General features: G+C 34.7%; 3 protein-coding genes and 3 long non-coding RNA genes across 13 annotated transcripts; 3 read left to right on the forward strand and 3 right to left on the reverse strand.

Moving 5' to 3' along the window:
- Positions 1 to 1847: 1847 nt before the first annotated feature.
- On the reverse strand, positions 1848 to 9175 carry LOC121266413. The gene is made up of 2 exons (XR_005940800.1): positions 9137 to 9175; positions 1848 to 2158 (listed from the first exon to the last, which is right to left on the reverse strand). It is a non-coding gene; the product is annotated as an uncharacterized LOC121266413 (long non-coding RNA).
- On the forward strand, positions 3764 to 5700 carry LOC121266410. The gene is made up of 3 exons (XM_041170226.1): positions 3764 to 3967; positions 4993 to 5231; positions 5350 to 5700. Exons 1-3 carry the CDS (start codon positions 3772 to 3774, stop codon positions 5575 to 5577), a joined length of 663 nt encoding a protein of 220 aa, XP_041026160.1. The 5' UTR covers positions 3764 to 3771; the 3' UTR covers positions 5578 to 5700.
- LOC121266412 lies at positions 3856 to 5060 on the reverse strand. Its single transcript, XR_005940799.1, has 3 exons — positions 4931 to 5060; positions 4260 to 4263; positions 3856 to 3925 (listed from the first exon to the last, which is right to left on the reverse strand). It is a non-coding gene; the product is annotated as an uncharacterized LOC121266412 (long non-coding RNA).
- LOC121266411 lies at positions 5912 to 8294 on the forward strand. The gene is made up of 2 exons (XR_005940798.1): positions 5912 to 6631; positions 7996 to 8294. It is a non-coding gene; the product is annotated as an uncharacterized LOC121266411 (long non-coding RNA).
- A 6990-nt stretch (positions 9176 to 16165) lies between the features above and the next one.
- Positions 16166 to 22385, forward strand: LOC121266514 (haloacid dehalogenase-like hydrolase domain-containing protein 3). 4 transcript variants are annotated; one of them, XM_041170362.1, is made up of 4 exons: positions 16166 to 16417; positions 20447 to 20730; positions 21009 to 21215; positions 22000 to 22385. In XM_041170362.1, exons 2-4 carry the CDS (start codon positions 20473 to 20475, stop codon positions 22294 to 22296), a joined length of 762 nt encoding a protein of 253 aa, XP_041026296.1. In that variant the 5' UTR covers positions 16166 to 16417; positions 20447 to 20472; the 3' UTR covers positions 22297 to 22385. The 4 variants fall into 4 exon arrangements, with proteins under 4 accessions (XP_041026296.1, XP_041026293.1, XP_041026297.1 ...); XM_041170359.1 differs by having other exon boundaries at positions 16167 to 16417; positions 20391 to 20730; XM_041170363.1 differs by having other exon boundaries at positions 16167 to 16417; positions 20531 to 20730.
- Positions 22386 to 23337: 952 nt separating this feature from the next.
- Positions 23338 to 26195, reverse strand: LOC121266071 (pentatricopeptide repeat-containing protein At1g09220, mitochondrial). 5 transcript variants are annotated; one of them, XM_041169789.1, is made up of 3 exons: positions 24477 to 26195; positions 24345 to 24393; positions 23338 to 24260 (listed from the first exon to the last, which is right to left on the reverse strand). In XM_041169789.1, the coding sequence occupies exon 1, from the start codon at positions 26078 to 26080 to the stop codon at positions 24584 to 24586; it is 1497 nt and encodes a 498-aa protein (XP_041025723.1). In that variant the 5' UTR covers positions 26081 to 26195; the 3' UTR covers positions 23338 to 24260; positions 24345 to 24393; positions 24477 to 24583. The 5 variants fall into 5 exon arrangements, with proteins under 5 accessions (XP_041025723.1, XP_041025721.1, XP_041025724.1 ...); XM_041169787.1 differs by having other exon boundaries at positions 23338 to 23447; positions 23528 to 24260; positions 24345 to 26195; XM_041169790.1 differs by lacking the exon at positions 24345 to 24393.
- Positions 26196 to 72089: the final 45894 nt, after the last annotated feature.

Genomic DNA, 72089 nt, shown 5'->3' on the forward strand with positions numbered 1-72089 from the left:
CAATTGGTTCCTTTTTATTGAGTTATTTCGCACAGAAAGTTGGATTTTCGTTCGTGAAATTCCATATATCTCTCTTCACCAACAATATTATATATCATGCCTAGCTATTTGAGTTGTCTTTAGCTTTTGTAAGTTGTTGTATTTGTTGCCTTGAGGCTGTCGAGAAGAAATTAAAAGTATACTTACTCCCATGTCAATGGCTGCTAGTCATGTTGTTAAGTAATTTGTTGTACATACTTGATTATCTATTCTAGCTTGCGTGAATTGGAAGCCCGCATTTTCTTTGTATTTATATGTGAGTCAGAAACTTAATACCAGATTGCTTAGAACTCAAAAAACAATGATAGATAGATATTATCCTATTATGGGTTTAAGTAATTTGCAACGCCAAGTGGATTTTATAAAAAAAAAAAAAAAAATTGATAGCTAGCTTAGCCCTTTTGGAAATGAACACTGCAACCTTAATGACAATTCTATTGCTTGCATATGTATTCGTATTATGAAGTGCAAGGGATGCCTTTTCCATTTGCCTCATTATTTAGTGGAAAAAGTATTTACAATGCTTTTTTCACTTGCATTGCGTTGTAATATATTAGTATCTAAATCAGAAAGTATTTTTGTTTTTTAGTTTTCAAATAGGTCTGTTGGTGGAGATTGTATGTGCATAGCTAAGGTTTGTGATAAAGAAATGAGCTGTTTATGTCAAAACATATATGATTTCTACTCCATTTATTATATTTAGTCGATTATTTATTTCTACTCCATTTATTATATTTAGCTGATTATTTATTTCTACTCCATATTATTTATTTGCTCACACATTGCATCTTTCTTCTTCCACAGTGCTACCGAGTTCATGGCTTAGTCTAAGCTTAAACTGAGCGACCAGATAATTGAATAAGACATTTCAATTGTAAATTTGTAATGGAAGAGTTTGAATATCTGGATGTTGATCAGTCTGGAACTTTTTCTATGTCTGATATAACACATGCTCAATCATCTACTTTGTTCAGGTGACCATACCGTGGAAACAAATGTTGTTGTTTTGTATACGTGTATGAAGTACTTCTTGTAAAATCAACTTTTCTGCATAGATATGTACTTGATCTTGGGATTCTTGGAAATTAAATATCAGTCCTAATACTAATAGATGGTGATATTACGAATCTTAGTGTAAAATATATCATCATGCAAAAATTGGGAAGGTATGGAAATTGTATGCATATGGACCACTATCCTCTATATTGCCCACTTCAACTTGCTATGTTTTTTGGGAAATAATAATTAGTAAAAGTTGAGGCTGGCAACCTCCATATTACTTCCAACATATTGAGATTTCTTGATGAACATTACCATTTGTGATGTGGTGATACCCACTTTCATTCATCTATATATGCTAATTTAACATTTATCATCACCATTCTACACTATCAACTTTTAAGTCTTTTATGTACATTTATAGGACCTATTTATTACGTGAAGAATTGCCTTTTGGAAACTCCTCTTCTCAATTCGATTTGATTTGATTTTATAAAATCATTCTAATGCTACATCAATATTATATAAACACTGTTATATGTGCTTTTCATATAAACAATGGGTAATATTATTTTATAAACAATATAAAAAATCTTATTTTATAAAATTAAATAAATAGAGTTTGAGTGCTACTTTACAAAAATAAAATCCATAACATATAGGTTTACAAAAAAAATATCGGGTTCAACCCGTAACCAATGGGTATGTATGTTTTTTTATTAGTTTCTATACAAAGGTGGCATGCAGGGGTCAGATAGAATAGCAATTATTCTAGCCATTATAACTGTAAATCGATAAGAGATAAAACATTATCCAAAAGTAGCAAATTTTAATAATCATGCCAAAATTAAATAGTAAGGAAAGAAGTAATCAACGCAAAAATCTAGCCCAAATCAGGTTCAAAATCATTATCCAGAATTACCATAAAAGGAAAAAAAAAAAAAAAAGAACTAAAAATGGCAATCCGTAAGGGAAAACAACATTTCTTTGTCTCGGGAAAACGTGTGCGCCGAGTCAGATCACAGTTTCCTGCCATCTTTGCACTGAATTGCCAACTCAAGGTATCCCAACGCCCTCAATGTGCCACAGGAAAGTTTAGTATCATCTGACTCGGATCCTCCTACATCATATACATAGACGTTAAATATTCCATTTTATTATGAATAGGTATGAGAATCTATGAAAAGGTATGGAAAAAATAGCATTCGAAATTGGCTTGGGAGCTTCAGCCATTGAATAACATATATAGTGAAATATAAAAATTATCTTGATATTTGTCTAAATGTAAATTTATATTTTATATTTTTAAATTATAGGAATTAAACACTGGAGAATCTAACGTCCATACATGTATTTATATATATATATATATATATCTAATTTAATGATCAACTTTGTATCCAAATGGTATATGATTGAAGGGCCTGATTTCAATATAATCTAGTTTTTTACATTAATGTAAATAACGGGTTGTTAATTATTTTTTATTTTCATTTTTTTGAGGCAAGGGTTGTTAATTGTTAGAGAAGGAAAAATGGTTGATGTACCATGTGTACATGGGTCCCACCGTCAGACCGAAATAGTGAAATATCTTTTTGTGATGCGAAGTTGGTAATACGCGGGATCATCAAATATCTAGAAGCCAAAATTGGAGGGAAATTAGCCTAACTTTTAAAAGTCTATACCAGATGCAAGTCACTTCATGACTTTCAACCCACTACACGAAAGCAGCGCAGTACACAGAAAGTTGAGAGTTGTTTACTTTAAGGGAAATCTGGTTAGACATGGGTGGCAAAGACAGAGATGAATGTGGAGGCCATTGGAGACGTTGATGATATTCAGATTGACCTTTAAGCACTAAGAGAGCCCTGTATGTATTTTCCTACCATCTTTTATTCATCCATCTCCACTACTTATTATAATAAGTAGCTTCTTGTGTATGCCACTACTTATTAGTTTCATAAAAATGGGTTTCCTGAGTTTATTTCCCCACATTATTGGAGTGAAGTTAAACTAAATTGAGCTTATGGATTTTCTCAGTTGAGGTGAAATCAGATTTTCGTTAACAAATTGGGGATTAATAATTTGCAAACTAAACTTATAATCTGGTGAAGAGGCCAGTTTAGAGATTTTTGCAAATCATGAACTTATTTCACCTCAGTAATAGAGTTAAACTGGGGTTTAATAAACTAAGCTTATGTCATTTTGTTGAAGGTAAGGAAAATGTAAGGAGATAGACGTGGAATTGTAAGGAAAATCCATAAACCCATGCAGCTTAGTCAACTGCATGAAATGATACTGAGTACATTTGTCAACTTGTCTACAACCATAAACCAAACATGAATGGATTTGCAGAAGCTTTTTTCGTTGCCTTTCAGATTTCATGAAAAAGTTTTCTTTATGGGTCTACCAGCATGCCTTAATCTTATTATTCCTAAAATTGTTTTATTTATGCATCATCCAGCTTTATCACAGAGAAAGAAAGAAAGAAGACTTTTTGGATGGCCTTGCTTGTGTGGATAATGTAGTTAGTAAAATAGTTATAGTTTAATGTGCTAATGAAGTAAGGGCCTGTAGAAATGTTGCATTTTCACGATGATCACCCTATTCTTTATTGGGTTTCACATGACCGAAGCTTTTACAATACAATTGCATATAGAATCGATTTCCAATCAATTGTAACTTCAATTTACCATGAGAGGAACAAAAAGAGGACTTGGTGGACATGCCCGAATGACAGAAACTCGCATACGTGCAAGTGAATGGAGCAGATGGAGTAGTCCAACACCTCAGTCGCAACCTGGTAGGTGGACACGAATGGTTGAACAAAACTCATCATCGGACGACTCAACACAGCCCCCAGAGATGGTTTTGGGTATTGAGTTTCCTGAAATTAGCAATGGTTCAAATACAAGGCCTGAGAACAATGGTAATAAGTATTGTTTTGGTGAAAATTGCCAAGAATTTATTATTCATTGCTCTTAGATTTTTCTACAATATTTATTATTTTATGAGGTGGTTGGACAATGTACAATGTTGGTATGCATGCTGCAAGAATTATTGTTAATTTTATTCAACATACAATGTTCCCTACAAGTTTCTCTTTAGGTTGAGTCTTAAATTGGTTTGAATTTCGAAATTCATTCCCCACTCATTGAATGAGGTGAAATTGCTTCTAGTATTATGAAATAGAATTCTTGCATCTGTTATGTTCACACAACCTTGCTATTTTTTCTTTCTTTCAGATGCTTGCCAATTTTGTGGTTTAGTTTGTCGTAAAATCCTATATGATTTTTTTGCTATTGACTTGTGTAGGTAGTGATTTAGTTAGGAGGGGGTAGAGTGGTTCTACTCTTCAGTTCCGGAGATTTCTCTCTTAGCTATATCTCTAATATGCTTACTGTTTTTTAGCCATATCTAGCCACGTATGCAAGGTTTTGGAGAACAATTAGAAATGCTGGAAACTTAGTATGTGGGTTTTCTTTAAAAGAACTAGTAAAATTGGAAGTGTACATGGCATGAAAGAAAAAGTGAAGCAACTCTGATGGGGCTAGTAATTTGGTGGTAGTGCCTACAAAGCACAAAGAGATGACAAAAATATCTTTACTTATTTTTTTTCCCTGTAAGAGGTTTTTTTTCCTAGTTTAATCATTCATGTAGTGTCTTATAAATCATAATGGGAAGATTTAAATATCTTTACACTCTTTAGTTGTATGTTTGTGCAAATCCATACTTAATTTGGAAAAACAATTACCATCATGTAAATTTAAGCATTTTATCAATAAAGGTTAAATGAGTTTGCAAACAATAGACTAAAGCCAGTGATAATTATGTGATTAGACATTTGAGTAACATGGTATTAGTGAAGATGGTCATGTACATTTTTTTGGACCCAGTAATTGGTTTTCTGATTATTTTTGTTCTTAGTCATTGAAATTAACATGTCAATGGCAGGGAAACTACCAATGCGGAGGTGTCGTGGACCAGCTGGGTGCATTGAGTTTATGAAGCTTCGTAAGCATGGTCTCATTCCTTTGAAGAGTAATGATGATGAGAGGGCACCATCATGTGAGAATGTCGTGTTCTATACAACAAGGGTGACATGGATTATCAAGCATCATGCAACCATGACTCAAAATACTTGGGATGCTGTAGATACACAAGAAAAAGAGGAGTTGATCAATCGTGTCCAGGTATTGTGTTGCTTGCATTAAACTAGAAAAATAGATTAAATTCCAGTTATATTTTAAAAGATGTTATGTCTATGGTATTTATGTCTACGGACTGATGTCTTTTGATTTGATGTTGCAGGCTGATTTCATTCTAGATTGGAGCAAAAGGAATCATCGCGAGATGGTCAAGAAGAACCTCAGGAAGAAGTTCAATGACTTTCACTACCAGCTTCATAAAATATACTTGGGTTGTGCAACACACGATGAGGCATTAGTAAAATCAACCTCGTTGGTGGAACTAGACGTATGGAAAAAGTTATGTGGGAGATGGGGTAACGACAAATTCAAGGTAACAAGTGACGTATAAACAGTTTGAAAATATAAGATAGTTTTACATTTGATGCAATTTATTGGAAAGAGATATGTGTTGAGTATTGTTAACATTGCCATTATAAATATTGCAGAAAATATCCAATTAAAATAAGGCCAATGGGAAAAGGCAACGTGTGAACCACACAGCAGACAGAAAGTCATTTGTGAGGTTAATACAATATATGGTAAGATTGTTGTGATTTTCAATATTTAAGCTCATTGGTTGGTGCTAGTGTGTAAACAAAAGAATGTCCTTATTATTCATGTATGTAATTGAAGGGTCTAAGCTCATCAAACTTGGTAAACTTCTATAAAAAAAAACTAGATGGTCAAAGAAGAAAGGGGCATTTGTCACTCCCATGACAGAAACACTCTATGTGCGTGCTCTCTAACTTACCAACTTTGCACTATGTTGTTCCATTCATAGATAACTAAATAAAGAGTTTAGTTATTTCCCCAAATAGTATAAATGATATAAAATATATTTTGGCATCAAAATACAATGATTGAGAAGTTAGATGAGATGGAGCTTGAGGAGCGCACAGATGAGGCTGCAATAATTATATTCAGAGATGTGCTAGGACGCAAATCTGGTTATGCAAGAGGACTTGGTGGTTTAGTTATACCCGAGCCTAGACCGTCATCTATGTCGGCACAAGTTGAGCACCTAACCCAAGAAAATGAGAAACATAAAAATGAGGCAATGATGTACAAGACCGAATTGGATGACCTGAAAAGGGAAGTACGACAATTATTGGTTTGGCAACAATTGTATAACCAGAGGATGAACCTACCTGACAGTGATTTTGAAAGAGTGTCTAATAGACACTCTAGAAAATATTTAGTTGGATGGGCTTTTAAACTGGGATTTTTTGATATTTTTCTAACTTTTGCTGGCAAGCACATATTTTATTTATTAGTTGTCTAGAAAATGGTGCAGGATTTTGACGTTAGTTGTACTTGCTGTATGTTGCTTGGTGGAATTATAAAAAGTCCTGGGCTACAATATTTTGGTGGGATTACTTTGTTAAAGGTTATGAGAAAACTTTGTAAGTATGCTTTAAAACCCCTTCCAACTGCATGTATTGTCTTTAATGGCTAAGAGAGTTGCTCATGCATATTCTATAAGATCAGTTATGATGTTAGTGATATTAAAACCTTGCAACTTGAGAGATGTATACTAGGTACAAAGAAATGTTTGGTAATTTTTTCTGTAATAGACTATAGGTAGAGATTTATGTTGAATATACATGTAAAGTTTAAGATATTTAATCATCTGTTGTCATTTGAATAACTCGGCTATTATTGGAATTCAACAAGTTTTGCATTATATTGGGAGATTTGTATAATCAGGTCTAACAATGTTTCTTCACAAGAACAGGTCATTGGGTCACTCTTTGAGAATATTTAGGTAAACTTAAAAAATAAAACTGTCTATTAAATGGGATTTATGGTTGGGTCAACAAGAATTTGTTTTAATTGAAGTGAGGTTTGGCTTGTCGTTATTGGGATCTTTTAAACAATGTTGCATATAGTTTTTTAACCAATTGATGTTTTTTTTTTTGTATATCATATGGAAATTAGTCCTTGCGTGCATACATAATTAATTATCTGGCTTCAAGAAACTAATTGGGTAGCACTAGTTTCAGTATTTGGTGGTGTGGAAGAAACAAAAATGGCATGAAGATATTGTTTGCTGGAATTTTGGGCTTAGGTGGTAATTTCCACCATTCATTCCCCTGTTTTTGGAAAGGCTATATACTTGCATATCATATAGCCTCAAATGTAGTGCTTGAAAATGTAGTGCATATCATTTACTTGGATATCATATCATAGGAAAGATACTTGGACAGGTCATCCATTTTGTGCTTAGGTGTGTGCTATATGATATGTAGTTTTAATATCATATATATATATATATATATATATATATATATAGGGCTGAAAATTTTATCCACCCCACATATGGTTGAGTTGTAACCATTGTTAAACCTAATACATGTGAGTTTGGTTTAGGGTTGATATGTTCTCCTCCTGGAGCTCATGCCTCAAAACTGTTATGTTTATACATTGATAAACACTGAAGGGTCTTTATTCTTGAGCCTAGAGCACTGAACTAGAAAAATTCATGCCACTGCCTGATGCATCTTCTATTTTCCTATGAAATATGGATGATATAACAGATTTTAATGAATTATTGGAGGCTTTTGCTTAGTTAAGTTTGTATATACAATGAGTGGCATAAGTTTAGTTTGTACATGCAATGACTGACATGAATTATTGTCTACTTTAGTTTGTACATGTAATGACTAGCATAAGTTTAGTCTTTGGTTGATTCTTTGTAATTTGCATGTAGACATCAATAATTACTTCAAACACATCAATAATTGTTTGAAGCATGTGTATTTTTCAGGTAGACATAAGCTCTCATATGTTGATATCAGCCAAGTGGAATTTTTTGATACACCAATGAGCCTGTTGGATGCTAAATATATGGATTCACTCCCAGGTTTAAATTAATCTATAGGGTTTAAATTAATGTATAGCCATGTTGACAACAATTCCAATGAGACGCACATATTCTTCATGTGTTTAGTGGCAGTAGATGTTTTCAGGAATTTAAGCAATTGCATGACAATTAGAAGAAACCTGCTATAATGTATGATGTGAAAGTAAATGAAATGTTCACATTCAAGGTTATTTATATGAAAATTGGATGGCAATGTACATGTAAATTATTGGTAAAATATATGATGTTTGAATTATATTAAATCTAAAACAAAAGTCCTCAAATACAAGTTTGGCAGAGTACATAAATGAGAGGAATCTCAAATATAATTTGCTATTGGTAAAGCTTAAATTATTCCTTGGTTATGTACGTTACTACTCTTTAGAGTTCTTTCTTCTTGATCTTCTTTATTTTTTCTGAGTTAGTGTGGTGTAATTCAACTTAATCTAATTAGATCCTGTTACCACCAAGATGTTAAGAAATTAATAAACACTACAAAGTATTGCAAAATTAATATTGTAATGGTCCTTTCTGTATCTATGTTTCTTTAATTCCATTATTTATATAAAAAATCATCGATATGCATGGAATGATCAAAACCTCATCTTAAATTTCTAAATAGACTTGAAGTACTGCTATATGCTAACAATAAGCTATTTCCTAGCTCTTATTATATATAATATTGCTCCAAGCTTGTAATTTATTTTTGGCAAATTCATGAGTCACATAGAGTACGTACTGAGCTATTGGATTAAATTAAATTAGATGCATCTACATCTATCTAATTTCTTGATCATGAGCATATTAATATTTTTGAAATGATCATCTGCTTGTCAGCATGATCATGATCTTTAAATTAAAGAAGAAGAATTTTTTATGATTGGTCATTAATTCATGAAACATATACTGGGGCAAAGAATCAATATTTTAAACATTTAGTTTATGATTGGAGGAGAATCAATATGCATGCCAAGATGATATATAGGGGAATTGAGATAAAGGATGTTTTTCTTCAGAGTACATATTGAATGATTTGCAAATGTACCTGGGTTCAAAACATGAGCTTTAAATAGCGTTGCTACATCAGTGAATCCAAAAACCTATAAATTTGCTCTCAACTATTGTTTGAAGCCAGCGTTTAGAAAATCCATAGATTTAATTTTGCGAGTGGGTTCTTATAATTTATTCACCGCATATCCTAACCATGCAGCTGTAAATTTTAGCAAGCGGTGATATTTGGCATTTCCTACACCATACATGCTCACCGCATGTAAAACCCATCTGAGATTGCGGCGTGGTAATCAAATTCATTGCATATAGAATCAAAACAATTTTTCGGGGATTTAGCTCTTTTACTGTATGTAAAACCCATCTGAGATTGCGACGTGGTAATCGAATTCACTGCATGTAAAATCAAAACAAATTGCGGGGATTTCGCTCTTTCACCGTATGTAAAATCTCAGAAATTGCGGCATCTACAAATTCATCGCAAATGGGAACAAAGCTTCTCACTGCCAGCCCCAAAATCGTCGAATTTTAGATTTTACAGCCTCGCAAAATCGACGTAAATGACCCCAAATTTGTGACGCCTCCTCACCGTAATTGCCCTTCTCCCAAATTGGCAAGGCGATTTTGCTGCGAGTTAGGTGCAGCAATTGCGGCCACCCATGATTTATCACCGAAACTCCACTGAACAGACGTTTTACTTTCGACAGATTAGCGAATAGTGATTCTCGCAGTTTCTAGAAATTTGTTGCGAGAAAATAGGGGAAATGTGGAGATCTCGCTCCACGCGAGAAGGAAAAATTCCTGTAGTGTATAATAAAACAAAAAATAATTTAGAAAATAAGGACAACATGAATAGACATGCATTGGCATCTTAAAGCTAAGAGTTTATTCACCATGTAAAAAAGGATTGAGCACCAAGCCATCTCAAAATGGCATGCATAAATTTTTCAAGATTATAGTCTTTAAGACTAACAATTTACTTACACTTCAAAAGAGTGATTAAACAAAAAGATGATTAATGCAGAAACTATATGACTATAACCATCACCCGACTACTCCCATCTTATTGCTGTGAACCACAGTTTCATATTTCATAAAGCAAAGAATTAAGTGGATTTATTATGGCATAAGACGCACAACAATACTAGGAAAACTTGAAATAGGAAAGACTTCATCCAGAATCCAAAAACGAGGGAAAAACAAATGCAATTGAGAGGTAGGCAAACAAATTGATCAATTCCATTCTTTGCTACTTCCTTTCTCAGAGTTTCAGTCTCCTTTTATTACCGAATATACTTCCTTATAGCATACGCACTTTCCTTATTTAGATTAATTTGCAGTACATAATTTTTTTCCTTGATTCCCTCCTCTATAATTTCCTTAGTCAACTGATTAATTTGCTCCCTCTTGTACTATATACTGTACACCTTTTTGTGAATATGAATATGAGGAATTTTTCCAACTATCTCCATGTTTACTCTTTTCATGGCATCAGAGCCCTAATCGATACTTCTTTACATTTAATCCTTTTCTCTAAGGAAAATCATACCAGCTCTGCGTCTTCTCATGCAGAAGGTCTAGATCCTTCATCCCCTTATTTTCTCCATTCCTCTTATCACCTAGGTGCAATTCTTGTTTCCACTCCACTCACAAAAGACAATTCTCCTACTTGGCAAAGAGCCATGAAAATGGCCCTCAACTCCAAAATCAAATTTGGCTTCATTGATGGAACCCTCGACACACCCACTGATCCAAAAGAATTTTCATCATGGCCACATTGCAGTGATATGGTCCTTTCCTGGATCCTCAACTCCATTGAAAAATCATTGGCTTCTAGCGTGATTTACTGCAATAGCCCCGAGAAGTCTGGGTTGATCTTGAAAATCGTTTTGCACAGAGCCACAACCCATGATTATTCAAGTTGAAACATGATATTAGTACTTTACATCAAGGTACCATGTCCATTGTTGCATATTACAACACCATCAAACGTTATTGGGATGAATTGAGCACCTTGACAAACCATTCTGATTGCTCTTGCAGTGACCTCAAAACATTACGACACTTCAACAAACAGAGCAAGTCTTTCAATTTTTAATGGGACTCAACGACTCTTATTCATCAATCTGGAGTCAAATTCTTGCCGCGGACCCCTTCCAAACGTCAACAAGGTCTATTCTATTCTTAGTCAAGAAGAGCGAGAACGTCTTTTACATCTTCCATGTCAACCAGCTGAATCTGTTGTCATGGCAGCCAATCGGTCTAATCTTTTTCATTCCTCTACTAGTGGTTCTAATTCAAAAGGGGCATGGTCGTGGTCGACCAAAGTGTGAGCATTGTGGTAATTTTGGGCATTGGAAAGATTCTTATTATAAGCTCATTGGCTATCCTCCAAACTAGGATCACTCTCGTGGGAACCAACGGTCTGGGAATAATAAATCTGTCGCTCCTCCTCTTGCAAATATTGTTGCCACCAGCCCTAATCCCTCCACACCTATAGAAAGTTCTATTCCAAGTTTGAATGCTATCCAATACCGCCAATTGATGGATCTCTTATCTTCCCCTCCTCCACTTCAGCCAACTTTGCTAGTAATTTTTCTTCTTCCTCTTGCAAATCTATTTCCTTTTCACATAGCCAAGGCTGGGTTACTGATAGTGGGGCCAATGAACATATGGTGTTGGATTCCTCTTTGTTTCACACTACTCACCTTGTTGATCATGCTAACCCTATCCAATTACCCACAGGTGAGGTCGCTCCCATTATGCACTTAGGTCACATTCAGCTCTCTGACACGTTATCTTTAGATAATGTCCATTATGTTCATGCATTTAAATTTAATCTTATTTCCATCAATAAACTCACCACCTCCTTAAATTGTGTTGCTATCTATTTTTCAACATTTTGTGTTTTTCAGGACCTACACACAGGAAGTTGATTGGAATGGGTAAGAATGACCGAATGTATATATATATATATATATTTAAGAGAAATTCTACTCTAAGGCCGGTCTACTCTCCAACATCACACACTAATGATGTGTCAAATTGGGTTTATTTTGAAAATGGTCTAGAGCTCTAATTTTGCCTTTCGGTTTCGAGAATTGTATTCCTTCCTTTTTTTCTCTCCCCCTCCCTCCTTCTTTGCTCTTCCCATTCCCTTTCATAACCTTCTTCTCCCCCTCTCTCTGTGAATCTCTCTCCCCCTGCCTGGATAATACAACCAACATCCAGTTCAGATGCAAGAAATCACACACACAAACTTGAGTTGGTTTAGAAAACGGGAATATAATTACCAAAGCTCAATAAAGTCCTCCAAATTTGAGGTTTCTCATTTTAATTTTGAGGTTTTGCATTTTTCTATTTTGATTTTGTTTGTTTAGAGGCAAAGTTTTCTATTTTTGTTACTCTTAACGTTTAGGTTTCTCATCTTTTTATTTCTCCCTTAATAATTTTTACAGACAAATAAACAATTGTTGACTTTTTTTTTCCCTATAAGACAAAACTACTTTCTAAAGCCCACTGCAGGTTTCCATGAAGGGTGTTTCAATAAACGAGCAAAGAATATTATATAGCTTTCCACCCATAAATCAGGTTTATGCCGAAAGTTCTAATTTTTTGATATGCTGAAAGCTCCCCAAGGCCGACTTTCATCCCTTCCCAGGTATGTCGAAATGCCGAAAGTTCTAACCCAGCAATGTCGAAATGCTGAAATGCTGAAAGGTAAGCTGTCGCAATAACCCAGATATTCTCTGTTATTCCTACCTAAATTTATTCTCTATTATTCGTCCTCTCCCAGATTTCTAACCCGAAAGTTCTGTGTTTTACTACACTTTTTTAGAGAGAGAGATTGGCATAGAGAGATAGGACTGAAAAGAGAGGACCTTTAGAGAAGAGTTTCACAATAACCTGCCAAATCCGCTGTTCTTTGGTCAATCAAAGGCGGACGTACTGCAACACGGCTGAGGGAGAACGTGGAAGGAGAAGGAAAAATTCAAATGGAACTGACAGCGAGAAAGTGGAAAATGTGGGGAGTCTAATGAGTTGTTTTGAAAAAAATAAAATATAAGAAAACCATGTTAGCAGGTGTGTGGTGTTGGAAAACTTTAGTGGCCTTAGAGTAGAATTTCTCTATTTTTAAATATTTTTTTTATATATAATATGTATTTTATATAGCAGTTGTATAAGTTAATTATGTAATTTTTATCTAAGGGATCACCATTGAGCATATATAATGAAAATATTTAATACTTATTAACAATATATAAAATTTTTAAAAGATCATTTAATTTTAATTTTACTAATTTAATTAAACTTTTGTTTTAAATTTTCTGTCAAAAAAAGAAAAAAAGAGGAAAAAATGTTCATGGATCGAATCAGACCAAACAGACCGACTAAGCCGATAGCTAACAGTTTGATCCGACAAAAATGATGGACCAAAATTTTCGATCCATGACCCCCCGAACTGGACCAATTACACCCCTAGGTTGAAGACCTTGATTATCATGACACTTTTGCTCCAGTAGCAAAACTAGTCACTGGCCATTGTGTTTTTGCCATTGCTGAATTTGCTAGCTCGTCATTGGCCATTACATCACCGGGATATCCCAAGAAGGGGAAGACACGAGTTTGTCGTTTGAACAAGTCCCTTTACGGCCTTAAGCTAGCCTATCAGAGTTGTTTCTCCAAATTTCATTCATTGTTGTTTTGGTTGGTTTTACTCAATCTCATGATGACCACTCCTTACTCACATGCTCTCAGGGTACATCTTTTACTATCACCCTTGTATATGTAGATGACATTCTTCTTACAAGGGATGACCCTCTAGCCATCACCAAATTCAAAAGCTTCTTATCTTAAAAATTTCGTGTTAGAAATCTTGGGACCTTAAAGTATTTTTTGGGCTGATAAGTTGCTTGTTCTCCAAAAGGCATCTTTCTTAATCAACGAAGATATACTCTTGACATTTTGAATGACAATGGTCATCTTGGCTCCTGTCCTGCTGCCTTTCCTATGGAGTAACATCTCAAACTCACTGATCAAGATGGGGACCTACTCTCCGATCCTAGCTCCTATCGTCACCTAGTCGGTCATTTGATCTACCACACCATCACCAGGCCAGATATTGTTTATGTTGTCAACACTCTTAGCAAGTTCATGAACCAACTGCTCAAGCCACACTATGATGCTGCAATTCATGTCCTCTGCTATCTCAAATCATCCCTTGGCACTGGCATTTTTGTTTCATCCACATGTGATTTTCATATTTATGCTTACACTGATTTCGACTAGGCTAGCTATCCCACGACTCGCCGATCTACCATAGGCTATTTCATTCAACTTGGTACCAGTCCCATCTCTTGGAAGACGAATGAACAAGTTATTGTTTCTCGCTCATCTGTTGAAACTAAATATAGAGCCATGGTTGCTACAACTTGTGAACTTGTTTGGTTGAAAACTCTCCTTACTAATCTTCAAGTCACTCGTCCTCAACCAATGCACCTCTACTGTGACAATTAAGTTGCCCTTCACATTGTCGAAAATCTCGTATTTCATGAACGCACTAAGGATATTGATATTGATTACCACATTGTTAGAGAAAAATTGTGTGCTAAGCTCATCTCCACAACTCATGATATTTCCATTACTTCTCAACTCGTTGATACCTTCACCAAGGCCCTGAGTCGTGAGCAATTCTTACATCTGATTAACAAGTTGGGCATTTGGAACCTTCATGCTCCAACTTGAGGGAGAGTATTACCGAATATATTTCCTTGTAGCAGACACACTTTCCTTATCTAGATTAATTTACAGTACATAATTATTTTCCTTGATTCCCTCCTCTATAATTTCCTTAGTTAGCTGCTTAATTTGCTCCGTCTTGTGCTATATACTGTGAACATTTATGTGAATACGAATATGAGGAATTTTTCAAGCAATCTCCATATTTACTTGTAACAACTCTTGAGGAATATTTGGGACCACAAGCCCTGGAAACAAATACAAAAATGAATTTAATAAAATTAGAAAACAATCAAGAATTCACAAAGGAAACAAGAGAAGGGCGAGAGGTAAATAAGCCTATGCTTTTTACAAGAAATGAATATCAACATGCACAAGAATTGTTTAACAAAAGTGATGCAACCTCTTTTGCAAATATTTGAGGATACTTTAAATTGCAAATTAGAATGCTTTCAGAAAGAATTTCATACGGATTTCACCCATGAATTTCATCCGAGAACACGAAACCGAAGAGAAAGAGAGGGAGAGAGAATGAAACCTATGAGTAGTGCCAAGAAAAAGGAGCTGGTGACAGAGAAGATGGTGATGGGGCTTCGGTTTGAGAAGGGGCTTTTTTCGGAGCTTGAAATTGCAAACAACAAAGGAGGAGCGAGCGACAGGGAGGAGTCTGCAACGGAAGAGGCGTTGGAGAGAAAAAATGAGAAGAAGGTTGCCGTGTGGGAAAGAAGAAGAAGAAGGTGCATGAAAGAAATTGGCTAAACGAAGCAAGGTTGAGCAAATGATATAAAATTTTATAACTTGGGCCTCATTTTTTTTTCAGAACTCTTCTTAACTCATCTCATCTCATCATTACAACTTTTTTAAATTTTCACACAAAATAAAATAAACAATTCAACTTTTTTAAATTTTAAAACAAAAATAATATTAAAATAATATTTTATTTAATTTTTAACTTTAATCTTAACTCATCTTATCTCATCTGTAAAAATAAACGAGACTTTACTACAATAGCAAGTCATATTTGTAAATTGAGATATCTTTACTGGAGCTCATGGACTGGATGGCCTTAAGTTGACTAATCTAATGCAGTCTAATTTACATGCGCATTAACTAAATAAAGAGTTCAACTTGCATTTGGTCAAGCCAAGAGGCAAGTGCTCTAACAACTGTTGATTATAGTAAGAGTCGTATTGTTAAGAAGTTTCATATTCTGCATACTATTTGAAAATATATAATTTTATTTTTTTATCTTTTTATTTATATTCACGTATTTTTAAATGGTATACCTTATATTTAGAATTTTTTTCTTATAGTAAAGCCAGAAAAGAGGACAACACATCAGTTTAAGCCCCCAACAACTGCCGTTTCCATACGTGGCAATCAAGGAAATCAATTTTATGCTTCGTCTCGATGCAGAGACGTTTTTGGTCCCTCTCCTCCCTCTGAAACTCTCTCTCTCTCTCTCATTTAAAAATAAACCTTTAACTTTCGGGTCTGAGCGTGCGGGCAGCTGAAGCTAACCTCCAAGACGTGCCATTTCTCTGAAGTAACTCAACTTCTCGTACATCGCAGCTTCTGGGTATGTTTTAAAAATCTTAATGAATATGATTTTTTGTTTGGCTTCTGAAAGTTGTATTTGTATATGTCGATTAGTTTAAGTCAGCACAACTACCATCCGATCTTACAGCCCCGTTTCTCTATCTCTCTCTCTCTCTCTGCTCGTATCTGTTGATGATGTTTTGTTCGTTTTTGTGGTCTGTTATGCCGTAAAGTTACATTTTTTTCAGTTGTACTGTTGATGATAAGCATGGCTAGAAATGAACTGTGGTCTGTACATTGTTTACCGAGTTCTGACTTTTCTTTCTTCATTTTTTTTTTAGTTCGATTGAACTCTTGATGTGTTTGCTGATTTGGGTTTTCATGAACGTTGGAAATGATGGCCCTGTTTAGATTATGTGAGATTTGATTTTCTCTTAGCGATTTCAATGTTGGATGTGTGTTATTTGGTGCTCAGCAGATTTGGGTAATGACCACTTGGGTGAAAAAAATTTGCTAGGTCTTGGTACTGATGCGAGTGAAACTGATCCTAAAATATCATTTACAATTGCTTAGTATTATCCTAAAATATCCTATAAACTTGTGACAGGTTGGTATTCAAAAGTTTAGTTGAAGATTTGTAGTTTCTTCGTGGTATATTATTTTGTACATAAGTTCGTGTGTTTCTCTTTGTGTATATTGATATTGTCACGGACTTTTGATTAGCTAAAATATTGAAAACTTCTGAGCATTTTCGAGTTGGAAGCTCCCTACTCCTTTACTGAAACACTTAAAAAAACTTGAGCAAAAACAGAAAATAATTTTGGTGAAAGCCTAGAGTGACTCAGTTTGGATTGAGAAACACTCTCAACCCGTCTCATCTTATCTCATCTCATCGTTATAACTTTCACGAATTTCCACATAAAATACAATAAACAATTCAACTTTTTCAAATCCCAAAACAATAATAATATTAAAAAATAATATTCTAACAATATTTTATTCAACTTTCATCTCAACTCACTGTTTGGTAATTAAAAGAAGAAATCAGTATGTTTTTTTTCCTAAATGAGAATTCATACAAGTTCTGGCTCTTTTTCTGCTCTATGCACATATATGTGATGTAATGTAAGCCTGAAGATGGTGGGTGATTTTTGTTTGTTATTAAAGCTGCTTTGTTGGATTTGAAAATTAAGGCCAATAATATATTCACTTAAAACCAAGTCCACCCTGAAAATCTATGGTAGCGGATAATGGTCTTTCAATATTAAAACAACACATGACAACTAATAAGAGTTTTGGTTTAAAAAAGTGACATAGTGAGAAACTCATATAATCTGTGATTTGGGATAAGAGGATTGACATCCCTATGCTCAATTCTAAACTTTCTAGTAGACAGATAGTAACTTTATTTTGCCTTAAAACCCATTGAAAGCTGAGTTCACCAACAGTCTTTGCCAATTTTCCTAGATGGGATATCTGTTTGTTAAGCCATAAAAAATATGCTATAGCTTTGTAGAGCTTGTATGACACGTGCTAGAAAATTTTGAAGCCCAATGTATTTCACTTTTGAGTTTATCTCATTTTATTGGTGTTTTACACTTGCAATGAGAATGGCATTAGTTATGGCATAATTGAGGGGGAAATTATGGTATGACTTAGTTTCTTACTTGGTATTCTATAAAAGGATTGGCAAGGCATGAAGTTTCAGGAGGTAGATGAGAGTTTGATATATTATTGCTGAATTTCTCTCTGTTTCTTATGGTATTTATGTGCCCAAACAATGCTCATTATATTGTCATTTTAGAGGCTTCCCTTCAGAGTTGGTGATTGTAGATCTATGCATCTGCGAACTTGTTTACAAGATTTCTGTTTTGAATGGGACGTGGCAACTCTCCAAAGTAAAGATTGGGGGAACGGTTTTGTGAACATATCTAAATCTGTTGTTGATAGTCTTTCTATCTTCCCTGGTCGGGTCCTAGTAATACAGATTACATAGTCTTTGTAGATTATAGAACCCCTTAGTTTTTAACATTTCTGATTCCATTTGCCTTTCGATTTCACCATTTGGTTAGCTTAGAAATTAAAGATTCATCAATAATTAGGACAAGGAGACAAATGTTGAAATGCATATGCATCTCATTCTTAGTTGGAATGGACTGATGTTATATTCTTATTAAATGGTGCATGGAGACAAACGAGAACAGCTTGTGTGGAGTTGTATTCCTGTTGGATTCTGGTACTAGGACTGCTTTATATGACCAGGTCTTTAGTCTAAAGAGATTTGGACATGATGTTAAATAATTTCATCTATCATGACCCACAATATAACTTTATTATTTTTCCTTCATAAGAGGAAAAACGAATAAGAAGAAAGAAAAGGAAACCCATTATGCTTTAAATTGATGGATTGTAAGAAATCAGAGGGCCATGATTGATAAATGTGCAGACTCAATTCATCTTTTGAAACCTAGGCGGTGAAGAAACTAACAATTGAAGCTTAGTTACATAGTGCTGATACCTAAAGCAGTGAACCAGAGAATAAACAAACAGGAATCGTACCAATCCGACTGATCATACAATGCAGAAATTAGCCCTGAGTTAAAGATTGGGAACTGAATTGGCAGGTTCGTGAACTGATTGAGGAAAAGAAAGAGATTGACCACCTCATTGATATACATCCTGTTAGGACTAATGTTGAGGAACTGAAAATCTGTTTCCAACCCTTGAGGCCAATGATTTTAGAGAAATGATTTTAAGTAAAAGATTAGACTATATATCTGACAATAAGTGTGATACCTGGGATTGAGTATGGAAGTTGGTGAATAGAATCCCACAGTGCTTCTAGCTAGTTGGAGAGGTTTCCTAGGGAATTCACAAGTCACAACAATCTGAAAAATGGTCCCTATATGCATGTGTTGGTGTACATGGCGGGAATGAAATGATAGAAGCTTTGAAAACAGCGAGAAGACAATGGAGGAGCTGAAAGTCTTTTTCTTTGAAACATTGTTTTCATGGGTGGGGCCATTGTTTGTAATGGACTAAAGTGTCCATGATTTTTTACTATCGTTTGTAAACTCTAGTTAGGTATTTCTCATGTATACTCCCTGTATATTTGGGTTTTACCTACTTTTATGAATAAAATACTTTGATTACCAATAAAAAAAAAAAAAAAAAAAAAAAAAAAAAAAACCAAATCCCACAGTGCCTGCAAGGGAGAAGTTCTTGCACTTTATAATGATTCTAAGGGGCTCCAATTATAACCTTGTCTAGTTTTTTCAAGTGTAGGCCCAAATGTGGTTCAGACTGTCCTTGGATCATTAAAAATGTATCAAACACAATCCCAACCAGAAGTGTGGAATTTTAGTTATGCAACCTACAACGGAATGGCCTAAGGAGGAGATAAGATAAAAAGGGGGAGTTATATCTCGAAGTGAATATAAGCTGGTGGTTTAGGATCCAACATTGCCTGTGAGGGAGAAGTTCTTATGGTATATAATGTTTCCAAGGGGCTCCAATTGTAATCTTAACTGGTCCATAGAGTATAAGCCTATATGTGGCTTGAGCATATCTTGAGCCGTTATAGTAAGTTAATTTGGAGAAGGTTAGAACTGAAAAATCTAAAGAAACCATCTTAGTGCCGATATTTAGCACATAAGTAGTAGGAAATTAGTCCAGACTATCTTTTACTCCATTTATATGTTTTCATTTCGAGTCATTGAGCTACTTAGTCAGAAGAACTTTCATTGTACTTTGATCATTACTAAATGAACTAAGTAACAAAAGTTAAAATTTGGAAAAGAAAATGCATGCTTACCCAGATCCTATGTTTTCTTGGAGAGGCCTTGGTCTCAAACTCGGTCACTGATACAGAACAATTTTAATCAAGTAAAGAAAAAAAATGTTTAGTATTTACACTGAGTTGGATTTCTTTTCCAATGCTACTACCTAAAAAAAAAAAAGAACTGATTAAATTCTGTGCATGCTGGATTGTGGAAATGGCTGGAGTTGCTCAGCCTTTGAACTGTTTGCAACAAGTGCTACTCTGAAAACCCATTAAACGTCAATCCAGGAATCTGCTTTGTGGCTGCTGCTATAATGTCAATATTGCCAAAATTACGGTGTATCACCGTGGATGTTACTGGTACTTTGATAGCTTACAAAGGGGAACTTGGTGACTACTATTGCATGGCAGCCAAATCTGTTGGGCTGCCATGCCCTGACTACAAACGTGTGCATGAGGGCTTCAAACTTGCCTATAAAGACATGGCCAAAAAGCATCCTTGTTTTGGGTATGCCACGAAAATGCCCAACATAGTGTGGTGGAGGACGTGTGTGAGAGACTCCTTTGTCAGGGTAAGGAAATCTGATGAGGCAGTGCCTTATCATGCATTGCTTATATTGCTGACTATCTTTTTGCTAATCATTTCATATTACATCATGGTATGGTGGTATATGCATTATGCTCCAAAAAAGTAAGTGTACAAAATGAATCCTTCTTAACCTGATGTAGGGGGAGGGAAGATGATGAGACTGAGTAAAACTGTGCTTTTTGGCTCACAATTTTACATAAATATGCAATTCTATAATTTTCTCGTTAGGAAGTTATAATGGAAGTTTTGTTTTTCCTACAGGCTGGATATGACTATGACGAGGATACATTTGAGAAGGTGTTCAGACGCATATATGCATCTTTTGGTTCATCTGCTCCTTATACTCTCTTTCCAGACTCCCAACCATTTCTAAGATGGGTGCGTGAGCAGGGGATTAAAGTTGGGATTGTTAGTAATTCAGATTATCGGTATCGAGATGTGATTCTTCCAGCCATGAATATCAACCAGGTAAAGAAATCATTCTGTTTTGGATTCTGGTTCCAAAATTCTTATTTAGTATATCTTAAAATTGAAGTGTCAGAGACATTGGATGTAGCATCGGTATGCAAATCTACCAACTGGTAATATTTCAAACTGTCACTGATACCGACACAGCTGATCATTATCAAACCACAATTGTGGACACTTTCATTTATTATGGTGGAATTGCTGGCTTGTTGTAGTTTTAATACACTAATTTTGTCCCGTATCAACGATGTTGCACCGTTTATCTTTGTTCACATGATCAACATAAGATTATTTGGGGTGGGAGTCGAAATGTTCTGAATGTTTTTACAAATTTTAAACCAAAAGCTTCCTTTTCCAAAAGCCTCAGATTTCTTCTCTACTCTCTACTCGAAATGCCAGACAGTTCTCTAAATTTGAACTTCTAAAACTTGTGAGTTGGGAGATAGTGCAGACCATTAAGCTTCCATAGTCAATAAATTGGGTGACGATGACGTGGCTTTATAGGAGCACGTTTTGATACTTAAAAAATTATATATTACAGTCGATATCAATGCACATCACTTCAAGCTTTCTTAGAAATTTTAGTGAAGAGTGGTAATTTTTTGGCTGTTGCTTCATTGTTATCTTCCGTACATGCATCTATATGCAGACAAGTGTAACATCACTATATATCTCTGTTCTTTCATATATTGACCAAGTTATTTGATGTTGAATTCATGTCTGCATGGGACTTTGGATGTTAGACTAGAAATGCTGATCTTGTCAAGTCTAATGTGTTATTCAGGGATCTGAATGGGACTTTGGAGTGTTTTCTGGTCTCGAAGGTGTAGAGAAACCTGACCCAAGGATTTACGAAATTGTGCTGAAGAGAGCTGGAAATATTGCACCGGAAGAAGTTCTGCATATTGGGGACAGCATGCGCAAAGACTATGTGCCAGCAAAGACTCTGGGGATGCATGCATTACTATTGGATAGATTCAAGACGCCTGATGCTGAGGATTGGAGAAAATCTGGTGCCATTGTGCTTCCTGAATTAATGGCAACAAAAGATTGGCTTACTTCAGGAAAGTCAACCTGCTGAGTGGCTTTCTTCTTTCTCCTTCATGAGTTACGTGGATGATTCTTCCCCATTCATGTCGTTAAGACTCCAATGACTTATATTAACCAGCTCGTTTGGGAGAAATTACCACTAGCTGCGATTTTAATGAGCTTTAAAAATAAAAATAGAAACCCAGCACTTACTACATTTTTCTTGATTTTTAACTGGATTTAAAGCACCATCATCAAGAATAAGCCGATGCCAATATTTGAAAAAGAAAAACCTCGAGGCAATATCTCCTAATATGACTAAATTTTGTCAGAGAAAATATATGCATCAAGGAAAAAATTAAAGATAAACTTATACAAACCCATGCAGAAAATATTACAAGATATGTTTACTTTGTAATTTCAAATCTGTTTTTGCTAGTAACAACCAACTTTAGTCAAGGAAATTCTCAGTCTAGATCATATTTATCTATTTTACCATGTTTCCATTTATCTATAAGCAAAAAAGACTCTTGGAAATACACACAGATCAAACAACCTATATTATACATGCCATATCGCAAAATTGAACTATAACAAGTAAATATTAAAAGGATTAACCTTATTTTGAAAGTAATTTCATTACCGTTGAATATGAAATGAACTAAGATCCAACCCATTATTAGGAATAAAATGAAGAGACAAAGTCAAGAGGTTGGCTGACATGCAAAAAAGTGAAAATGACTAAGTAGGGCTCGCCTATTTTAAACAAGGAATAAAACCACTACAAACATAAAGGGAAAATACTATGCCCACAGAACATGCCTACCGAAATTCTTTACCAATTTTTTTTTAATTTTTTCTTTTTACTTAATGATTAAGCAAGTATTTTTAAATGAATATTTTATTTTTTTTAAATATTTAAATAGTTTAAAAAAATATTGAAAGAAAAGATATAAAAAAAAAATTAAAAAAAAATTTGTAGTGTTCGGTAAGGGATTTTTGTAAAAATCTTATGTGGACGTAACATCGTTCTAAAATGAAAGGCACTTCTATACTCTCTCTCTCTCTCTCTCTCTCTCTAGATACCTGAGCACCATATCAACGTCCAAGTACTATTATGGGCCATTCGACTATGTTGTCCATCGGAATATTGCATCAACAGTTGAAATCGAGTTACTGCTCTCCAAAAAACGATTGCATGACCTAACAAAGGCTAGTTCCACACAAAGGAGGCACTACACTCAACAAAGGATTACTGCTGAAAAGAAGGGATAGTAGAGTACTAGATCAAAAGGAAGCCCACTAAATTGAGCCACTGAATTATTCAGCTAACTCCAGTCACAGAATAATCTTGCAGCCTGTCCATATTCCAACCAAAGATGTCATATCAGCAACTTTAAGATCCCTCTGCTGGATTAACTCTGCCTTTTCCTTTTCAGCTAAAATTCTCTTTTCTAAACCAAACCTCAAACCTGAAAAGGTCTTGCCCATCTTTTATGAGTAAGTTTCTTATTATCTAATATCACATCATGAGATGATAAAAGAATGATAAGAATTAAGATGATGAATATATTTTTTCATCTTTTATAACCCACGTACAGCGTTGAATAACTTCCTGGATCAAAGGCAAGATTGATTTTCCAAAATACTGGAATCCCACCATGATGGCAAGAGTAAAAAAGGATGGGGCACTGTCAAGTTCCTTCCTGACAGCAGAAAGTGGGATTTTTAGGTTGTGATTTGAAGATATAAAATGGGAATTGGTATTGGTTACTAGGACTAGATTGCTAGTGTTGTAGCACATGTAATCATTTTGGACAAAGTTCTTCTGGTCTTGCTGCTTTAGCTATGGATCATCCTTGAACTTGTTCTCACCATAGCCAGACAAAATAAAAGCGATCCATGAAAGTAGAAGTGAAGAAAAATCAAATAGATTCCCTCTGAAAGAGTTCATCCTCAGCAAGTCCAGGAGTGAGGCCCTTTTGGTTCCTGTTTCTTGCAGAAATCCAATTCATCCTGCAAATAAAATCATAACAACACTCTTTTTATGCAGATTCCCAAAATTAACCCAATCAAAAAGAGAAGGTTAAGAGAAGAGACCCCATGAGAGGCAGTCTACAACGACACAAAAGCACTCTGGATGAGATATCTGTCATGGCATCAAGCAATTTCCTTATCACCCCAGCATTTGGATATAGGAGAATCTGTCTAGACGTGATCATCCATCTTTACCTTCAGTTAGACCAAATAGTGGCTGGGAATATTGAAGAAATTCCTCTTATCCATCAATTTTCTCAGCTTCTCAGCATCTCCAAACATCCCCACATCTTCACCTTCAGTCAGACCAAACTGTGGCCTGGAACTTTGAAGATATTTCTCTTATCCATCAATTTTCTCAGCCTCTCAGCATCTCCAAACATCCCCACACCTGCAAAGATGTTGGACATGAGCACATAATCCCCTCCATATTCTCTTTCCATCTCCAATATCTTGCTGGTGACTCTCTCACCCATCTCAACGTTATTGTGAAAGCTACAAGCACCCAATAGTGTCCTCCAAATCACCACATTAAGAATCTCGACAGGTATCCCCAATGCCATCTTCTCCGCTTCTTCTAACCTCCCTGCTCTCCCCAACATATCTATTAAACACCCATAGTGCTTGATATCTGGCACAATTTGATAACTATTTAGCATTTTGTTCAGAAATTTTAGCCCCTCCTCGACCAGTCCGCCATGACTACAGGCATTTAAAAGACTCAAGAAAGTTACCCGATTCGGCTTCATTCCAACTTCCTCCATCTTTTCGAAACGCTCCATAGCTTCTTTTCCCATGCCGTGCATTGCAAAACTAGATATTATGGATGTCCAAGACACCAGATTTTTTCTCTGGGCAGACGTATCCTCGAACAATCTTGATGCACTCTTTATGCATCCACATTTTGCATATGAGTCTATGAGAGAATTTGTAATGCGTATGTTAGATATATTAAATCCTCTTTTCTCCCCATAAGTGTGAACCGATTGGCAGATTTTAAGGGCCCCCACAATTGATATAGCCGGAAAAATGGCAAGGAGAGAGATTTCACTGGGTTTTATACCTTCATAAATAGCCATTCTTCGAAATAAAGACAAAGCTTCATCGGGCCGATTCATGCGTGTGTACCCATCAATGATAGCTGTCCATGACACAACAGTCCGAGTAGGCATCTGATCGAAGAGAGAATGAGAAAGTTGGAGATGACCCCATTTCGCCAAACCGGAGATCATGACATTCCAGGTTACCGTGTTCCTCTTAGGCATTTCGTCAAACACATGCATGGCTTCAACTAAAGACCCACAAACTGCATATGCATATACCAAAGCAGTTTGGACATAAACTTGGGACTGAAAACCAACTTTGACGACGAGAGCATGGAGTTGAAGTCCTGAGAAGATAGAGTGTAAGTTAGCACAGGTATGGAGTAGGAAAGTGTAGGTGAAACTGTCAAAGGAAAGATAGTTGAGGTTTTTGTAAAGCAGGAGAGCTTCTAGAGGGAATTGGCCGAGGGAATAGCAGCGGAGCAGAGTGTTAACAAGGAGAAGGATATAGGATGTGGACTGCTGGCTGTGTAGAAAGCCAGAGGTAATGAAGTGAGAGTGGACTTGTTGGGTGGCTTGGCGGCTCGATGAGTGTTTTTGTAACAGAGAGACCAACTGCTTTAGTAGTTGCTGTTGCAGTTGCTGTGGTGTATTAGGCCGGAGATGGGTGGCATGGTGTAAGGAAGAGGAGTAAGAACAGGACAGCCCTTTGGCTATCAAGTGAAGATGCGGCACTCTCCTCCTCGACCTCAGCATACTGCTTTCAGTTGTAGCAAAATTTTTATACCATGCGAGATCATTTCTCTCATTGTTGATACAAAAGAGATATATGCACCGTTTAATGCGCCTTGCATGGCAGTTGCTTCATTGTATGCCTTGTAACAATCCGTCCCTGAGGGTCCGGAGAGTTAACTCATGTCACCTAAAAATCATTTTTCATCCACATAGTACATACTCTAATTTTTCTCTATCATATGTAATACCCATTAATTCACATCAAATACTCTAGTATAATTATTCTAAGACAATATAAAGTCTCAATATAAACATCAACCTCCCAACAAATCATATCATCAGAGCACAACTAGCTTACTGAATAAAAATTCTCAATACTCATATAAATCTTCTATGCTTAAACCATCATTCTTAATTCCTCTCACCCATGCTCCATATTCTTGATTCTCAACTGGAACATTCAAATTATCTGAAAAATATTGTAGAGATAAGGGATGAGATATCAACAACTCAGTAAGCAAAGATAATATACCAGTATGTAAACATGAGTCTTTTTCAGAAAATTCAGTATGCAGAACCAAAATATTTCATTTTTATATGCAGATATCATAAACGTGTTATCAGAAAAATCAGAGTGACTTTTCAGACGTTTCATACTCAAAAATTAATTGTTTATATTTAAAGACACTTTTCGTATTCAAAGACCATTTTCATATTCAAAGACCATTTTCATATTCAAAAACCAACTGTTCATATTTAACTATCCGTTTCATATTAAAAAAACGTTTTGGCATAACATAAGTGAACATTTTCATCTTATCATATCATATCATATCGTATCATATACCATGTTTAACCCCCGTGGTAGGGTTGTGCTATCCCCGGTGGCCAAACCAGACAGTATCATGTTGTGAAACTTCCCATTTTTCAATCTCGGAGCCCCAAGTGTGCACACAGGAAAGAACACTTGGTTTCCAAAGTGGGTGCACTCATGTTATATCATATTTTGTTGGTATCAACCATATCACGTGAACCATATCATCATATCAAAACCATATTCAGAATCAGATTCAAAACAGATAAGTATGCCGAAGGTTTATCTTATCTATATCATATCAAAACACGTGCGAAACATATTCATATCATTTCAATTTGATCAAAAACAGATCCAAATCATTTCTTACCACATGCATAAAAATCTCTATGATATCATATTCGCTCTTTTGCATATCTCAGAAACTTGTCAAATATTGCTCATGTCTACACATTTAATGTCAAAAATAATTCTTTTCTCTTTCATACGTATCTCATGAGTGAATGCAAAACATATACTGAGGTTGTTTTTCACTTTTTCTTTTTAAAACAACAGGCACATTTTTATAAACCAACCCCAGTTCATTTCTTTTTATGCAAATCTAGCATAAGAACCCCGCTTACCTGGACGTTTTAGCTTTTTCAGAAATTTTCTCAACAATGCCGAACAAAATTAGTCGTCACCTATAAGATAATCACATAGATTTCCATAATTTCCCAATCAATCTCGTATTTCGATATTCAGGCCTAAACTTCTAAAATAACCTATTTGAAATTCCTCAAAACCCAAAATTTTCATTATTCTTTAAATACCAACATCATTGTCTAAATTCATCAATATCTAACTTAGTAACTCCAACTAAAGCATTAAATTCTAACCTATTTACGATTGAGATCTTACGATAATTTATAATACTAAATACACAACTATGTCGAAATCATTATGAGTAGAAACTCCTACTTTTGTTTAAAAATATGAGAATCACATGCAGTCCATGTTTTTAATTTGCAAGAATATAAAATTAGTTGATGTTCTAAATCAAAAAGGGCAAAAATGGTAATAACACCCTTCATCAACAAGTCACCCGAGACCACCCAGTTTCCTTTTTAAGTAGTCATTAATCAACAACACAAAAATGAAAACTAGTAGAGGAAATAAAAACGTGAGCGATGGCGAGGTCATACCCACGGAAAAACTCAAGCAGTGGCACCGCGAGAGCGTGACGGATATTAGGCTAAGGTGGTGGTGATGCCCTTGACGGCGTCGCACAGGGAGAGAGAGGGAGAGAGAGAGAGAGACAGAGAGAGAGAGCTGAAATTAAGAGAAAGAGAGCAAAAGCGAGAGAAGAGGCAGAGGGAGAGTAAGCCGTAAGAGGCAGATACTATGAGGGAGGTTGGTGGCTTACTGAGGGATCTAGGTGGCGCGCGGCGGCCAGAGGGTTGTGCGACGACGACTGGCGGTGTGGGTTGGCAAGTTGGTGGCACACGGATGGAGGAAAACTCCTCTTTTTCTTGGTGTAAAAACAAGGGTCATGGTCTTTACCGATAGCTGAGAAACCGGACGGAAGACTCGGAGGGACGGTGGCACACGGCTTAGGTGGTGAACTCAGAGTGGTTGAGGAACCTGCACAGACTGAGTTTGTAGGAGTTGTGGCACGTGGATTGGCTTTGGGGGTGGCGGTTTACTAGGTGCAAATCGAGCCCTTCGGTTTGGTGTTTTACAGAGACACGATGGCTGGTTGCGTGGTGGTGCGGTTCTGGACTAAGGTTCACAAAGGGGAGTGGATGTTCAGAAGTGTTTGGATGGCTGAAGCGTGAAGAGAGGGCAGCGGCAATGAATTTAGGGTTGAGAAAAGCATAACATATATATAGGCTAAAAATAGAAAACAAAACAAACCTAAAACAAAGGGAAATGGAACGTGCATGAAAAAGGAAAGAAAAGAAATGGCGTGAACCCGTGCAATAATTTCTGGAAATGTTTTCCACGTGCTTGGCCTGACAGTGTCTGGGTCTTACATGTCTACTTCGGCCCATAATTGCCTGATTGGTCATCATAAATTTGATCTGAAAAGCCTATGTACTCCATCATCAACTTCAATAGCTTTATCTTGCAAGGCTGAAACATAGGATGAGTGAACATGTATTAGAGTGAGCTAAAACAGGTATCATTTGTTTAGCTTCAGATCAGTTATATAGAAAAAAACTGATAAATTGCACAAAAGCCAACTGGGAGTAAAGAAGAGGGACAGCCCTAAGCCAAAAAATTAATAAAGAATTTTTTTATAAGTAAACAAAAATAATAATAAAGAAAATAAAAGCATGTGAAAAGTTTATAACAAGTGAAGAAAATAGAGTCTAACCAACCATCTAGACAGCATGTACAAAATTCCAACACAAGCAGCAGCCAATTATAAGTTACTCAGCCAACATTAAACCAATACATATCACCCAATATAACAGCAGTATATAGAAAAATTGTGGTGCTTGGTTTCCTAGTTTAATAATATCTTAAGCAAGTTTTAAGATTTACAGAGTGCATTGTCATCTCTAAATTACTTTTAATTGAGATAAGTAGTCATCTAAATTACAAACATATTAATTTGTTATTAAATAAACATAAAGTCAAGTTATAGTCACTTCACCAAACCAAAGCCATAGGTCCCCATCCAAGACATTGACGATATGTATTAATTAACACAACATATAGATATAGCAAGAAGAGTCGTGCTACGTACAGACCCCATTGGGGCCTGTATGTGCACGAAGAGGGTGTTTAGGTCATTTTTCTATAATTTTGCTCAAATGTAAAAAATACCCCTCACTTCATCTTCTCCCTATGGTCAGAACTCCTCACTCATTCTTATCTCTCTTCCAGACCAGAACACAGTCCCAACATATATATTTTGAGGGTGTGCATGTGCCAAGTCCTACAAGGGATGTCTACTGAAGTTTATAACTAGTTTTGGGGTAAAATGTATAAATGACTATAACATTTTCATGAGCATTGATAAATTGGTCCTTTGGTAGAAAATCCAAAAGCACAAGATATAGAATTGGTATTGCCAGCTATAATCCCTAACTTTGGAGATAGATATCCCTAAGCTGATGTAAAACAAACAATCCTGATTCCTAACTGTGAGATCCCTAGATTTTCATGTGTTTTAAATCCCTAGTTTTTATTTAATTGTATTTGTATTATTTTATTTGTGTTAGTTATTTTATTATTTCCTTTGTTATATTTTCTGTTGGACATTTTAAATTATTGTGTTTCTATTATTTTGGGCTTGTGTGTGTGTGGTTAATGTTTATTTTGGGCTGGAGTTTGTGTGTTTCTCGTAGTGGGCCATGGGTGTGTGAGTTAGAGATCCAACCTGTGTGCAATGTAGGGCCCGGCTTGTGCAATGTGTAAACCCAGCCCTTCATTTTGTTAAACGGCGTTGTTTTGGATATAACCCTAGGGTTCCATCATGTTCTTCATGTGTCGTGCACTGCTTTTCTTCTTCTTCCTTCTTCTCCCTTCTTGTTCCAGCAGCTGCCGCAAGCCACCACCTCCTCCTTCCATACTTTTACTCCGTGGCATTCGACATGAACACCGAAGGCTTGCTGTCAAGCCGTCGCTCCACACGACTACCACCTCCTTCTTCCATGAGCATCTCTGTGGCATTGGGCATGGGTTCCGAATGTGTTGTCAATGTTGCCACGCCACATGTCTGCACCACATCCCTTCACTCCTCCATGGCTTGTGCTACTGTTTTCACCCTTCTTCTACGCGTGCGACACACAGCTCCTCAAACCGCCATTCTTGGTCTATTTATAATCCACGGATTCCTCAATTTAATTCTTTCGTGTTCTTCATCTTCCTTTTCTTGTATAAGCTTTTTCATCCCTAGGAGTTTAGTTGTTATTTTGTGAATTTTGTTGGTGAGTTGCCATGCTTTGTTTTTGTTCAAAGGTTGTGAACTTCAATCGGTTTTGGTAGTTGTTGTCCCAAAATCTTTAAGCTTTTGTTGTGTGCACCACCGCAAACTACCACACACAGTGTCTTACCTTGATTGTTTGACCATCCCCGTGAGCCACTGTGAATATTATCTTGTAAGAGTTAGCCAACCCGTGAGATAAAAGCCCTTTTTGGCACTGATCCGCCGTGTGCTGCCGATGTGCTGCCATCTTGAGCAACGCCCCTTTCGCACGATCTTCTATAATTATTTCCATCTTCGTGTATGTAATTTTCTAACGCAAATTCTTGAGTTTTAAAATAGTATTGTTATAATTGTCATTTATTTTTATTTGTAAACTGTTGATTTGTTGGTTTGTTGGAATTGAGCCTTGGGTCGTTGAAGTGTTGGGAATTTAATTGGAGTTGTTGAAATTGGGCCTTGGGCCGAATTTGGAGGATGGGATTACGCGTGTAGTTCTGAAACTGTATATTTGTAAATGGTTGAGATTTTATGTAAATGAGATATTTAATATGTCATCTAATAAATTATTGTCATGCACATTTATCGTCTTAAATAAATTGTGCTATGAAGTGACATTGTCTGTTTTGAAAATTGAGACTGATTATGTGGGTGCGTGTGTATCACGACCCCAAGCCGAAATGGAGCATTATCTCGGTGGAGCTCTTCTGGTCACAAGGGAGCGTAACAGACTAACGTGACGTCCCCTGAGTTGTCGTAGGGCGAGGACGGGAATGGACGAGATGGTAACGCTCTCGTACCGATTCCGTGACCTTTTGGCTGACGAGGTTAGAGGATGCTTGGCCATGTACACGCTGGGCGCGGAATTGGATATTGCTCATTGCGAAGTCTCATGCACGGACGTTAACCGTGGTGTGACGATGAGAGCTAGAGTGTGCGGATGGTCCATAAGGGAGACCGTGGTGCATGCTTAATATTATAATGATGGTTATGATTGGGACAAAAATGGAATTTTTGGCAAGAGTAATTAAAAGTGTATTTTTGGAAAAAATAATATGGTTTATTTTTCTGCATATTTGTCCGTATGGTGACATGTGATTATAATAATATGTTTTAAATCTCTTGGATGTTGTTTTGGTTAATTATTTGCTGATATGTCATAATCTCATTGTGGTGTTTTACCCTATGGTTCCGTCTTATGGTGCCGTAGAATCTGACGCAGAGCCCGAGTATGAACCTAAGGGAACAACTCCGTTAGAGGTTTGAGTTGCTGATATGTTGATCATCATTATGAGATTTATTTCCCTTATGTTATTTTTTGTCTTTAATTTGTCTGTCGGACGACTGTATAAATCTTGTAATAATATTTTACTATTTTTTTGAGAAATTCTGGTACTTAATAAAAAAAGACCCTTTTTATTTCTCCGTTGCGAATATTATTTTATACACATATTGCATATTGTACATACTCTGAGCACTGGTTGTTGGAGTGCGTGATCCATGTGATCATCATCCCGGTGTCACGAGATTAAATCATTTTTTCCAGTCCCATAACTTTAAGAAGCAAACACAGAAAGAAAATTGCAAAAACTGAAAACAGAATGAGAGGGAAGGGAAAAAACCCACTAATTTGGAAAAAGACAACAAATCAAACAAATAATAAACAGGCAAACTGAAAAAAGCAACGCATCAAGGAATTGAGTTTCCTAAAAATCGAGAACATCTGGACTTTTGCCACCCAAAAAAAAAAAAAAAAAAAAAAAAAAAAAAAAAAAAAAAAAACAAAAACAAAAACAAAAACGCACGGAAGAAAATAAACAAATGAAAACACATTGATTAAATAAACACCGATAAAAAAAGAGAGATATATATGAAACTTACTCAAAGCCAAAGAGAACAAAGAAAAAAAATGAAACTGGTCCAACCCAATTACATGGCTTAATGCAGCACTAAATTGAGAATTGCGTAGAGCACCAGAGCCATGGTTAATGAAGCTTCATATGCTGGGGCTTCAATGGATTTCAAGGGATGGGGTTAAGGTTTCGAAGATTTTGATGAGGGGGAGGAACGAAATGCTTCAGAGGGAGGGGAGGGGGGAACCGAGTTTGGGAGGGGGAGAGCTTCATTTCTTAATTGAATTGAAACGAACTGTTTCACTTCGTGCACATGAAGGTCCCAACAGGGACTGCACCTAGAATAATTCTATAAAAAAATATAAAAAATTCAGAAAACGGGATTGATTAGTAGCATTACCCAAACAGAAAAGAGTGTATGTGTGGAAAGGAAGAGTACATCTTTTTGGGTCTCTGTTAGGATCTCTAAAATTCACTATGTAATTTCTATAGGCACTTCGAGAGGCATCGACCTCCAATTTGTAATACAAATTATTGTAGAAATTGGATAAATGATTACTAGGGGTATAAATTCAAACCGAAAAATCGGTCCGGACCGGTTCTTAGAATGTGAAAACCGGCCAGTTCAGGTCCGGTTCCGATTTTAGGATTTTTCAGACTGGACCGGACCAATTGATAAAAAATATATATAAAAAATAATATTTGTATTATTGTATATATAAGTTTTATAAAAAATATTATATATATATATTAATATATATAAGTTTTATATATTATGTGTAATTATAAATTTTTATGTGAAATTTTTATATATAATATATATAATTATATATATTCATATATGAAATAATTTCTTATTATAATTTATAAATTATTACATAAAATGTTAATACTAAATTACTAAAAGTTTATAACTAATACTAATATTAAATATATAGTTTATAACTAATACTAATCTATAACTTATAATTATACCAATAGTCTAATATTAATACTATTATATAGTGAAATATATTAATAAAAGTATAAAACATATTTTTTTAAATCAGTTTTTTTATTTTTATTTTTTTTTATAAACAAATTTTTAATGACAAATTGTGAAACTTACATTTTAAAAAAAATGGAAAATCAGATCGGACCGGACCGAAAACCGGTAAAATTGGAAGTACTGGTTTAGGAAGGTAACCGGTGCGTAATCGGTTTTGAAAAATACAAAACCGGTACAAACCGGTTCGGTCCTAGATTTTGTCTAAAACCAGACCGGACCGGTTACACCCCTAATGATTACTAAAGCACTGAAAATATTTAAAACAATTACAGGTAGACTTGGTCAAGTAATGACCAATGGACGCAACAAACTTAACTTCATAACTGACTCATTCCTAAATAATTGACCATAAAAATAGAAATGGACTTAAACTAACGCACTCGACCAAGGTGGCCTTGTAAACATAACAAATTCAAATAGATTAACTGTAACAAGTAAAATAGATAACTTAACAGGCCCATTCCTCTGACCCAGCCCATGTGCTTAAGACAAGACCTAAAGACTAGGGTTTCCTTTCCCAGCCGTAACAGTCTCTTGTGGAAATGGGATTCAATAAAAAGAACCCCCAGCATTTCTTTCTCCTCTCAACCACGCATGAACCAATCCTGCCCCATGTCGGTTTCCATCGCCGATTTGCCATTCGTACACGTTGGAGGTAAATATTGATTTTCTTCTTTCTTTTCGCTACTATTCCATCGATTTCTTGTTAGGAACCTGCAGTTTTTGTAATGGAAATTCAAAGGAAATTTTTCTGACAAGTTCAAGATTGCCAAGGCCTCCCAATGTTCTCTGTGTTTGCAATGGAAACTTCCTTGCCCTTTTCGTTCCATAACTGCTGAATAAATACAGATACAATAACAACCTCTAGTGATAACTGGCTCATATGCCACGTAAAGTAATTGACCCACTACTTAACTGAATAATAGACCCACGTACCATAACTGGCCCAAGACAGAGACCAGGTCCACAACACTTAAACGACACAGCTTAACAAATAAACAATTAAAACAACACAAAGACAGACTTCGAAATACACGGGTAAACCCTAGACACATAACAAATTCCCCTTCCTTAGAAAACCTTGCCCTCAGGGTTGGGGTACCGCCGCCTAAGTGAGTATAGGTCCTCCCATGTTGCATCATCTTCCTCCATGCCAATCCACTGTACCAGTAGCTCTACTCCCGCGGTATGTCCTCTCTTCTGAAGTCTTCTCTGTAAAATTTTCTCTGGCTTGGGTGTGAGAGCTCCTTCCGGGGTCACGATGGGTAAATTCGTGAATGGCCTAATCGCTTCCCCCAGCTTCTTTTTTAGGCATGATTTGTGGAATATTGGATAAATTCGTGCCTTTAGAAGTAGGTCCAGTTCATATGCCACATTCCCAATCCGACGGAGAACCCTAAAAGGTCCATAATATCGGGGTGCGATTTTAAGATTTCTACGCATAGCTACTGTCATTGTCAGTGGGGACGTAATCTCAGGTAGACATAATCCCTTCATTCAGCTCTTTGTCCCTTCTCTTTAAATCAGCAAAATACTTAATCTTGTTTTGGGCTTCTTGCAGGTTTTCTCGGATGAGGTGGGAAATGAAATCTCGGGTTCGTAGCTCATCTTCTACTGCTTGGACCTTTGTAGATCCATACTCAAAAGGCAACATCCGAGGAGGGGTTTGGCCATACACTGCTTCAAAAGGTGATACCTTCGTGGATGTGTGCACTGAGGTATTATATGAATACTTAGCCAAAGGTAACCACTTTACCCAGTTTCTGGGTCTATCACTTGAAAAGCATCGGAGGTAACATTCGGGCCTCTGTTTGGCCATTTGTTTGTGGGTGATATGCTGTGCTAAGTAACAACTTGGTTTCACAGATTCTGAATAGTTCTTTCCAGAAATTGCTAGTAAAAACTAGGTCTCGATCACTTATGATGGTTTGTGGCATACCATGTAGTTTAAAGATATTATCCATGAACACTCTAGCAACTGTTAATGTTGTGTATGGATGAGTGATGGCCATACAATGAGCATATTTGCTCAGTCTATCCACTACCACTAGAATCACAGTTTTTCCTCCTGAAGGAGGTAACCCTTCAATGAAGTCCATGCTGACATCTTCCCAATTCTTGATAGGTATAGGCAACGGTTGAAGCAACCCCGCTGGGTGGAGGGTTTTGACCTTGCTCCTCCGGTATACATCGTACTCCCTGACATATTCCCTTACATCCTTTTTTAAACTAGGCTAGTAAAATTCCTTTTTTATTCTCGATTGAGTTTTCTGTACCCCATGTGACCACCTAATGGGCTGTTGTGATAATGATGTAGAATCTGCCGCTGGAAGGTCACCAATGATCCTAAATGAAGTCTCCTTTGTAAAAGAGGAGTTCATTTCAGAATTGGTAATGAGAAAGGTCCAAGGCTCCTTGATGGTAGTGGCTTAGCAGCTGCTGCAACAAGGGATCCTGTTGGTATGCTTTCTTCAACTCTTGCACCCATTGAGCTTGTATGACACTGATTGCTTGGGTTTGAAGGATATGGCTGTTAGTTTCGGGTTTAATGGTGGTTGGTTCTGAGGTGGGTGGAAGTTTGGTGATTGGGTCTGTTGGCTTTGTGTTTGGGGCTGGTGTTTGGTCACTATTTAGGCTTGAGTTTTCTGGATATTTGACCCGAGATAGGGCATCTGCCACAACATTGCTCTTCCCACTTCTGTACTCCACTGTAAAATCATATCCCAATAGTTTGGCCACCCATTTTTGCTGCGAAGGAGTGCCTATTCTTTGTTCCAGCAAGTATTTAAGTGCCTGCTGATTAGTGCGTACTATGAAAGATATGCTTGTAGTATTTCCAGTACCCGAGTGATATGCTTAACATGATCCTGCATACATTTGTTGTACACCAAAATGTCATAAAAAAATACCAGAACAAACTTCCTCAAATAGAAACACTTCATTCATCACCCCTTGAAAAGTTGATGGCGCATTAGTAAGTCCAAAAGGCATAACGAGGAACTCGTAATGGCCTTCATGTGTTCCAAAGGCAGTATTAGGGATGTCATCAGGATTCATCCTTATTTGATGATATCCCAACCTTAAATCCAATTTAGAGAATATTTCAGCCCCCCCTAATTCATCAAGCAATTCATCTATGTTTGGAATAGGGTACTTATCTTTAATGGTGTCTTTGTTAAGAGCACGGTAGTCCACACACATCCTCCAACTTCCGTCAGCTTTCCTTACTAGCAAAACAGGAGAAGAATATGGGATTTGGTTGCTTCTTATGCTTCCATTCTTGAGCAGTTTCCCAACCAGCTTTTCTATTTCCTCCTTTTGATAATAAGGATACCGGTAAGGCCTAACACAAGTCGGCTTGACCCCATCCTGCAACTTTATCTTATGGTCGAATTTTCTAGGGGGAGGCAACCCCTTTGGTTCCTCAAATACCTTCTGAAAGTTGTCCACAACTTGTTGTATCTCTGCTGGACTTTTAGCACTGCATGCCCTACCCATCCATAACCTGTAGCCATATTCCTTTTGCAGACCCCTGCTTGAGATCTTCAATGTGGTCTTCTTCAGAAACACTGTGAACTGGTCTTTGAATCCCCTGCAAAGTTACAAACTGCTGTCCAAACTGAAACTTCATGTTTAGCTTAGTAAAATTCCACAAAACTGAACCTAACCCCCTTAGCCAATCAATCCCCAACATAACATCACAACCTCCAAGAGTTAACACATATAAATTGGCCTCAAAAGTCAGATTTTGTAATAATAATGAAATTGTCTTACAGTAACCAAGGCAAGGGAGAGTGGCCCCAGTGGCCCCATTGGGTTAAAAGGGGCTTTATTTTGGCTAGTGTTTTAATTAGGTTTAGTTTAAATACTCCTTGTAGCCTCATTTGAATGTTAGACAAAATTGAATTTTATTTGTGAGTTGAGTTTTTTCCTCTTGTTCTTGATTGAACTCTTGAACTTATCAAAGGTAAATCACAACCTTTGTGGCGTTCCTCCTTTGTAATCTAGGTTCTTGAGACGAGTTCTTTAACGGGTTTAGATTTTGATATAATCTAGGTTCTTGAAACGAGTTCTTATCGGGTCTAGATTTTCCATCCATTGACTTGAATTTGGCTTTCTTGGGGAGTTTTCAAATTGATTATGGGTTCAAGGGATTCCATTCTCGCGGGTTCATATCAAAGAGCCTATTGGCTGATGAACAGTATACATTTCCTCTTCCACTTATGTCCCGACCTCACAACCTCAAAGCAAACACAAACCAAACTCACCATAAATTATCTCAAAATCACCGTAGGATGATCACAAACTCACCATAAATCATCCTAATTCTACGAAATCACAAAATGTATAAATTCACAAAATCATAGCAATCACAGCAAACACATACCAAACTCACCATAAATCATCTCAAAATCACAGTAGGATGATCACAAACTCACAGTAAATCATCTTAATTCTACAAATTTACAAAATGTACAAATTCACAAAATCACAAAATGGGAGAGGTAAAGGCTTGATTGGGCATGGAGGAGTAGGGGAGATGCCGTGGAAGGCTGGTGGTGGCGTCGTGGGCTGTAGGCGGCGAATCTAGGCCGTTGTGGTGGTGCGGTGGCGTGGGGTTGGCTAACGACGGCGCTATGGGGAGAAACTCGTGCGTGTAGAGGCATTACGTCGGTGGGGCTAGGAAGGAGCTCCGGGTGGTGGATTCCATAGAAGTGGTCCACAGCGTGAGGGGAACTCGATGGAGGTGCTTGGTGGAGCTGGAGCTGTGCCGCGGTGGCGCAAGGGTGGAGAACCAGTGCGTTGAGACCCATTTCGGGTTGCTCGCATGCAGCTAAGGGAGAAGTTGCCAAGGGGCTTCGACGGTGGGGTTTGGTCGCCGGCTTGAGGGGAAGTCGGTGAGGTGGTTGGTGACGCTGCAGGTTGGCACACGGTGGCGCTGGGTTGCTTGAGGGAGGAGATCGGGTGAGAGAGAGGGAAGACGTACAACGGAAAGAGAGAGGGAGAAAGGGAAAATGAGGGAAAAAGGAAAGTTTTGAGGTTTTAAATCTCAACATTTCATTTTAAGTCCCAAATTTGATCCAATAGTAGAAATTTAAACTATTTTAAAATAGATAATTAAAATATAAATACCATATCATACATAAACTATCAGATTTTTTTTTTTATAAAATACTAATATTTCATCATTAAATAAATGATAAAATTTTGTTAAATACTTTTAAGAAAGTAAAACCATATAGATAATTAGCGTTTTAACATAATTTAAATATGATAATATTCTTAAGTAACTAAATTAGGCAAACGTCTCTTAGATGTTACTCTATTACTAGTATATTTATATATATATATATATATATATTTATATACTAGTAGTGCGGCGTCGTCCAAGGACGTTCGCCTAGTGAAATTGAAATATATATGTTAATTATATATATATATATATAATGTACATAGATGGAAAAATAATTAATATACAGATCATCAATCATATCATATTATTATATTCATCCAATCTGGTAATATACATACTAATATATCAACTAAACATTTGAAAATAAAGTAATATATGCATCAATCATAATAATATACATCATAAAGAAATTTTATACAAGTTTACAAAACGTAATTTGATAGAAGTTTCGAAAATGAAGTTAACTTTACAAAATCATATCGTATTACAGGTTGATCAACATGTTTCATTTTTTTTTGCAGAATCAATTGAGAGGATATTAAATTTCTTGTGGCGCTATTGTTTCAGTTGGTCTATATCTGCACCAAATTGGATTATCCACTCTTTTTGCGAGGTTTCTTTGGCCTTGTTTTCCAATAATGGCAGATGGTTCTGAATAATATGAATCCAAAAATTATGCTTTGATTTATGATTCTATGACATTTGAATTGAAAGAGTTTTAAAAATATAATATTATATTACCTCGCCCGTATGATTCATAAAATCAATTGATGAATAATCCAGTGTTTCTTCTGCAATTGCACCAAATATCACTACAGCTAATTGTCCTGTACCATCATTGACTTCAATATATGCTTGACAACTATTAGCAACAAAAACATAGTTATGTGTTAGGATGCATAAAAATGATATGTTAAGTTTTTTAACTGACTAATGTAAATTAAAGGTTTAGGTAAAAAGTAGATATCGTGGTTGCGCAATGCTTGTATCTTTACAATGATAACATATGTTTCATTGTATTCATAACCTGTTCTTTTGTTACATTTAATACAAGACATATAAAAGAAGATTTGCTAGAGATCGATCACATTTATCTTCCCTTTTATCCAAAATTTTGGTCTCTACATGTTATTTATAACAAATATTAAAATTATATTATTGTAATATTTCATAGTTAACAAATTATTATTAAGAATATAATTTTACCTTCATGGGTTGTGAAGTTTTCAGTAGTTCTGTAATATAGAAATGTTTGTTAATGAATGGACACTATGAATAGAGGTAGATGTGTTGGATCCAGCATTTGATAATCATGTCTTTAAGTAAAGAATCATTGAGTGTTGCACTGAAAATTTAAAAAAAAAATATTAAAAACAAAGATAAAAATTTAAAAAAATGTAATAGTTATATTTTGAAGTAATGAATTAATAAATACTTATGTTAAAATTAAAGGAAAAAAAAAAGCAATTCACATATTATCACTGTTGTAATGACGTTACGCCAGGAATCATATGATGTATTGTAAACACACTTATTATCGGGATGACAAAGAAAGTCCTATGTTAACAAGATGTGTTAAATATGGTGTAAGCATGTTATATAAAATAAAAATATAAAATTGTTATTTCTTAATAATACTATTGTAATAAGTGATTTTTAAACGTGTAGCAAGAATGATTGGTTTAACTTCAATAATTTTTTAAATTTGTTCACATTCAGCAACAACAAATCGACCCCACATATATAGTTAAAGATATATGATTCAAACTACAAAATTAGAACAAGAGCAAACAATAGTTGAATGTCAATAGATGGAATCAGAAATAAATTAGTATTGAAAATGCAATAAGATAAATAGATAATTTTAAAATATGTTTACCTTTGATCAAGCACATATATTTCTTGCAATGATGTTCGATCATTTGCTGTGTTTATTTCTCTAGCTGGCTTAATGTATAATGCAATTGGCAATAAATCTAATAAATCATGTTTAAACTTTTTAGTTTGTTAATAAACATAGTTATCAAAAAATTTGAAAATTTTGGATAGATATTTTCCTATTTCTGCAATTGAATATTTATAACTATCGAGCTCACTTAATGGAATGATATTATAATCTGGTGGTTGCAATGCTTCTTCATCATCTGAAATTTCTTCAATAATTGTCCTTGAGTTTTAGATCCACTAATATTGATGGGATTCAATTCTATGTTTAGGATCTAATAACTTTACATAAGCATTACTGATGTAGTATGATTGGAATATATGCAAAATGTCATCGTGCGAATCAATATCTCTATCAAACATGGTAGCTTCCAGTCGATTGTATGCCCGGCAAAATATTAAAATAATATATTTTTAGTAGAGACTAATATATGGTTATTATTATTAAGATAATTTTTTAGATTATGAAGCATAAAGTTACAATTTGTTATAAATATAAAAAACAAGAAGTTCCATACCCTATAATCAATCAAGGTTAAGTTTTAATATTTTATTGTGAATGTTATGTTGTACGTTTTGGAGATTTATCTGCTACAATCATTTTGATTTTTCAATTTCTTGTGCTCGGTGTGATGATAATAGGAATGTAGACTATTCAATCAACTTACTTCTATAATGTTAAGATGAAAATGTCAAGCTTAATAATTCTCTATACACGATATTTTTAGTGTAATTTTTTTGAGATGTATTAGTTGATGTTGGCTTGATTAAAATTTTTACTGAGGCAGCAATCTTAGCTCTTGATAATGCTACATACAATTGTCCATGAGAAAACACAAGTTGTGGCAAATATATCCTTACAAAATTCAATGTTTAGCCTTGTGTTTTGTTGATTGTCATTACAAAACTTAATCTAATAGGAAATTGAAATATCTTTAATGGGAACCCATTGTTTTCATCAGGATTTGATAAGAATGAAATTTTTGATATAAAAACTCTTTAATCACTATGTTAACCAATTGCAATTTTTGCATCAATAACGTTCCGTTCAGTAGAGACTAATATATAAATAACAAAGACAATTGTAGTAAAAAAAGTATAAAGATGAAAAACATATTTAAGAAACAAAACAATACAACAAATAGATACAAAATTAAAGAATTGAATAGATAAAGAATAAGAGTTACAAATAAGAATAATAACTAAAGTTGATGTTCACAATATTGAAATAATAAAAACATAACAAAACATAACCTTAAATCAACAAATAAAATATACAAAGCTAACAAATAAAATAAAAACATATAAAGAAATTTTGGTAAATGCTCAAAGTAATTGCAACTGAATCGAATATCATGGTAAGCACAATTGTGAAACACGACAATATAAGAAATAAGTACAAAATCATATATTGAATAGATAAATATTAAATATTTATGCTCAGTGAATATTGCAATTTCAAAATAAATTAATACCAGGAATAAGTCAACACATTATTCAAATATTATAACTATAGGATAGTACCATTTTAAATTAATAGATAAAGCTTATAAAGCTAACAAGAATATAATAAAAATATATATTAAAATCAAAATGAAAACCATACCATGAAACAAATGATAGTTGGAAAAGCTGAAGAAGAAATCTAACAAGTTAATAAATCAATTAACTTGACAAAAGCTAATAATAAAAAGTTAAAATTCATATTTTTGCTTAAATTTTTTATAACAAATTATGACAACCAAACTAACAACATCACTCTGAATGTTAATTAAATAACAGATGAATTTAATTGAAAAAAAAAACACAAATAAAGCTTCATTTCTGTTTTTATAATTTTGTTTTCCTTTTGTTCGGATATCTCTTAAAAAGAATAAATGTTTAGTCTTGACAATAAATGTAAGCAATAAAAAAAAAAAAAAGGAATTTTGAAACAAAAGTATCCAACTACGTAAAATTTGTTTACTTTTGAAATTCTATAATTTGAAATATTGATTGTATTCTCTTAGAAAAAAAAAAAAAAACAATACATATTGTTACAAAAAAAAAAAACAATATATATCCAGGATGTTTATTTTGTTTCTAAAAAAAAAAGAAATATATAAAAAAATAAAAAAAAAGAACGTCTAAAATATTAAAATAATTTAAATGTTCATCATTTAATATTTTATTAAAATATTTTTAGTTATTTCATTTTCTTTAGAAACAAGAGAAACTTACTGGATATATTTTGTTTTTTTGTTACAATATGTCTTTTTTTCTTTTATAGATAATACAATAAATTTTCGAATTATAAAAATTTTAATTTTTTTATGAAAAAGAATTTACCTGAGAAATCAAATAAAATCAGAAATAACCAGTAGTTGGTAAACAAAATTCATCATTTGATAAGTTACATTCAGATTTGCAAGAACAATTTATGTGTGAAATTTTTCATCTGAAGTTCTTAAATTTTGTGTAAGAATTACTTAATGACAAAAACAACTTTTCTAAAAATTTATACTAAATGAGTTTTCTTTCAATTGTTCATTATTATTTAATTTTTTTATTCTTTTGTTGACATAGTAAATTTCTATACAAAAGTTTAGAATTGATTGATTCTTATATTTTGACAAGAAATATAACAAGGATAAATTTTAACAAAAAAGTATTTAACTGCTTAATTTATTCTTCTGATGTCTTGACAAGATTTTTTCTCACTAAAAAGAAAAAGTTTTATAATTTAAAATATTTATTGCATTCTTAAGAAAAAACAATACATACATATCATTACGAAAAATTAAAATATATTTAAAATGTTTCTCTTGTTTTAACAAATAAAAAGGTGTAAATAAAATTGTACTTATAGTTTCAAAAATTTATTACATTTTCTAACAAAAAAATACTTATTGTAACAACAATTCTGAGAACATTTCTCCCTTATACAAAAAAGAAATAATTTAAAAACTTTTGAATAAAATAAATAGAAAATAGATTAAAATGAATTCTTCTTCTAATAAGGATGCTTAACAAATAGAAAAAAAAAAAAAAAACAATTTTCATCACGAAATTTTCCTTATTTTATGTAAAAAAAAATCTTTTAATTTATATGCTTTATTTTTGCAAAAGGGAAGAATGTTCTTAATGTTTTTAGATATACTATTACAATAAATATTTTATTTTTATAGGAATAATGCAATAATATTCTAAAACTTTAAAACTCTTAACTTTTTATGAAAAAGAATTTGACTAAACTATTAAATAAAATTGAAAATCAGAACTACTTACATCAATAAAATTAAGCAATTTCGTTTTTCAAATAGTTTTTCAAGAATTTGGTGATTCTTAGATATATATATATATATATATATATTTATTTATTTATATATATAATCAGACATATGATGACATCTAAGATTATTCAATCGGTCGCTGATGCGGCTAGTTATGTCAGATGGTGTGTCAATAAAATGCTTTAAAATTGTATAAATCAAATTAATATTAACTCCATCAGATTGGGCAGATCTAATAGATTCATCAAAAATTAGTAACCCTTCATTATTACACTTGACAGCGTTCTGAATGGTTTTTTTGGCATCTCTGGTTAGGTGTTTATCCCACCAGTTTCTTAAAACACCGAAAAAAAAAGCAATTTTGGCTTTTTACTAAATACAAATTGACTGATTGACAGAGTGATTTTGCTTGTTTTGACAATTTCTTTGTTGTCGCAAAAAGTGGTAAATAATATTGTAAAACCTTGGAATTTAAATCAAGACATTTTTTAACTTGCTAAATTCACCGTTGAATAGAAGTGTTCCTCAAATATAAGCATCCTTTGGAAAATATCTTTGAGACTCAACATTATTTTTGAGGTTGTAGATGGTTTGATGTTCAAAGGAAAATATTTGTTCAAGAAAATACCAACAGATTCTATAAGTTGTTGGGGGGAGTTGAGCGTTCAAAAGATAAGTTCCAAAAATATAAACCACATATCAAGAATATTTTTTGACAATAATTTTCAGGTTTAGTTTTTCTTGGCACAAAAATTTTTTGGACGCTCAAGTCCCCAATAACTTATAGAATTTGTTGGTATTTTCTTGAACAAATATTTTCCCTTGAGCATCAAACCTACAACCTCAAGAATAATGTTAAGTCTAGAAAATAGTGTCTGCATCAACAATTGATGCAAAAAAAGTGTCAACGTCAACAATAGTGTTAGAAATAGAATTAATGTTGTTTCTTCCACATTTATCTTAATTGGTTCGTACGTATTTGGTTTTTATTAATATCACTATGTAATATTAATATTCTCATCAACAAAATAGCAATTTGTGCATTATACAACTAATAATGCTATATACTACAAACAATAAAAAAACAAGGATTGCCGGCGTTCAATAAGCGCCGACACCTGTCTACAAAAAATACTGCTAAATGATTAGCGGCGGTTTTTTGCCGGCGTAACCATCTACCGATACTGGATGGTCGCTATTTTTACATACCGGCGTTTTGTCAAACACCGGTACTTGAAAATCTCAGTAGCAACGCTTGTATATATAGTTTATAGTAGAAGAAAAACAAATTATAGTACAATTTAAACTTTGAACATGATTTAAATTTTAAATAAACTGTATATCAATGCTAAACTAAAATAATTCAATCCAATATTCACAGCTCTGAGAATTTAAAAACATAAGAAGCTGCACAACATCAAAAAGATTTAACTTTGTTTAAAGTAAAATGAAAAAAAAAAATAACATGATTCAAACTTTTCATCACTTAAACTTATAAATAAATTGATAATCACATATATATTATAAAAAAAAAAAAAAATCTAAAACATTGATGATAACTACATATTGAAGAACTTGAAAGAGTCAAACCTCAAAGTAAAAATCCAAGATGAATAGAAATGTCAGAAATCTCCTGCAAAAAACAAACGAGAAAAAAATTTCAAATGATCAATATATCGCGACAATCACAATATGGAAACCCAAAAAATGTTGCACACCATTCAACTTCAGACTCATACAGATCTAAAACGAAACAGCCAATCCTCAAAACAGACCAAAGCTATTAATAATTATATAAGGAAGAGTATTCATAGATAAAAAACCAGGTATTCTTACGTAATCGAATTACATAAAATTATAAGCAAAACTGATCAAAGCGTTATATAAAATTCACAAAGTGCACAAATACAAATCTTAAAAAAAATAGCCAAAAGTTGCTGCAAAAACGAAACTAATTAAGAATAATTCAGAATATCATTAGATGAACAACCAAAAATGATTATAAAATCAGGAGGAAAAACAAGTAAAAATCGAAAATATAAACACAAGACATAAATATAAAATGATACAAGCACGATATATTTATATACACATTGAGAAAGTTCAGAAATACCAACATGTAACAAAAAGGCCCAAACCAAAGAAATCTTGCATCATCACAGAATGAGGCAAAATTATAAAGCCATAAATTGAAAAATATATAGTATAATTCAGACTCTAAATTTGCTTTAAATATGTGTATATATTGTACCATTAAAATATCTGAGTATACAAAATAATTGTTGATCTCAAACATGAAGAAAATCAATGAGGAGGCTTTTCAACAGAAGATGGAGAAAAGCTGTAATAATAACTTTCTTTTGTTTAAACTTCAATAGAGCAAAACTTGAGTTAAAAACCTCCGTCTTATAAAACACCCCGTCATCTAAATTGTCTTTTTTGAGAACAAACAGAATACTCATTGTTTTTTTTTTTTTTTTTTCATTCTTAATATATGAGACATGAACATCAAATCAAACAATACTAAGCTGTTGTAAAAACAGAAAAAAAAAACGATCATCTAACATTGTGTAAAATAAAAAACTTAAGAATTTACATATAATACAACTCAAACAATAAATTTATAGAATCAAAGTATAAAATTATAAGAAAAACATTAAAGATTCATACAGAATTCGCATAGTCCACAAATACAAACCTCAAACCAAACAGCCCAAACTTAAAAAAAAAATAGAAAAAAAAAACAATTTTTTACATGAATAACCAAAAGCCACTACAAAATCATAAATAAAAACAACAAAAAAAAAATGCAAATATCTATACAAAACACAAATATAAAATGATATACTTAACTAAATATTTATACACACTAAGAGAGTTCAGAAATATCAACCTGAAATGACAAAGCCGAAACGCAAAAATTCTTGTGCCATAAGAGTATGAAGCAATAATATAAAATAAGAAATTCAACAAATTTATATATAGCACAGTTCAAACTATAAACTTGAAACTGTTAAATATACTTTTTTCAATAAATTTGGGTTTTGATCCAATTCTTTTTTCAAACCAAAAGAGTGATATCACAGCCCAAATTCGCTGGAAAGACCAAATTAAAGTCCAAATTGAGAAAGTTAAGAGATACCAACCTGAAACCGAAAAGTCCAAATCACTTAGTCATCATAACATCAAAATAAGATAATAAGACAACAATTTACAAATCTTATCTTCTATACTAAAACAAAAATAAACAAAATATATTATAAAAAAACTAATATTTTATGTTTATTCAATATATATTATACAAACGGAAAAAAGAAAAAAAAAACACAACAGGTAACCAATATAATAATAATGTATAACTTGAATCTTTTACACTAAAACAAAAATACATAAAGAATATTATAAAAGAAGCTAATATTTTATATTCACATACATCATATTATATTATAATGTTTACATTATTCTGCATGTTCTGAATAAATATGATATTAATTTAAGCATTAAAACATCTATAACATACAAATAAATGTTATTCTCAAAAGAAAGAAAATGAATGAGGATTTTCATCAGGCAATGAACGAAAGCTACAATAATAACTTGTTTTTATCTAAACACTATCATAGTAAATAGTCTGTTAAGAACCCTTATCATCTAAATTCTCTTTTTTAGAAGAAGCAAAATAATAAATATTATTTTTTATTTTATTCTTACAATAGATCATACAACAATCACAAAATGGAAAAAAAATTACAACAAATAGAAAATCATCAAAAACCTACAAGATGAAACAGGAAATTTACTTTTTAAAATTATATAAGTTAATAAATCAATAAACTGAAATATTGATATATAAATAACCAGATATTACTAAAATGAAATATAAAATTTTAACAAACAATACTAAAGATTTATACAGAAATGACAAAATCCACAAACACAAACCTCAAACTAAATAGCCCAAACCTAAAAAATATTGTGTTGTAACAGAACGAATCAAAATTAAAAAATCAGCAACTTAAGAAATTTATATGTAGTACAGTTGAAACAGTCCAAATTTGCTTCGAATTTGTCATCAATCTAAAGCAAAGCAATGAAATGCAAACCAAAAAAAATTAAATTGATATATCTTTTCTAGCAAATTTAAACTTTGATATCACTCTTTTAATTTGACGAAACAAATCGAAACAATGAGATCACAACCCAAATTCCATCAAAGAACCAAACCAATCAAGTGCATAAATTCAAAGAGAAAAAAAAAAAAAAAACCAACGTGATAACATTAAAAGAAAAAAAGGAAAAAAGTGTGAACAAATGAAGAAAAAAATAAATGAAGCAGAATTCAAAAATGAAGAAGTTAAAAAATGCATGAAGAAAAAACTAAACATAATAAACTCACAACATGCAAACCCACAACATATAAGCAAATAACATACAAGATAAAAAAAATCGAAAAAACTACACATCAAAGAATGAAAAAATATATATTCTTTCACAAATCTGCAAACAAGCTAAACAAAAACCAGAAATGACAAAGCTTTATACAATTAAAATGAAATATAAAATTATAAGTAAAAATTACCAAAGATTTATACATTTAAAAATTATCAACGAAATAAGGGAAAAAGCCTTGTATTTTGTCACAAATCTATAAATCATATAACCAAAATAAGCTAAAAAAGGATAATAAAAATCGAGAAGTTCAAAACAGAAAGAAAAAATTCAAACAGAGAAAGCCACAAAAAAAAAATACTAATTAACGGAAACAAAAGACAGAGAACTCGCATCATTCAAACCCACAAAATAAAAGTAAATAACATACAAAAAGAAAAAAATTATATTTTCTCAAAAATCTGGGTTGATAAAAAAAAGGAAAAAAAAATCAATTTTTTCAAAGGAACAATATATCTGTAAATCCAAAGAGAGAATGCGAGCAAGCTCATGTAAAAAAAGAAAAAAAAAGCTATGACTCAGTTGATAAAAAAAATAAAATGACAACGAAAAAAAAAACAGAAAAACTCATATCAGCAAACCACAAAACAAAAACAACCCATACAAAATGTTAAAACTAGATTTAACACCATAAAAAAAAGGACCCAATGCAAAAAAGCTAAAACTCATAAAAAAAATATATTTTTTCACAAAAAAGAAAAAAAAATCCCACAACATGCAAACTCAAAACATACAAAGGAACAACATATCTACAAATCTAAAGAGAGAATGCAGAGAAGCCCATTTAAAAAAGATATTTTTTAACAAAAAAATACAAAAAATCGAGAACATACTAATAAAGAATATAAAAACGAACATTTAACGGCATTAAAAAAATCCTAATGCCAAAAAGCTAAAATCCACGAAAAAAATATATGTTTTCACAAAAAATACAAAAAACTCACAACATGCAAACCTTAAACATACAAAAGAACGACGTCTGTGCAAATCCGAAGAGAGAAAGCCAACAACCCCACGAGAAAAGTTTATTTTTCCACAAAAAAAAAACAAAAACAAAAAACCTACAACATGCACTCCCAGAACATACAAACAAATAACACATCCCAAACTCGAAGAGAGAAAGCCAACAAACCCAAGTAAAATCTCCAAACTAACGTCACAAAAAAAAAAAAAAAAACCGCTGCACAAAACAAACCTGAACAAAAAAAAACTCATACAAAATGTTAAAACCAGATTTAACGTCATGGAAAAAAAAAAGATTCAACACCAGAAAGCTAAAATCCATAAAAAAATTATATTTTTTCACAAAAAAAAAAAAAAAACTCACAACATACAAACTCAAAACATATAAAGGAACAACATATCTAGAAATCCAAAGAGAGAATGCGAAGAAACCCATTTAAAAAATCTATTTTTTCACAAAAAATATAAAAAAAACCGAGAACAGACAAATCCAGAACATGAAAATGAACATTTAATGGCATAATAATAATAATAATAATAATAATAATAATAATAATAATAAATAAATAAATAAATAAATAAAAACCTAACGCCAAAAAACTAAAACCCACGAAAAAAATATATTTTTTCACAAAAGTACAAAAAACCTACAATATACAAACCCAAAACATACAAGGAACGAAGTCTGTGTAAATCCGAAGAGAAAAAGCCAACCCCATGATAAAAGCTTTTTTTTACAAGAAATACAAAAAACTCAACATGCACACCTAGAATATACAAACAAATAACTCATCTCTGAATCTGAAGAGAGAAAGCCAACAAACCAATATAAAATCCCTAAACTAACGACACTAAAAAAATAAACAAACGCTGCACAAAACAAATCTGAAGAGATACCTAGAGAATACAAAACACTAAGAGAAGAGAGAAGTCGAAAAGAGAAAGCACTTTGCTTTCGGAGAGAGAAAGCACTTTGCTTTCGGAGAGAGAAACTGCAGAGAAGACAACGAGGAGAAAATAAAAGGCAGAGAGAGAAGATGAAAAGGAAATAAAAAGACTTGGGAGAGAAAAAAAAACCTAAAGCCTCTGACACAGCTGTACTCAAAGACCAAAACACCTTCACTTAAACGGATACAAAATACCAAAACAAAAGGACAAAAAAGACAAAACACACAAGAAATGGACCACATACATGGAGGACGACAAAAATACTGTTAACGCTATCCCCACATATTATATATAATATGGATATTGAGTCCTCCTAAATTGCATTGATTTATCTTAAAGATTTCATTTCAATTGGAATTTGGTTATTCACCATGTACGAGCATCCCCGCTGAGCATCCATGGCTGAATGGTTAAAGCGCCCAACTCATAATTGGCGAATTCGTAGGTTCAATTTCTATTGGATGCATGCCAATGGGACCTTCCAATATCTGACCTGTATTCACTAAACTAAAAAAGAGAGTAAATTTACAATTGGGTAATTACTGCCTAAGACAAATTTCAGTACTTTGTACAAAAATGCTTTAATTTTTACCGTATTTATAGATATAATTCAATTAACTCTGTAAATCAGTTGCTTGGAAGTTTACATTCGTTTGTATTCACAGATAAGATGAGATGAGATAAAAGTTAAAAGTTGAATAAAATATTGTTAAAATATATTTTTTAATATTATTTTTATTTTAGAATTTGAAAACATTAAATTGTTTATTTTATTTTATGCGAAAATTTAAACTTTTAACTTTTAAAAGGCAGAGAGAAAAAAACCTAAAGGCAGAGAAAGAAGACGAAAAGGAAATAAAAAGACTAGGGAGAGAAAAAAACCTAAAGCCTCTGACACAGCTGCACTCAAAGGCCAAAACACCTCACTTAAACAGACACAAAACACAAAAACAAAAAGACAAAAAAGATAAAACACACAAAAAAGGGAACACATACATGGAGGACGACAAAAATACTGTTAATGTTATCCCCACTTATTATATATAGTATGGATATAGATATGTGACCTGTATTCACCACACTAAAAAAGGGAGTAAATTTACAATTGGATAATTACTGCCTAAGACAAATTTCAATACTTTGTACAAAAATGCTTTAATTTTTACCGTATTTATAGATATAATTCAATTAACTTTGTGAATCAGCTACATGGAAGTTTACCCTCATTTATTTTCACAGATGAGATAAGATGAGATAAGAGTTAAAATTTGAATAAAATATTGTTTAGAATATATTTTTTAATATTATTTTTATTTTAGAATGTGAAAAAACTTAATTATTTATTTTATTTTAGGTTAAAATTTAAAAAAATTATAATACTTAAATGAGATGAAATGAGATAAATTGAGAAAAAAATGTGAAAACAATCGAGGAATATGACCGGTCCTATCTGACTGGAGACGATCAAATTGAATTTGAAGGAAAATAATTTTTCCATATCTGGATGTGTGCAATTTAATTTGTCGAAAAATGCTAGGAGCCCGTTTTGGGCTCCCGTTTATATTTCCCGTTTGAGGTACTTGGCCTTTACACTACTTTTTTTTTTAATTTTTTCTTTTGACCTGTGTCTCTCTTTTTTTTTTTTTTCCTTCTTTCTTTTTCTTCTCTCACCGGCCCCTCCCTTCTTTTTTTTTTTTTTTTTTCTTTTCTTTCTTTCCTCCCCTCACCTGTGGATTGAGACTATCATTACAATACAAGTAGAACATAAGCTTCCGTCTAGCCCAGTTCATTGCCTCAAGCTGCTTCTCCGATAGGCTTACAAACTCAGCTCTCTCAACTGGGTCGGAGCTAGAAACACCAGCCTTTGAACATGAAGAAACTTACTCTATTGGAATCAATATGCACCCACTCAATTTCATATTTGCAAATGAAACCACAAAGGGAGCATATTTATAGTTAACTAGGTATTTTCCTCCATGAGTCGCCCACTCCAATCCATCCCAAATCGTTGCGTAAATTGACATTGGTTTTGATGGATAAACGAAAGGGAGGGGCAGCACATACGGGTGAGAGGAGGAAAGAAAGAAAAGAAGAGGGGAGGGGCAGGTGAGAGAAGAAAAGAATGAAGACAAAAACTAAAAAAAAAAAAACAAAAAGGGAGGAGAGGGGCCACGAGTGTAAAGTGGCCTTTACACCTCAAATAGGAACCATAAACGGAAGCCCAAAATTGGCTCCCTACCATTTTTCTAATTTTTCTGACATTTATTATAATGCTAAAATCTCAATCAAAAGTTCCTAGTTCCGTCGACTAGTTTTAGCAAATTCAGCTCCGAAATGATTTGAGAAATGATTTCCTTATTAATCCTCTACAAATTTTCTACAACTTTTTAATAAAATAATATTTTTTTAAATATTTATTTTAATTTTGATTTTGATTGATGTATAAAAAATATTAGTTTATTAAAAAGTTGTAAAAAAAATGTGAAGGAGTGGTAGGGCTACTTTACTTCCTGAGAATATCTTTGATTTGACATGTTGGGGGTGCCACTCTGGCCACGACAGTCATGTCTTCTCTGAGATTTCAGGTGAGGAATCAGTCTAAGAATTTTATCTGAAAAATGATAAACACACATTATTGTTGACAACATTTTACACAATAATATTTTAAAGGGAATGTTATTTTTATAAACTTATCTACCCATGATCGGAGCCAAAACAAATGTACTCTTCCTTTCCACATAGACGCTCTTTTTTGTTTGGGTAATGTTACTAATCAGTCCCATTTACTGAATTTTTTATCTTTTTTTTTTTTATACCTTTTCCACTTCACGAATTATTTTAGAATAAAAATCAGTTAGATGGCTAAAAGTTTTGAAACGTGAAAAACACAAAAATCTATTTAAATGAAAGTAAAAGAAAGCTTATTATCATTTCCTATTTTCTAAGCTATACTGTTACGCAACACATTATGCATGTAATTGCATGTTTATCTAACGAAAAATGATAGTTGCAGTCGTGAGTAGAGGTGGGCAGCGGGAGCCCGTAGTCCACTACCGTCTGCTCCGCCCCCACATGGGTGGGTGGGCTACCCCACTTCGCCCATGCTGTGGGGGGGGGCCCTAACCCTTAGGGAGAAGGATTAGCGGGAGCAGGGGGCGGGATGACCCCAGCAGGGCCCCTCCCCACCCCCCGCTCTACTCTGCTCCACATATATAAAAAAATATTTTTTTTATATTTATATATATAAATAAATATATTGTACATAGATATATACAATTTATTAAAGACTTAAAATTGTAATCAAGTTATTGGATTGTCTTAACCTCATAGGCCAACTTTAATATTATAATTTAGGTTGGCCTCCTATATAAAGATTGGCCTAGGAGACAATCCAAAATATAACTCTAATGAGTGTAAGTTCTTTTTGTATTTATAAATTTTAATTATATTATATTTTGGGTTCAAAAACATATTTTTGGACTCAAAACTAATTTTTTAGACCCAATGAGTTGGCTTAGGCGGGGCGAGGTGTGGGGAAGGGTCCCCCGCCCTGCATTATGCGGGTAGCACCCCTAATCGTGAGTGTGCAAACGTCGCGTAATCATTTTGAAAAAAATGAATAAATATGAGATCTACATAAAAAAATAATAATTTTTTAATAATGGATCTCACTCTTTTTCAAAGCGGTTGCACAGTATTTACGCACTCTACAACTGTATGTAACATTACTCTTATCTAACACTAAATAATTTTTTAATAGAATAGCATTTTAATAAAGCTATGCAATTAAAAGCGTCGCTTTGAATAATTCTATTTGCTATCACAATTTCAAATGGTCCTAATTAGCATTATCATCAGAGACGAGACAGAAAAGAGAAAGTGATGGAATACTAGCAAAAAGAGAAAAGAAAATCAATCTTTACTTCCGACGTTTCTACAACAAGTGACGATGACGAATTGACAATAAAAATAGACAAGGTGCTGGGTTGGTTCCTACACAGCAGAGAGGAGACAGAAACAATAGGGTTCTTTTTGAAATGATAATGATTTCACTTCTCGTGTCTATGGCCAGCGGCGAATCGACGATAAAAACCAACAAGGGGTTGGGTTGGTTCTTCACAATTGAAAGAGACAAAAATGCTGGGGTTTTTTTTTTTGGGGGGGGGGGGGGGGGGGGGCGGGGGGTAAGGGGTGAACCGGGCAGGGTTCATTTTTGAAACAATAATGCTTTCACTACTCGGTAATAAAATTAGGAGATCTAAAAAAAGACCATTTAATCAGGTTGTGGTGCTCTTGTCCTTTTTACACCCACCCACCAATAAGTTGATGACACGTAAACAATTCATATGTTAGAGTTCTTCTACTTGGAAGTCAGTGTGCAAAGCACGCCTCTATTTTGTTAACATGACAAGACTTTATTTGTAAGAAATTTTAATTTTAAATTTTTCTATCAAATCAGAATTTTCTATGTTAATGACATATAGGGTGTGCTTTGTACTCTTGCTTCTAAATATATTTTTTCTCTAAAAAATGGGGTAAATCAACATATTTTTTCTAACTTATGTGGAGTAGGTTTGCACACAATTGAAAGTCAAATGGCTTTGTATGCTGCACGCAAGCAAGAGGAACCTAATGAATCTAAGGCATTGGGTTAGATAAACTGAGAAAAAGATAAGCAAAAGGAGAGAAATCGAAGAGAAAAAAATGGAGTACTAGTGAAAAGAATAAGAAAATCAATCTTTACCTCTGATGTGTATACGACCAGTGGCGAATTGATGATATAAACTAGCAAGGGGCTGGGTTGATTTTTGTGCAAATTGAAGGAGACAAGGCGATCCATTGTCCCCATTATTCTTTGTTATTAAAATGGAGGCTTTGAGCAGAATGACCTCAGCCCTGGTTGCTAATGGGCGTGTGACTGGTTACTCGATTGGATCCCCGGGTGGGGGACTTATTAATATTTCGCATTTATTGTTTGTGGATGACACTCTTATCTTCTGTGAGGTAGACCATAATCAGGTTTGAGTTTTGAAGGCCTTTCTACTTTGTTTTAAAGTAGTTTCTGGGTTGAAAGTGAACCTGGACAAATCAGAAATGGTGCCTATTGGAGGTGTTCAGCGTATAAGACAGTTGGCTAATACTTTGGGGGTTTAAGATTGCCTCACTCCCTATGACATATCTTGGTCTTCCGTTGGGGCCACCTCGAGAGCGACCTCTTTATGGGATACAGTGATTGAGAAAATAGAGTGTCAAATAGCAGGCTAGAAGAGAATGTACCTATCAAAAGGTGGTAGGATTACCCTGATAAAGAGTATGTTATCTAACCTACTGACATAATTTTTTTATCCTTGTTCCCTATTCCAGGAAGTGCGGCGCTTCGTATTGAGAAACTACAACGGGATTTCTTGTGGGGTGGAATAAGCGAGGAGTTTAAATTTCACTTAGTTAGGTGGGAGAAGGTATGTTGTCCTCTCTCTAATGGTGGTTTTGGGCATTAGAAGTTTAAGAATTTTTAATCGAGCATTACTTGGAAAATGGCTGTGGAGATGCCATACCATAAAGAACCAGAGGCTTTATGGAAGTTGGTGATTGAAAGTAAATATGGTGGCTCATGGGGGAGTTGGTGTACCAATGAAGTGAGAGGGACATATGGAATGGGGTTGTGGAAACATATAAGAAAAGAATGGGGAGTCTTCTCTCGCCACACAAGATTTTGTCTATGAGATGGGGCCAGGATCAAATTTTGGTTTGATATTTGGTGTGGTAATTGCGCTCTAAAGGTCCTATTTCCTACTTTCTTCAGGGTTGCAAGTGCTAAGGATGTCTCAATGGCGGAAGTCATGGTAATAGTGGGGGAACAAATCTAGTGGAACATCAATTTTAGCTGGGTGGCACATGATTGGGAAATGGATAGTTTCGCAGTTTTTTTTAGCCTCTTGTATTCACTTAAACCGAGTAACCAGCGTGCTAATTTATTGTGGTGGATATCTATAGATAAAGGGTTGTTCTCGGTTCGCTCGTTTTATAAGTCTTTGTCACAAGAGCTTCCAACTCAGTTCCTCTGGAAAAGGATTTGGAGACGTAAGGCGCCTCTCAAAGTAGCATTTTTTGTGTGGACCGCTTCTTTGGGAAAGATCCTCACAATGGATAATTTAAGGAGACGGAGGGTGATCATTGCAGATTGGTGTTGCATGTGTAGGAACGAGGGTGAATCAGTGGACCATCTTCTACTACATTGTGAGGTAGCTCGAGGGATATAGAATGAGGTATTTAGTGGACTAGACTTAGGTTGGGTTATGCCCGAGACAGTAGTGGCGATGTTGGCTAGTTGGACAGACCTGAGAGGTAATCAACAGATCAAGGTTGTATGGAAGATGCTTCCTATTTGCATCATGTGGTGTGTGTGACAGGAGCACAATAAACGGACGTACAAGGACAAAGAGAGATCGATGGAGGAACTTAAAGCTTTCTTCTTTAGAACTCTTTGTACTTGGGTCATTGCCGTTAATTTTAATGGCCAAGATTTCCTTATATCTATTGCGCCTACGTAGTTAGGGCATTCTTTGTATTGAACATGGCTTTGCCTATTCTTTTATTAACATACTTTTACCTACAAAAAAAAAAAAAAGTTTTCGGAAAATGCTATGTTGCCCCCACATAGTGACCGCCCACTTTGATCGCCAGTGCAAAAGTGTCTTTTTTTTCTAATATTTTAATTTTTTTATTTTTATTTTTACAATAGCGGTCAAAAGCGAGCGGTCACTTTGGGGGGACAGAGCAGCAGCACCCTAAGTTTTAAGTTCTTCTGTTTTCAATAATATCATTTCCCTCCAAATGCACGACACTGGACATGTAGGGATCATCTTCACATTGTTGCAATTGGTGTATTTTCATACAACCCTTTCCAGTTTGCAAAGAGGTATGCTATCCTTTAAGTGTAATCGAAGCTGACCAAACTTTTTCAAGTTTATTATTCACAAGATTTGGGCAAACTCACTGTGCAGGAAAAAGTTGTCTACTGATTTACTCAAAAAAAAAAAAAAACGGTTGTCTACAGACTCCCCCCATTTTCTACTCATATAACACCATTCCAACAGCAATATGACGTTTACCTAGATTATTTATTGTGAGCATCTTCCCTAAGGAGACTGTTAGAGTGAAGAAAGCAGCTCTTAGATGCACAATAGTCTACCAAACAGTCCTCTAAAAGAGAGTTACTTTCCTGGGGTCTAAGAACATGACAGAGAGAATGAATGAACGAATTTTCTTTTCCTGGAAGGTTTGGAATGGCTGCTAGCTATAACTTTGATCAAGAAGTGTTTGGCTGACATCTGCAAAAATTTTTTTTTTTGGGGGGGGGGGGGGGGGGGGGGGTGGGGTTATTGGAACCTTACTTATATTTAGCATAATATTATTTTCACTAACTTTCTGCATGTCAAGAAGTTTTAATTTAAGTGAACTATATGGTTTTTAGGGTTGTGTTTTATCTCTTATTTTTTATCATTTCATGTAGGTTGCAGTCATGGAAAAGAATGGTTTTGGGAAGATCATCTTTGCAGTGGTTAGTATGTTTATGACTTGTCAATGATCATCTTTGAGTTACTGAACTAAGGATGCTTTGTCAATGATTGATTATTCCATGTTATATTGCTGGTATAATGATGCACAAGATAAAGCCTTTGTTGATAATTCATGTCCTGATGCGTTTTGAAAATATACGAGATTTCTGTCTGTTTCTTTGTTGGTTGGACTAATGGTACAAGTCTTAATTATTTTCTTGTCACGCAGTTGCATTGACATACATCTATATGAAGTTTCTTTTTCTTTTTTACTTTTTCTTTCCTCCTTTCTTGAGATATGAATGGATGAGTTTTTAGCTTTATTACTTACAATGATCTTCACCTCCTCCAACTATAAGAAGAGGGAAATAGAAGGAAGGCGAGTGAAGGTACTGCATTGAAAGATGATGGGGTTTTCTTTCGATTGCTGTTTTATTACTCAAGAGCGTTCTTTTCTTTTAAGTTAACTTTAGGATATATTACGGTTATTCTTGTCACCTTTTAGCATATTGAAACCAAATTTATATCAAAGGTAGATTTAAAAGTTTGGATTCAGAGATGAGTTGAAATGGATTGAGATGGTTTGTAAATAGTAAAATAAAAGTTAAATTATTTATTATATTTAGTATAGAAATTTGAAAAAGTTGTTTTGAAATTTAAAAAAATTGAATTATTTATTATATTTTATGTAAAAATTTAAAAAAATTATAATGATGAGATGAAATGAATTGAAGTAAATTTTAAATCCAAATCTCTCCTTAAGGCCTTAAACTAGGGCCTTTCTGAATCTCAAGTTCTTGAAAATTTAGAAAAAAACCTCTTGGTGGTCCCCATCGTGGGGCACCTGTTATTTGATTTATTGTTTTTTTGGTAATATATCTTGAAGTATTGTCCCAGATCGAAGGATTTTGTTTTTATTTAATTTTACCAACTTTTGCAGAATGTCACCATATAAACTAAATTCGTTTTCATTTGGTTTTATTTCTTTGTGATTTTTTTTTTTCAGGTCTGATGTGTTGAGTTTGACCAGAAGACTTTTCAGGGGTGTCAGATTCAAGGTGTTCAAGAGCTAGTTTGTATTTCAAATTTATCTCAATTTATTTTATCTAATCATTATAATTTTATCAAATTCTAATATAAAATATAATAAATAATTTAACATTTTCAAATCTCAAAATAATAATAATATTAAAAAATAATATTTTTATATTATTTTATTAAAATTTTATTTCAACTCAACTCAACTTAATTCAACATCTAAATGCAACCTAAGATAGTTGTTAGAAAGATGACTTGTGTAAAGCCGAATGCAAAGACAATTTTTTAGTGTCTACTTGGCTTTGAAACCATACTCTATAATCTAAACAGGGGACTTTTTGAGGTTTAAAACAAACTGCTAGATGGACTCGTTTTTTATCAGTGGTCGAAGATTTTCCCACATCAAGCATAGCCAAACACTTGGGATGTATACAAATGAAAATGCTTATTGGGACTTTATTTTCTTGTCACGCAGTTGCACTGACTTATGCCGAATGTCCCAAACCTTTCATTATACTCTTCCGCAGTTAGTGACAATTTTACATGTTTTTTTTTTTTTTTCTTTTAATTCTGACGAAGGTAAATTTCACAGAAAAGGGTCAAAACTAACTTCCATAGAACTGAAACAAATTAGAAATATGAAAGTAGGGGGTAATTCCAGAAAGCATAGGCCAAGAAACTAGCAGAAATGTTTGTAATCAGAAATCTCATATCCACAAGCGGGAGACCGGAGTAACAGGAACTTTAACAAGCATACTAGCCAACCCAAAACAAAGCAGCAGCACAGGAAAAAAAAGAAAAGAAAAATGAAACAAGAACAAATTCAAGTATTCAGCAAACCAAAGTCCCATTAAGGCGGCCGATTACATCATATATATGTAGACTACATATGTGGTACTCTGCAGAAAATAAATAAATGATAGTATAAACGCATTATGCCACGGTTTGAATTGGAAATTCATATCAATTCGTCTCAACTCATCTCATCTTATCATTACAACTTTCACAAATTCCTACACAAAATATAATAAACAATTCAACTTTAAAACAACAATAATATTAAAAAATAATATTCTAATAATATTTTATTCAACTCATCTAAAACCATCTCAACTCAGTTCTGAATCCAAATGGGGCATACCAACCTACATATATGTTTTGGCTAGCAATGTTGGACAATAGGTTTTGAAAATCAAGTTCTGTTTGTTGTGTGGAAGACTTGAATTTCGAGCAATTCTACCATATACATGAATTCTCCACTCTTTGCCATAAGAATTTTTAACAATCCAGTAATTTTTTTCATCTTTTTCGTCGAAGCCAAATCCTATTACAAGAATTGCATGTCTAGAGTTTGACTCATTGTCTTGGTTCAATTTATCAAGCACATCAGTACCTTCATAGATATCCTATTAGATAGAAACAAAAGAGTAAGATACCATCCTCAAATTAGCGTTAATTTGACTAGTAGAAATCAGTTATACTTACATCGTTCAATAGTTTAAATTCCGTAGTTATCATTACACAATCCCGTGCTATTGGTTGTTCTTTCACTCTCATAAGAAGCTCTTCTTTACTCTTGTGATTTATCTTTTTGACTCTATTAATCCTCACCGCAAGGTATTTCTAGAGGATGTAAGAGTGAGTTATATAATCTTATGAGAAAAATATCCCTAAAAATAAAAATTTTAATTTCTTATTACCTGTTCTTCGGTCTTGGGTTGACAAGGTTGCTTAACTACTTTGAACGGATACTCTTCCTCCTTCCGGATCCCCTCATTTTTTATATAATTAAAAGCTTTGGCACATGAATACGTGTAGCACTCTGTTCTCTCTTTTTCACAACAGTCGAGGAGTTCTTGAGAGGAGAGTTCAAGAAGATGATCTGTATAATTTTTCACTTTTAAGTCCGGCTGCAATAACTTCTCCTGCAACTATGGCCCAACACATGTCTACTAAACAGTTACTTTTTTATGATAATAAAATTTTAATCTCAAGTTAATTTATTCTTTGACAAATGTTTATAGTTATTATGAATTCTCGTATATTTATATCTAAAATGAATGATTTTACTATATATATGCACACATGTACGTATCAAATGTGGTAATTTTGTTTTCCACAATAACCAAAACCGCAATAATAGAAATGTCATGTAACGCTAAAAAAAATAAAGAAAAAAATGCTATGCATTCAAAGGTCTTTAAAAATAAAAATTGAAATTGTGTATCACTTACTGCATTTCTCTTGATTTTTAATTGGATTCAAGGCACCACTATCATGAATACGCCAATCCCAATATTTAGGAAAAACTCGAGGCAATTTTTCCTAATATACCAACTTAATTTTGTTAGAGGCGACATATATATGCATCAAGTATAAAATAAAGATAAATTTATACAAACCCATGCGTAAAGCATTACAACATATGTTTAAATTGTATTTTCTGAGTTTTTTCTACAGGTAGCGTCCTCTGTTTCGTTATTAAGAATCCTTAATGCTGCAACTAATTTAGTCAAGGAAGTTCGTAGTCTAGATCGATCCTATTTATCTATTTTACTAGGTTTCCATTTATCAAGCGAAAAAAGACTGTTGGAAATGCACACTCGATACAAGACCAAACATTCACCTACATTGTACATGAAATATTGCAAAATTTAAGTATAACAAGAAGGAATTAGAGAGAGAGTGAGAATCAAGAAGGAAGAGTAAGCATAAGAGAGAGCCCACAACCTAGCAGCTACCTAGAAAACGTAAGTGCCATATCACATATGAAACCAAAGAAGCTACAAAATATAGAAAGTAAAGACAATGAACTTAAATGATCAGTTTTGAGGGAGATAAAGAGAATATGAGTCCAGAGTCTCCTTACACTTTGCATGTCTAGAGAGAATAGGAGTCTCACTACACTTTGAACCAAGAAGGCGGTGGAAGAAAATGAAAATGAAAATGAGAGTGAGAGCTAGAGAGGACTATATATATATGTACATCGATCTTCTTCAAAGGTTGTGCATGATACACACCTTTCTTGCCTTGCCGAGAAGTGGTTCTCATGTCAGTGTACATTGAGTAGCTTTGACCAGCTAGCCGAAATACTTATATATATAATACTACATTATATCGGATACGGTTTACAAATATGTTGCATGAAGAGTGTTCTTGTTTTTTAATTTGTTAACATTCTTATTGTGCAGGACACCTAGGTAGAGTTAATTATTGGGATGAGCCGTAGCTAGGATAGATGTCCTAAAAGCAGAAAAAGTAGTGTACATTGGAATATGGTGCGGTTGTGTTTTTAGACCGGCAGAAATTTACACATCCTTATTGATTCTTGACTTGGGAGACAATTTCACTAAGATTTGTCAGAGAAATTTCAGTAATCTGTTGTGGGTAGGATTAGACCTAACCATTTGCACAAAGCCGATCATAGAGGTTCACATGCTTATTGGTTAGAGAACGGCCACGACAGTCGAAGCTCGTCCAGATTATATCATCCTGAATCATCTTGTTGCTTCTAATGCTGAATCAGTGAATCTCAATGTTCAAGTTTTTGGCATTTTAAGCTGCGCACTCGGCATGCCGAGTGTTCGGGGATTCATAGCACCTAGAAAATTAGGGAGGCATAGGTGGCAAGGACGGTGCTTTCTCTTTTTTAATTTGTGGTCATGTAAAATAAAGAAATAACAAAATACAAGTAAAAATATTATTTAGGTGTACTTACAGATAATAAAATGTTAGAATGCATATATAGTAGTTTCATCCTTCAATCTTAGGTAACCAAGAGAGCATTATTGGTTAAGGTGATAATATGTGACACGACCTGTGAATCCAATATAAACACGAACATGATATAAAATTAGTGAATTTGAGTTTGATATAAATGGGTTCAGTTAAAACAGATTGACTCGTTCAAACAATGCAATTAACAAACGGGACAATAAGAGGTCAACCTGCGCTTAATCTGAAATTAACCCGTAATAATTCGTTTAAGTTTTATTTCAAAATTATAATTTTATTATTGTTGAGTTGTCATATTGATATTTCTTCTCATTATACTTATATTTTTATGGTTAGATTGTAATTTTATATCTATGCTCATATTTATTACTATTAAGTTTGTAATATTGGTTTTATTCTAGACATGAAGAACCCAAAATCAAGAGGTAAATATGTGCTTTTCAACCCACGGTACAAACCACGCACGCACAGAATGGTGCCATGAAGGTGTTCTATAGGTGCCATACATTGCACATTCTCATGCACATACGATTTATAGCCTCGGCCATCATTTGTTTTTACAAGCATTTTCCTAATTAAAGAGAAATTTGATCACAAATAATGATAAATGATATTTGTAGTTATGAGTGTGCAAGCGGCAATCATTTTAAAAAAAAATAAATCTAAAATTTACATAAAAAAATTAATTTTTTAATAATAAATTTTAATTTTTTTAAATAATTACACAATATTTACATATTATACGATTATATACCCGCCACAAACAATTGCCAGAGTACTGGGCGAGGGTCCAAAAGTCTGGCCTATATATAGAGTGCGAAAAGTTCCAGCCTTGAGCTGCTTCAATCCGTGCTGGTTCAATCAGTGCATCTCTCTTACTTGTCGGCCGGAAAATCTTTTTAATACCACTCATGTGATCTGCATGCAATTTCTGCAGAGGGACTGGAAACCAAAGAGCGGTGCTACTCAGACTAGCTTTATTCGGAAAGAGCCAAACCTCCTACTGCAAATGTGCAGATTAACCATTTTTACATGTGCTGCGACATATATGTTCCTGTCCCTCTTGGCTCTGGAGATTGTCATCAGAGTATCTCTGACTCTTTTGCCGCTTTTTGGCTCTATTGTAGTCTTTTCTTGTCCCTACTTTGTATGGAAAGAGGCTGGAAGTGGCAGGCACCTAACAAACAATAGTAATTCTTTTTTTTTTTTTTTTTTTACAGAAAACCAGTCCTTATCATTTATTTATGAAAAATAATAAACATATAATATTTTATACAATACTTTCTATACTAATATTTTAAAAATAAGAATATTTTTATAAAATACTTTATAAAACTAACATCATTTTATAAAAATATTTTTATTTTATAACATGTATTATAAAAAGTATTGTGTAAAATATTATGTATTTATCATTACTCTTTATTTATTATCTGCAGAGTACCACATATGTAGTCTGCATATATATATATATATATATATATGATGTAATCGGCCGCCTTAATGGGACATTTGTTTTGCTGAATACTTGAATTTGTTCTTGTTTTTTGCTTCTCTTTTTTTCCTGTGCTGCTGCTTTGTTTTGTTTAGTTTTGTTTTGGCTAGTATGCATGTACATTGAGCACGTAGCTTTGACCAGCCAGCTAGCCGAAATACTTATATATATAATACTACATTATATCGGATTCGGTTTACAAACATATTGCATGAAGAGTGCTTTCATGTTGTAATTTGTTAACATTCTTATTGTGCAGGACACCTCGGTGGAGTTTATTATTGGGATGAGCCGTAGGGCAGATGTCCTAAAAGCAGAAAAAGTAGTGTACATTGGAATATGGTGTGATTGTGTTCTTATACCGGCAGAAATTTACACATCCTTATTGATTCTTGACTTGGGGGACAATTTCAGTAAGATTTGTCAGAGAAATTTCAGTAATCTGTTGTGGGTAGGATTAGACTTGACCATTTGCATAAAGCCGACAGAGGTGCACATGCTTATTGGTTAGAGAAAGGCCACGACAGTCGAATCATCTCAATGTTCAAGTTTTTGGCATTTTAGGTTGCCGAGCGTTCGGGAATTCATAGCACCTAGAAAATTAGGGAGGCATAGGTGGCAGGGACGATGCTTTTTTTCATTTCCTTCTTTGGTTCTCTTTTTTAATTTGTGGTCATGTAAAATAAAGAAATAACAAAAAAAACTTAAAAATATTATTTAGGCATAGTTATATATAATAAAATGTTGAATGCATAGAGAGTAGTTCTATCCTTCAACCTTAAGTAACCACGAGAGTATTATTGATTAGGGAGATAATATGTGACACGTACTTAATATGAACATGATATAAAATTAATGAGTTTGAGTTTGAAATAAATGGGTTCATGTCAAAACAGATTTACCCATTAACAAAATACGATTAACAAACGGATCAATAAGAGGTCAACACGTTTAACCCAAAATTAACCCGCGATAATCCTTTTAGATTTTATTTTAAAATTACAATTTTATTATTTTTGAATTGTAATATTGATATTTCTTCTCAATATACTATATTTTTATGGTTGGATTGTAATTCTGGGTCTATGCTCATATTTGTTATTATTGAGTTTGTAATATTGGTTTTATTCTAGGTTAAAATATGAAAAATCTTGATATTTTTTGTTATTAGGTAGTCTTATTTTTATTATATTATTATTTGTTAACGTCGTATTTTGCAAACCATTAGGCTAAGCTCCGACAACTCAGGTCTTCGAAAACGGGTCCTACACAAGGTGAGAAAGACTACGGCTTTGTGAGGGCGGCCTCGGGGCCGAGTAACCTCCGATGCCAAAGTTAGTAAATATTCTTGGAGGGTAACAAATAATTAAGAGAGTTTAGGGATCAGAGAGAGTTTTTGGATACCTGGAGCTTGCTATTTATACCGTGTTTGGGAGAGTTCAGATAGTCTTTTTCCCACCAAGTCCATGCTTATCTTTTTGTGTCTGTTGTCAAACTTTCTTTAATGCGGCGTGGCTTTGCGTTGGTTTCATAAATGTGGCGTGCGACTTAATCGGCAACGTCATTAATGCGGTATGGTTCCTTGACTCCTAATCCAATTTATATGAGCCGTAGATGACCTAATGCAGATGAATCGAGGGTCTTCCGTGTTTTCAGTGCGTTCTGTGCATATATTGTTCCCTAGGGCAGTCGCAGTGTGTCTGGTCGATTTGTCTTGTCAACTAGACGACGCCCCTCCCTGGTTGACGTTCTGTTCCTTACTTGGATAAGGAACCCATTGGGCCAGGTTTATGGGCCGAGTCTCGGTGGGTCTTTCCTAGAGAAAAAAATCCCCTTATAGTTACCCCGTCAATTCTTCTCGGATAGGTTCAGGAGGAATTCCTTTTATTCCTTTTGTTATCATGCCCTGTCAAGTTTCCGGCCTGCCTAGCCGCACGCTAAGTGACTGCTTGTATTTCGCCTATGTGGCAGCACAACATAAGTTACGCTTTCGCATTGAATGATGCTCCTTCGATGATGATATGGAAAATGCTTTTGCAGCCGAAACCACTTTCCCTGGTGGCGTCGCAAGGATGGAGGTCGACGTCCCAGGTGAGGGAATCGTTGCACCTGGTGTTACCGATGATGGAGTGGGCGCGAAAGCTGCTGGGGAAGTTCCTGCGAACCTTCAGATGACCGCGCCGTGTGGCCATGCCAATTTTCTTCTCAAGGCGGAGGGGAGAGTCGGAGGCTATTTACAGGGGTAAAATTTACTTGCCAATTCCTTAGAGATTTTGTTTTTTTTTTAAACTTGCCTTTTGCTGTAGGCAAGGGACACACTGCAACAGTCTCTTGATTGGTGCTAGTTGGAACTGGAGCGACGGCAGGCCGATATCCGGGAGCTTCATCGGCAGAGGAACACAGATGGTCGGTCGATCAAATGGCTCGAGACCAAGGTCCAAGATTTTAATGAGTCAACGGCAGTGAGGAAGAAGACCCTGGAGGAGGAAAGGCAGCGGAGAAAAGATGTGGAGGTTGCCCTAGTGGTGAATAAGCTGGTGCTCAAAGGTCAGGAAGCGGCCGTCCAAAGCTTGCGGGATGACCTATCTTATGTTCGCGGGGTCCGCGACGATGCCCGAAGTTTCGGTTATGATGAAGGCCTGGAACAGATGAAGACCTACATTCTCCATAACCTACACTCTGACCTCTGGGCTATGAGCGTGGGCGACTTTCCTCCGCATGAAGAGTCCCTGCGGCGATGTGACATTCTTGGGAAGGGTTTGATTCTGAGCGGCTTTGGTGATAGTTTTGTAGGGAATGAACCTGCTTTATAAAGGCGAATTTTCTGGGCAGATCTCCTTGCCAATCCTCTGTTGTTGGGGGTCTCGGACCCCTTGTTCTCATTCTCGCCCTTTTGCTTATTGTGCCTCGACTCCAAACCCATCTTCCATGGCCAACAGGCTATCTTGGGGGTTTTCTGGATGATGTGTTCATCGTACGACTCAATTAGTTGCCTCATTACATTACTGTTGATTTTTCGAGGGAACCTTTGGCGTTATTGACACGTCGTAATGGTGGAGACCTTCGCCCGTTGCCTCACATGGAAGAGTGATTCGATCGGGCTTAGTTGTTGTGGTGAATGACCTTTGTCCGATAAGCGATTCTTAACGTAGAGATTAATTTCGAGATGTTCCGATTCTTGGCAGTATTTCCGTCACTGCTGGAGATTTTTGGCTCACCTTGCGTCATGTCGGTTCGAGAACGGTGTGGTCTTGTAGCCCTTTTTAGGTTATCCTCAGCCGCTTTACGGTCTAGGGTCCGGCACTGTAACCCGCTTTGTTGAATATATGAGTTTCAAGTGTAACTTGTTCTTTGTAGTCCTGCAACTTTATGATGTAACTTGCCTCTTGTTGCCCTCCGTTATTAATAAAGTTATTTTTCGCTAATCGTACCCAGCTATGTTGTTTCTGTATTCTTCTCGTTGTATCATTTTCTCATTTTCCTTCCTCTTTTTCTCTTTGTGTTGTTGTTGTTGTTGTTTTTTTTTTTTTTTTTTTTAATGGGCCAGCCTAGGTAGAGCTCGGTCGTGAGGGTTCACCTTCCTATATCTCTCATGATCTACCCCGCTGGCACCTGGCTGCGGTCAACGACCCCTCTTGTCGGTGGCCCTTTGTATTGCATTTCTCTGTCAGCCTCGACTGTGGCACTTTAATTTTTGTGATTTTCTTTTTAGATTTTTGTTCTTCACATTGTTATTGGGGGCCCGTGGGGCCTTATGCTCGTCTTCTTGTCACAGGAATCGATGTTACAAACCTGAGCTTCCCGGCCTATGCTCGCTGATTATCGTGATGTCCTCGTTTCTTGCTTTTTATTATTTAGGCGGCCGGTAGGTTCGGCCCGCTCTCTGTCGGGGAGGGGTCAGAATGCCGATTTTCCTTTTGCTGTTATTTCCTTTAGCTGCCTTTCCCTTTGCTCCTATTTTTTGCTTTTCCTTGCTGCATTTCCTTAGCTTTCCTTTCCAATTTCTTCTTCCCTGTATTGTCAAAGTGTTAGTTTTTGTTTGTGAAAATTCCCTTGACGGAGATTTTGTTTGAAGATTTTGTTGATAAATATGTCGGGTGACCGAAGGTCGACTTGCACTGCTCTGTGAGAGGGGTAGAGCCACCTCTGGCGTGACTCGTCCCTTTTGCCTTGCACGGAGGTAGGTTGGAGCTGGCGGAGTTTCCTTTGGTGGAGATTTTGTCTTCGGGTGGCCAATGGCTAATTCGCACTCCTGCGCAAGAGGGATAAGGCAACCTTTCCCTTTTACCTCGCGGGGAGGCAAGCTGTTGATGGGATCACATTGATGTAAACTCCGTTGATGATGTCCGCGTCTTTCTCTTCATTATTCTGACAGTCCATAGACTCGGCCCGTTCTCGGTCAGGGAGAGGTTGGACTGCCTCATGCCAAACCGTCTCTTTCTCCCCCGAAGAGATAATTCAGATAACAATGTGGCTGGTCTGCTCTTTCACCACAGTGGGGGTCAGGGTAAGTATTCGGACAACCTCGGGGCTGATCCTGCTCTCTACTACAGGAGGGATAAGGTAACATTTTAGGTCTACCTTCCCTTGTGATATCCCGCGAGGAGGTAAGTCGTTCGGGCAATTTGTTACTAGACCTGCTTTTGCCCATTGACACTGTTGGAAAAGGTAATTTTGGGTTAGGATGGCGTTGATCCCACACTTCGTCGTAGCGAGGGCCGAGGTAAGTCATTTGGGTAGCCGCGAAGCTGATCCCGCTCTCCATTAGAGGAGGGATAAGGCAACCTGTTAGGCCTACCTTCCCCTATGGTATCCCATAGGGAGGTAAATTGTTCAGACAGTCTGTTACTGGACCCACTCCTGCCCGTTAACGCTCATGAGGAAGTTAAAAGCCTTTTCCTTCGGGTAGCTGAGGACTAACCCACATTCCACCGCAGGAAGGACAAGACAACCTTTAAGGCCTACCTTTCTCTATATTGCCCTGCAAGGAGGTAATTCGGACAGCAATGTGGCTGACCAGCTCCTTCACCGCGATGGGGGTCAGGGTAAGTTATTCTGGCCACTTCGAGGCAGGTCCCGCTCTCTCGAACTAGGAGGCTGAGCCGCCTGCTCGCCTATCATCTTTCGTGAGGAGGTAAGTTGTTCGGACAGTTTGCTCTGGACCCGCTACCGCCCATTGGCATTGCAGGAAAATGTAAATTTGGGTCAGGCTGGTGCTGATCCCACACTTCGTTGCAGCGAAGGTCGAGGTAAGTTATTCGGGTAGTTGTGAAGCCAATCTCACTCTCCACTAGGAGAGGGATAAGACAACATTTTAGGCCTACTTTTCCCTATGGTATCCCGCAATGAAGTAAATTGTTCTGGCAGTCTGTTACTGAACCCGCTCCCACCTGTTGAGGCTTACAAGAAAGGTAAACTTTTTCTTCGGGTGGCCAAGGTCCGACCCGCACTCCTCCGCGAGAGGAATAAAGTAACCTTTTGGACTTACCTTTCCCTTTTTGCCTCACGGGGAGGTAAGTCGTTGGAGTTTTTATTTAACGAAGTTGACTTTAAACTTTTATCTTATTTAATCATTACAACTTTCTCAAACTCTTCACAAAATACAATAAATAATTTAACTTTTTCAAATCCCAAAGTAAAAATTATATTGTAATAATATTTTATTCAATTTTTAACTTTCATCTCATCTCATATGTATAAACAAACAAAGATGTCATTCTTGCAGACAAAAACTCTTTATTACTGTGAAAAAAAAAACTATGAAAAATGAGACATGCAGGGCAGGGATTCTGCACTAACGGTGAAAAATGAGACGGTGCATTTCGCACAAACCCTACGCATTTGGATTGCAATTCCATCTCCCCACTCCATTCTCCTCCATCTCACTCTCCTCCTCTATGAAGCTTTCCCAGGTCGATTAGTCATCCTCAATTAGTCAAATCTTTATGGATCAAGGGTCTTGATCCATTGTTTAGAAAATGACTGGAACAATATATAATATTTTTGGCTCTAGATCAAGTAAGCAGTACTCTCCACCTAGTTATATATATAAATATATATATATATATATATAAAAGATTCATCCTTGATCTTTCAGCCTGAATTTTACAGAAGGATCAAAAGATTTGGAAATCTCAAAAAATTATCTGATTTAACTTTGCGCAAACGTCTAGGCTTTTTAGTTTTTACCCAGTATGAATTTATCACTTCATCTCTTTCCTGATCTGTACGCACACTGAAGTAGGTTGAAGGAGATGCTCAGATTCAACAATAAAGATGAAACTTGAACCGGCCACAAAAATCATTATTAATGCCCTTTATAAGTGCCAGTACTTAATTGCCAATGATCGAACGCCGCATGTTCCACTCACTGAGAATTTTTCTATCAGAAGGATAAAAAGGCTCTTTGAAGAACAAAGCCCTTTCCACTATGATATAAAGTTAAGGAAATCCTATTATAAGAATTGCATGTCTAGAGTTTGACTTATCGGCTTGGTTCAGTTTATCGAGCACATCAGTACCTTCATAGATGTCCTATTAGATAAAAACAAAAGAGTAAGATATCATCCTCAAATTAGTGTTAATTTGACAAGTAGAAATTATTTATACTTACGCCTTTCAATAGTTTAAATTCCGTAGTTATCATTATCATTACACATTCTGCTACTGGTTGTTCTTTCACTCTCATAAGAAGCTCTTCTTCACTCTTGTGATTTATCTTTATGACTCTATTAATCCTCACCACAAGGGATTTGTAGAGGATGTAAGAGTGAGTGAGTTATATAATCTTAGGAGAAAAATACCCCTAAAAAATGAAAATTTTAATTTCTTATTATCTGTTCTTCGGTCTTGGGTTGATAAGGTTGCTTAACTGCTTTGAACTGATACTCTTCCACCTTCTGGATCCCCACATTTTTTATATAATTAAAAGCTTTGGTATACGAATACGTGCAGCATTTTGTTCTCTCTTTTTCACAACAGTCGAGGAGTTCTTAAGAGGAGAGTTCAAGAAGATCTGTATAATTTTTCGCTTTAAGTCCGGCTGCAAGAGCTTCTACTGCAACTATGGCCCAACACATGTCTACTAAACAGTTTCTTTTTTTATGATAATAAAATTGTAATCCAAGTTAATTTATTCTTTGACAAATGTTTATAATTATGAGTTCTCATATATTTGTTTCTAAAATGAGTGGTTTTACTATATATACATATACACATGTACGTATCAAATGTGACAATTTTGTTTTCCACAATAACCAAAACCGCAATAATAGAAATGCCATGTAACACTAAAAAAAATAAAGAAGAAAATGCTATGCATTCAAAGGTCTTTAAAAATAAAAATTAAAGTTGTGTATCGCTTACTACATTTCTCTTGATTTTTAACTGGATTCAAGGCACCACCATCATGAATACGCCAATCCCAATATTTAGGAAAACCTCGAGGCAATTTTTTCTAATATATTAACTTAATTTTGTTAGAGGCGACATATATATGCATGTATCAAGTATAAAATAAAGATAAATTTATACAAACCCATGCATAAAACATTGCAACATATGTTTAAATTGTATTTTCTGAGTCTTTTCTACATGAAGTAGCGTCCTTTGTTTTGTTGTTAAGAATCTTCAATCAATATCCTTAATGCTGCAACTAATATAGTCAAGGAAGTTCGTAGTCTAGATCGATCCTATTTATCTATTTTACTAGGTTTCCATTTATCAATAAGCGAAAAAAGACTATTGGAAATGCACACTCGATCGATACAAGACTAAACAACCTACATTGTACATGAAATATT

The sequence above is a fragment of the Juglans microcarpa x Juglans regia genome, chromosome 5D, assembly GCF_004785595.1.
Source record: "Juglans microcarpa x Juglans regia isolate MS1-56 chromosome 5D, Jm3101_v1.0, whole genome shotgun sequence".
Taxonomy (NCBI): domain Eukaryota; kingdom Viridiplantae; phylum Streptophyta; class Magnoliopsida; order Fagales; family Juglandaceae; genus Juglans; species Juglans microcarpa x Juglans regia.

What these genes read in the sequence shown, in the direction of transcription:
- LOC121266410 (XM_041170226.1), top strand. Translation starts at nt 3,772, where the DNA reads ATGACAGAAACTCGCATACGTGCAAGTGAATGGAGCAGATGGAGTAGT. An exon ending in TACAAGGCCTGAGAACAATG is followed by an intron (nt 3,968 to 4,992) that starts GTAATAAGTATT and finishes TGTCAATGGCAG; the next exon opens with GGAAACTACCAATGCGGAGG. An exon ending in AGTTGATCAATCGTGTCCAG is followed by an intron (nt 5,232 to 5,349) that starts GTATTGTGTTGC and finishes TTGATGTTGCAG; the next exon opens with GCTGATTTCATTCTAGATTG.
- LOC121266514 (XM_041170362.1), top strand. Translation starts at nt 20,473, where the DNA reads ATGTCAATATTGCCAAAATTACGGTGTATCACCGTGGATGTTACTGGT. An exon ending in TGAGAGACTCCTTTGTCAGG is followed by an intron (nt 20,731 to 21,008) that starts GTAAGGAAATCT and finishes TTTTTCCTACAG; the next exon opens with GCTGGATATGACTATGACGA. An exon ending in CAGCCATGAATATCAACCAG is followed by an intron (nt 21,216 to 21,999) that starts GTAAAGAAATCA and finishes TGTGTTATTCAG; the next exon opens with GGATCTGAATGGGACTTTGG.
- LOC121266071 (XM_041169790.1), bottom strand. Translation starts at nt 26,080, where the DNA reads ATGCTGAGGTCGAGGAGGAGAGTGCCGCATCTTCACTTGATAGCCAAA.